The 72089-nt window shown below is 42.7% G+C and overlaps 1 protein-coding gene across 1 annotated transcript; it reads left to right on the plus strand.

Annotated features, from left to right (window-relative positions):
* Positions 1-19769: 19769 nt before the first annotated feature.
* LOC308076802 (uncharacterized protein) lies at positions 19770-57221 on the plus strand. The gene is made up of 12 exons (XM_080417284.1): positions 19770-20249; positions 24120-24281; positions 27028-27120; positions 27256-27358; positions 29835-29905; positions 30911-31468; positions 41954-42064; positions 48484-48585; positions 48735-48837; positions 52243-52297; positions 52968-53044; positions 54454-57221. The coding sequence occupies exons 2-12, from the start codon at positions 24139-24141 to the stop codon at positions 55813-55815; spliced, it is 2778 nt and encodes a 925-aa protein (XP_080273410.1). The 5' UTR covers positions 19770-20249; positions 24120-24138; the 3' UTR covers positions 55816-57221.
* Positions 57222-72089: the final 14868 nt, after the last annotated feature.

Raw genomic sequence — 72089 nt, forward strand, 5'->3', positions numbered from 1 at the left:
TACAACAAAAATAATAACAAATGTATATTAAAGTTTTTTTTTTTCTTTTCTTTTTTTCCCCCAGCATTTATACCAGTTCATACATTGTTGTTTATACATGGTTATTCGATTTTTCATACTGTTTATAGTTCTTGTACCTAGCTGTTGTGAGGAGATCGATACCATGTTTTTCTTTATTTTTTTATCCATTACCATTTTATCTTTATTTTAGTTAAGTTTTTTATTTTTTTTTCCTTAAGTTTTTTCTCTTCCAGTCTCCTTCCTTAACCATTATTATTTTTTTCCCCCTTTTGTGTGTTTTTCCTATTGGGATAGCTTCCCTTCAATGTTTCGTACATTATTGATAATGTTTCCCCATATCCTATCAAATTTCATTGGTTTCCCTTTCACATTATACATGATTTTTTCTGAGGTGGAGTATGACAGAAGTTCTCTCCACCATTGTTTGAGTGTGGGCGGTTGGTTAGCTTTCCAATTGGTCAGTATGCATTTTTTTGCTGCCGTCATTATTAATAGTATCGATTTCCTCTCATCCTTGGTAAATTCCGTGAGCCTCTCTACATCTCCCAATATGGATATTCGGGGGTCAGGGGGAACCTCTTTTTGTAGTATCTCAGACATATATTTATAAATATTCTTCCAAAAGCTATTCAGATGTGTACACTTCCAAAACATATGTATGAGGTCCCCATTCTCTGATTGACATCGTGGGCATGTAGGAGGTGTGTTGGGGCTAAATCGATGCATCCTCTGTGGGGTGTAATACACACGATGGAGTATCTTAAATTGTATAAGTCTGTGATTAGTGCTAACCAGAGTTTTCTGTGAGCTCTGTAGTAGATCTTCCCATTCTTTCAACGTATATACACATCCAATATCATTTTCCCATTTCTGTTTGTGCTGTCCAGAATTATGTTTTATTTCACAATTCATAGCAGTGTATAATTTTGAAATTAATCCTTTTTGTGATTTTGCATTCCATATAGTTTTTTCAATTGGGGTTTCTTTAATACTAGGAAAATTCTTATTTATATTGGTTTTCACCCAACTCCTTATTTGCAAAAATTTAAAAAAGTGTGTTCCGGGTATCTGATACAGGTTTTTTATGAAAGTGAAATCGGCAAATATCTCCTTGACACAAAGATCCCCTAGTACTGTGACTCCTTTGTCTTTCCAGCTTGCAATAATGCCATATCTTATATTATCTGGGACTAAGGGGTTGTTCCATTTGGGGTGTGTGTTTAAATAAAACAGGGCAAAGTCTTAACATTTTATGGCTTTCCTGCCAACACTCGAATGTGTGGCTAATAATTTGACTTTTTGTGATCCTATGCAAATTTTTTTGTGAGCCTAAAAATGGGATTGTCCTCAATGAAATTGGTTTCACCAGTTGTTGTTCTATAGTTATCCAAGCTGGGTTTGTATTGTCTCTTTGGAGCCAGGACCAGACGGTTCGTAGTTGTGATGCTAAATAATATAATTTGAAATTAGTTACATTTAGCCCTCCTTTTGAGATTGGGGCTTGCAGTGTTGATATCTTTACTCTGATTTTTTTCTCAGCCCATAAGAACCGTGAGATGGTTCTATTTATTTCTATAAACATTTTGGAGGGACATTTTAACGGGATTGATTGAAAAAAATACATACATTTTGGCAAGACATTCATTTTAATTATATTAACTCTTCCGATTAGTGATATGGGTAAGTTTTTCCACCTTTGTAGATCACTTTTAGTCTTCTCCAAAAGCGGTATGTAATTAGCTTGGTAGGCTTTGTTCAAGTCATTCGTGACAGATATTCCTAAATATTTTAATCCCTTTGGTTGCCATTTGAATGATGATAGCAGTTGATAATTGTTAAGTTGGGTGTGACTATTTAATGGCATTACTTCAGTTTTTTCGTAGTTAAGTTTGTATCCTGATAGGTTGCTATATTCTTTTATTGTGTTAAATAATTCTGGTAGAGACTGATCTGGCTTTGAAATATACAACAATAAATCGTCAGCATATAAAGATACTTTAGTCTCCTCCATACCAAATTTTATCCCTTTAATCTCTGAATTTGTTCTGATAGCAGCTGCCAATGATTCAATAGTGATAGCGAATAGTAATGGTGATAATGGGCAACCTTGTCTGGTTCCTCTTGCCAGGGGGAAAGGTTTTGATAGAATCCCATTTGTAAGGATCTGTGCTTTGGGTGCTCTATATAATAATTTTATATGGTTAATAAATGTTTCGCCAAAATTCATATGTTGTAATGTACTAAATAAAAAAAACCATTCCACTGTATCAAATGCTTTTTCTGCGTCCATTGACATCACTAATCTAGGCTCCATTTCATTTTTGGATTGCTCTATAATGTGAAAAAGTCTACGGATATTATCTGCCCCTTGTCTTTGTTGGATAAATCCTGTTTGGTCCTCATGAATCAGTGAGCTTATTACCATTTCCAGTCTTAGAGACAACATTTTAGAGATTATTTTAAAATCAACATTGAGTAGTGATAGCGGTCTGTATGACCCACATAGGGTTTCATCCTTCGATGGTTTATGAAATACATTGATTGTTGCCAGTTCGAGTGTAGGCGGAAGTCTCCCTGTTTGAAAGGAGTCATTAAGCATGTTTAAGTATGGTGTGAGTAGCCTGCCTCTGAATTTTTTAAAGAACTCTATTGTAAACCCGTCCGGTCCCGGCGCCTTTCCCAATTGTAAGTGATCCATTGCTTTTATAATTTCATCTGCTGTGATAATTTCATTCAACTTTTCTTTTAAATTGTCCGATAGCCTAGGTAGAGATATTTTATTTAGGAACTCTTCAGATTTTGATGCATTTAATTTCCCCCTAGATTTGTACAATTCCTGGTAAAATGACTCAAAACATCTGTTGATTTCTTTCGGCTCAAATACCATTTCTCCTTCTTTATTTTTTATGGAATGGATTGTTTTAGCATCTTCCTCTTTCTTTATTTGCCAGCTGAGTAGTTTACCCGTCTTGTCTCCATTTTCATAATAATGATACCTAGTCCTGATCATGTCTGCTTCTGCTCTGCTAGTTGTCAAATTATTATATTCAAGGCGTTTTTGAGTAATGATGCTACCTATGTCTGAATTTTTTGTGATTGCGTGTTGGATTTCAAGTGTGTGGATTTCTTCTTCCAGTCTATTAAGATATAGCTTACTTTTTTTGTTTTTATTTGACGCGAATGACATGACTTGTCCCCTCAAAAATGCTTTTAAACTTTCCCATATCATGGTTGCCGAGGCTGAGTTTTGTGTTTAATTCCAAAAAATCATCTATTTAACTGGCCATTCTTAACAAGGTGAACATACTGTTATGGTTTATTAATGCTTATCTCCAGGGCCGCAACTGGGAGCCGCTGCTTACATTGGCTCCCAGTTGTTTTTAAAGGATTGATTTTAAAATTATTTTACTTGTTTATAAAGCTCTCAATGGCCTGGCACCTTCCTACTTCAAGGACCTCCTGCCTAGATACGTTCCAAATCGCCCCCCTCAGGTCCTCTAGTGCTGGCCTACTCGACGTGCCTGAAATGTCATATAAAAATACGGTGAAGCAGCATTTTGCTTCTATGGGCCGACTGCTTGGAATAAACTCCCAATATACCTAAGACAACCCTAACCCTAACCCCGTGGATAGCTTTAAAGCACAGCTCAAGACTTACTTCTTCACTCTTGCTTTTAGTTGATCTTTTTCCTATGTCGCTGTGTTGCTGTTTATGTCTTTGCTGTTTGCTTGATTCACTGCCTTTTGCTTTCGCCATTATTTTAATACCATTGCTATTATTATTAATTTCCTGCCTTTATTTTTATGCCATTGTTAAACTGCTTTGATGTTTTTTCTCTGCTTTGTTGTTGATTTGTGTTGCTTTTTCTGTAAAGCACTTTCGCTTTATTTTATTTTCTGTATTTCACCCTGTAAAGCACTTTGAGCTGCTGTCATGAAGGGTGCTATATAAATAAATTTTATTATTATTATCATTATTATTATTATTAGTGGAATACACAATAAACACAAGACTGGAGGAGAGCCCAGCGGGGGCATTCACACTCCATTTTCAAAGGTTTTTTCCACACAACAAACAAAACAAAAAACAAATGTGACACGTTTCACGTTTCAGCATGTGGATCGGCTACTTTTGCCATTTGTCCTGATGTTAGTGCTATTTAACACTTTTACATACCTGCAAGTGATGCTTGAGCCTCATCTCACAATTCATAGTTTTTTCTCTTCTCTGTCCCCCGGTTCTTGTTGCCATTTGTTGCCCATTTTCCCTCACTTCTTAATTTTCAAATGAATTGAATGAAATTAATTTCAAAACAAATGCATGCTGCTCACTCACTACCAGACTGGGCGGGGAGGAAGGGCCGCTTCAACTCTGAGCCAGTGGTGGAAAAATTATTCAAATTTTGTTCTTAAGTAAAAGTATCAATACTACAATATAAAAATACTCTGTTACAAGTCCGCAATTCAAAATGTACTTGATTCAAAGTTCAAACGTTTTGGTATCAAAATGTACTTAAAGTACCAATAGTAGAAAGTAGGCTACTCATTATGCAGAATGTCCCGTTTCACAAGTTTTTAAATGTATAAAATGTACAAAAATCTTTTGAAAATAGCAGATCTACAAGCTCACAATGCGTCGCAACCCGATGCATTGTGAGCTTGTAGATCGGCTATTTTCAAATAGCCAAAGTTTAAATAGGGCTTTAGTGGTTAATGTATGTTTTGTAATAATAATCCAAATCTACAAAGAAATGAGTAACTAAAGTTTTTTAAATAAAAAGTATTGAAAATTGGAAACACTCCAGCAACGTAAAAAATCCCCAAAAGTGTACTTAAGTACAGTACTTGAGTAAATGTACTAATAGTTACTTTACACAACTGCTCTGAGCAGATCCACCACCTCATCTATGGACACGCAACTTGAGGACACACACACATTGTGATAATTTTGGTGAAGAAAATATCAGTATAGGCTTATCTTATTGCCTATAACAGTTGAATGCTATGGTGCCTATTTGTAGTTGTGTTTCGTTTGTTACATTTAACAAAAATAATTCACCATTTAGTTATTATGATGATCGGCTTGGCTCATTTTGGTACCCCCTCGGCACCGTGGTGCCCTACGCACAGTGAGTGGTGCGCGTGTGCTTGGGGCGGTACTGCTTATCTCTGTGGTTTTGTGTAGCCTGAGTGTCATCTACTGGTAGAGCACTTTTGAGGCAAGGCGTGTGAAAACATTGGCAAAGAGTCAGGAATCACAACAGTCAGTCAGCATTGAGTGGTATTTTTTTTAAAAGCTGTACAACAGTCTCTTTATTTATGTTTATTTAATACCCATTCATTCATTCTATTTTCTCTGTTTTTAGGGAACTATTCCTTTGCATGGTGAGATGGAAGAACATCCTGTTACACAGTCACTTTCCTCTCTACATCCCTCTCTGGAGCTCCAAGATGAAACTGATCTAAGTTCATGCTTCAGTGGTTTGAGGATAGAAGAATCCATCTCTCTGCCTTGTTCTCACAGCTTACCCTCACTGAGCCAAATTCCATGTTTAGAGAACAAGACAAGTTTCAGAGCAAAGCGGTCCCACAGCGTAAATGATGTTACACTACTGGACAAAACACAGAAAATTACACCAGATATCATTGTTGTAGACAACAAGGAAAGCTACAGGTTCCACAGCACCCAAGAAGGACTGTTCCAATGCAACGTGACCGGCCTGGTGTTTAAGATGGAGACAGAGGGAGATGTGACTTACAGGACACTCCACTGGGACCGAGGGCTTCTATCTCAGCTGAGCAAGAAGCCTGCAGGACCACTGTTTGACATAAAAGGTTCTCAGGGGTCTGTGTGTCAGTTACACTTTCCACATTGTGAGATCCTCTCCATGGGTGGAGGCAAGTCCTTGTACGTTGTCCATGTGATGGATGATGAGCGCATTGAGCTGATCTACCCTGATGTGATCACAGAAACTCATGTTATCATAAATGTAACTGGATTTTCCCCCTATGGTGTCGTCAATGATGAGGACAGCACCAATCCTATCTGGGCAAATGTGGCACTGTTTTTTACACCACCAAATGGTGATGACGACTCAACCCTGAAAGTATTGCTGCTACCAAGGAACGTTGTACTGGATGAAGTGAAGAACAAAAGGAGGAAGCTAGTTGGAGAAGAGATTTACATTGAAAAGCCTCCCTGTACACTAATCCCAAATCAAGAATACAACCTCTCCTCTTCCCCTCTACATGATTCCATCACAATTGAACCCCTTAGTGCAGTATTTGAAGTTCATGATTCCTATCAGAATTACATTGTAACATTTGAAGTGATTTTAGAGGAACAGTTTAAGCGTATTACGTTGCTTTTAAGCAACAGCAACACCTCCAACTGTCAATGGAAAGGCAATGTAAAACTTTCAGGTCCTTTTTTAAGAAAAGAACAAGTTCAACGCACACTGAGTCTTGAAGTGGAAGAGAGACTGTATTCTGTGCGGGACAGCTTCATTGACAGCGTTTCTCTTCCCAATCTCAACTGTCTCCTGGACAAACTTTTCTCAAAGGAGGTGTTAACCGATGCTGAGCGGGAGACGGGTGCTGAGATCCAGGCGAAAAAAGAAAAGGCACGTTTTGTCATCGACACAGTGAGGCGCAAAGGATCTGATGCAAGTTCAAGCATGATATTGATTCTCTGTGATCTGGACACGTGCCTCTCTAAACATCTTGGGTTGATGTAGAACTTTACTGATGTATTTAAAATACCTTCAGTCCAGTGTACTGCTTCTTTGTTTTTTAGGTAGATGAAAACACAAGTTGGACACATTGGTTGGATGGAGTTGGATTGTTATATTTAACTGTTATTATTTTTTATGTAATCCATAACGACATGATGACATGAGAGGATGAGGTGGCAGTCATACAGCAGAGCAAGGGCAGTGCCATGCTTTTGCTCCTGGGAGATGACTACAGCACCCTTGCACCAGCTAATGACTCGGCAGCAGAAGTGGAGAACTATATGAGAGACACCAACCCACTTCAATGGTGGAAAACAAATCAGGGCCGCTTTCCGAGGCTGGGCACATTAGCGAGGCGCTACCTTTGCGTCCCTGGAACCTCAATGCCATCTGAACGGGTGTTCTCTTTCGTGGTCGAGACTGGCTCTCCACTAAATATTATTCAATATTTACGGGAACTGTCCCCCCGGGGGCAGTGCTCGTGGATACTCTTTAAGACACACCACATATGGTGGCCCTGCCCTGATTTGCAATCAGTGGGGTATTTAAGCCCCACCCAGGCAGAGCCACTTTGATTCTTTGATTTCCACGAGTGCAGACGCATTGTGGGCTCAGTATTAAGACGAAAACAGTACAGAACGGGTGTTTGGCAGCGTGGTCCACTTACCTTTGGTAGAGAGCAGGTCTTGCGAGGCTCCTCTCAGGACGCTTCGCTGTCATATTTCACACCAAAAGTACATTCCTGGCGAAGCGGCGTGCAACCTGGTTCCGAATCTGACCTAGTCGGAGGGCGGATCAGGGCTGCTGCTGTTCTGCTCGAGTGACCAAGTGGGAAGCCGTCTGTCGGCCGAACGCTTGGTCGCCGGCATCGCCATCGCCGCGGCTGCAGCCTGGTTCCGAATCTGACACTGTCGGAGGGCGGACCGGGACGGCCGCTGGTTTGCTGGAGCGATCAAGTGGGCCAACCCCGTGTAGCGGTTGAGTGCTTGGATCGCCGGCAACGCCGCCACGGCACGGTACCGGACCGTAGAACCCGAGCGAGGCTGACCTAGTCGGCGGACCTCCGGGCCATCTACTACCGGTGGTCATCACCGCCGCGGTCCGAAAAGCCCTCGGCGGAGCCAAGTGGGAAGAAAAAAAAAAACAACAAACAAACAGTGGCAGCGTGACTCTGTTACTTCCGCGTTGACGCAGCACGCTGTGCAAGGCGTCAGCGTAGGGGGAGGGGCCTAGGTGCGTCCTAGAAGAGGGCTGCACTGTGCCCCACAGGTCACAAGAGGGCAGCGTGGCGCTAGGTCAGGAGTTCTACTGGCCGTCACTCCTCTCGTTGCAATGCACTGACTTGTTTGAGTATATGAATATACAAATAAATACTTTCACGGTATATAAGTGAAAAAATAAATAAAAATAAATAAAGAGACACTTGGCTCTGCTCATTAGAGTAAGTGTATTAATATACGAATATATAAATGGGCGAATATTAGGTATATGAGTATACAAATATTCGAGTATTGTTATATGAGTATATAGATATACAAATAAATACGTTCACGAATACATACCGATATATATTATATATATTAGGGTATAGATTCGTTTACATAGAAAGCAAACATGGCCAGCCCAACGCCCCACGTCTGTCTGGGCTGTGGGATAAGGATGCCCTTGGAGGACGGCCACGATAAATGTATGCTTTGCTTGGGGATGGATCATGCGCGCACGGGCAGTCTGGACCCCTCTGCGTGCATGAATTGCTTTACCCTGCCGGTTAGAGTGAGGGAGGCCAGGGCTCAGTCGTTTTCTCTCCGACCCATGAACACTGCCTTAGGGCAGCTGCATCCGGCCATACGGCGTAAGATTGCAGTTGGGGACGACCAGTTGCCTAGGCCACCTCCGGTGGCCGCAATAACAGCCCCGCCACCCCGACCCATGGACACTGCCTTAGGGCAGCTGTATCCGGCCAAACGGCGTAAGATTGAAGTTGGGGACGACCAGTTGCCTATGCCGCCCCCTGGGGCCATAATAACAGTCCCGCCCCCTCCAGAGCGCCCGGCTGCTACCTTGTCGGTAGGGCAGGAGGAGGCGTCTCTAGAGGAGACCTCAGAGGATGACGACGTTGACGTCCTGGGGTTCGACTCTGGGGAGGAAGACCTCCCCCCCGGTCAGGGGGAGGAGGATGGAGCACAGGCGGAGGAGGAGCTAGAGCAGCTCCCCGCCTTGGTCCACGAGCTCATCGCTCGGGCTGCTCGGGCGTTGGACATAGAGCTGCCGGCAGAGCAAACACGAAGGGCCTCCCGGTTCGACGACGAAGCGGGGGACCAGCCGCGCCACCCCACCACACCGTTACTCTCTGATGTGGAGGACCTGGTACTCCAGCAGTTTGAGAAACCGACTAGCCTCCCGCGTTGGTCGGGTCTGGCTAGACGGCTGGCGTGCGTGGAGGGTCGGGAGAGGATGGGCTGTGGCCCGCCTCCTCCCATGGATCAGGCCTTGGGGGCATTTGTCACCCCCTCCACTTCGGTTCTGGGGAGGCCCAGCTGCCCAAGCAGAAACACAAGGGCTATGGATTCCATGCTTACCAGGATACACAGTGTTTTGGCAGTCCAGGGCCAGCTGGTTAACACAGGGGCTATCCTGGCCCTGTACCAGCGCCATCTGGTCGGCCAGCTGGACAGTGGAACCCCCGGCCTGGCCACCGAGTTAAAGCAGGTGGCTTCACTTTTGGCAAAGCTGGCTAGGGAGCAGGCAGTGGCGTCGGGCAAGGCCCTGGCCTCGCTTTGGGCGGCGAGGCGCCACCTCTGGCTGTCCCAGTCGCAGCTACAGTCAGAGGATCGGAACTGTCTGCTTAAGTTACCAGTGGTGCCATCGGCCATGTTTGGGCCAACGGCGACTACAATGCTCCAGCAGGCCCAGGAGGCCCGCCGGTGTGCCCAGGAGATGTCAAAGGTCCTCCGCCACGGGCACCGTGGCTCCGCGGCTCCTCGGTCTACACCAACCCGGCCGACTTATGCGGCTCCAGACGACCTAAGGGTCCAGCTGGACGCCTCTCGGCGGGGCAAGGCTGGGCGCGGCCAGCGCTCGGGACGGGGCCGGGGCCGTAAGCCCCGCAAGCCCCCGTCGCGGTCCTGACAGTGGGGGGGGCTTAGCCCCCTCTTGCCGTTCCCTGGAACAGAGGTTGTTCTGGGGGACAATTGGGGCGGACCCCTGGGTGGTCTCCACCATGACCCAGGGGTATCGGCTGCAGTTCCTGCGTCCGCCCCCACGGACACGGTCGGTCACCGTCACAGCGGTGCCAGTTGCGCAGCACAGAGAGCTTCTGGCTGCGGAGATCAACACTCTCCTGGTGAAGAGGGCCATCAGAGAAGTGCCGCGGGCCACTCAGCAGGGTGGGTTCTCTTCCCACTACTTCCTCATCCCCAAGAAGGATGGGAGGTTGAGACCAGTGTTGGACCTGCGGAGACTCAACAAATTCTTGAGACCCCTGCGCTGCAGGATGCTGACGGTGCCGAGGGTCCGACAGGCCATCCTCCCAGGCGATTGGTTCGCCACAATCGACCTGAAGGATGCTTACTTCCAAATCCCAATACGGGAGGGGCACAGACGATACCTCAGGTTCGCCTTCAATGGCAGAACCTTCGAGTTCTGTGTCCTCCCATTTGGCTTATCGCTGGCCCCTCGCACGTTTACGAGGTGCATGGACGCAGCCCTGGGACCTCTGCGGGGAGAGGGTCTTCGCATCCTGAATTATCTGGACGACTGGCTGGTGTGTGCCAGCTCGGAGGTGCAGTGCCGCAGCGACATGGCTCGGCTCCTGCAACATCTAGGGCACCTGGGCCTGCGCCTCAACAGGGAGAAGAGCAGGCTCCAGCCGTCTCAATCCACGGAGTTCCTGGGCATGTGCTTGGATGCCAGGGCAGGAACCTTGTCCCTTACGCCGGTGAGACAGGCCGCCCTCAGGGCTTGCTTGTCTCAGTTTCGGCTGGGGGTCAGGGTGACCTGGAGGCTGTGCCTCCGCCTTATGGGGCTGATGGCAGCCACAGTGCACGTCGTGCCCCTGGCTCTCCTGAATATGCGGCCAGTGCAGCGTTGCCTCCTGGGCCTGGGCCTTTGCCCGCAGGGGGACCGGCGGGTCATGGTGTTGGTGACACGCAGGCTGCGATCGGCCCTCCTTTGGTGGGAGCAGCCGACCACTCTGGCAAGGGGCAACACGCTGGGGCCGGTACTGCGCCGCCAGGTGGTGTCCTCCGACGCCTCCCTGGTAGGCTGGGGAGCCGTCCACGAGGGCGAAGGTGTGAGCGGCCTTTGGCAGGCACCGTGGTTGACGCAGCACATCAACCTCCTGGAACTGCGGGCGATATATCTGGCGCTTCTACGCTTCCAGCGGGTACTGAGAGACCGCCATGTCCTGGTGAGGACAGACAGCACGGTGGCAGCGGCATATGTCAACAGGCAGGGAGGCCTGGGCTCCCCTCGCCTTTGCAGACTGGCACGGGCAATATGGGAGTGGGCGCACCCCCGGTTCAAGTCCCTGAGGGCGATGTACGTGCCGGGTGTGGAAAACGTCGCCGCGGATCGTCTCTCCCGAGGGGGACCCCTCACCTCGGAGTGGAGGCTGCACCCGCAGGTGGTGCACGAGATCTGGAGCCGGTACGGCACCGCCGTGGCCGATCTCTTCGCCTCCAGAGAGACGACGCATTGCCCTCTCTTCTTTTCTATGGGGAGAGACGATCCTCCCCTGGGCACAGATGCGATGGCACACCAGTGGCCGCAGGGTCTCCTTTACGCCTTCCCTCCCTTTGTCCTCCTACACCCACTCCTTCAGAGAATTCAGGCCGAGGAGGTGAGCCTCATCCTGGTGGCCCCCAACTGGCCCCAGATGTTCTGGTTCTCGGCGATTGCACCCCTTCTCCGAGGTCAGCCCTGGGAGCTCCCGGTGCACAGGGACCTCCTGTCTCAGGCCCACGGGACTCTCTTTCATCCCTTTCCCCAGGGACTCAGGCTCTGGGCTTGGCCCCTGAGAGGGCCGAGTTTCTAGCCATGGGGTTGCCCCCGTCAGTAGTTGCTACCTTGCTGGCAGCCCGGGCTCCATCGACGAGGGCAGCGTATGCCTATCGATGGGGAACGTTCCGCTCATGGTGCGATGCGAGGGAGTTGGATCCCCTCTCTTGTGTGGCCCAGGAGATCCTCCCGTTTCTCCAGGGAATGTTGGAGGCAGGCAGGTCGCCTTCAACTGTGAGGGGGATGGTGGCAGCCATAAAGGCAAGCCGCGTCGGACCACGGAAACTGACAGTGGATTGTTGCAACCTTATCGATCAGTTTCTTAAGGGGGCTCGTAGGGACCATCCCTTGCAGGGTAGGCCGGCAGCCCCCCCTTGGGACCTGGAAGTGGTACTGGCGGCCTTGCGGCATGGGCCATTCGAGCCACTGGAAACAGTAGGGCTGCAGTGGCTCTCCCTCAAGACGGCATTCTTGCTGGCGATGGTGTCCGCGAGAAGAATAGGGGAGCTGCATGCCCTGTCAGTGCATGAGGAGTGCTGCCGCTTCTTGCCGGACAATGCAGGGGTGGTACTGCGGCCCAACCCTGCATTCCGCCCTAAAGTCCGGTCAGAGTCCCGAACCGGTCAGTCATTTGAGCTGCACCCCTTCAACCCTCCGCAGGGAAGCGGTGAAGCGGGGCCGGTGGGGCAGTCCTCATTGTGCCCTGTCAGGGCCCTGAGGACTTACTGTCGGCGGACACAGGCCCACAGGACAACAGACCAGCTTTTTGTCTGTTATAGGCTTAGCCGCCTTGGGGAACCACTCTCGAAGGCTAGGCTCTCGCATTGGGTGGTGGAAACAATCCAAGAGGCGTACAGACAGGCAGGCAAGCCAGTCCCGACAGGAGTGCGGGCACACTTGACACGGGGCCTCGCTACCTCTTGGGCTCTATGGCGAGGTGCCTCTTTGTCCGAGATTTGTACGGCGGCCTCTTGGTCGGCGCCCTCCACATTCGCTAGGTTCTACTGCATGAACGTGGCAGCCAGCACCCCCTTCACGGAGCGAGTGCTGGGCTCCAGGCGGTAGAACAGGTCTTACTCACCGTGCCTCCGAGACCCGGGCTCCCGTAGGACAGGCCGGGCTCGGAGTGATGTCGTGCATAGTAAGCTAGCCCTGCGTCTTGCGGGCTAGGTGGCTAATCAGTTGACTGGCCTGTCGCCAGCTGGGCCTAGGTAGCGTCTTGCGCCTAGGCCACGAGCCTTCTTTTTTGACTGGCCTTAGCGTCTGGCGGGGCCAGCTGGGCCTAGGTTGCGTCTTGCGCCTAGGCCACGAGCATTACATACTTTTGGATGATAGGATTTTGGAGCACGCCTTGGGCTGATACTGCGGGCTTAAACTGCTTCTGGCTGCCGCGGGGCGGCTGGGTCTGCTTATTTCCTCGCGGTGTGTCTTAGAGAGTTCCCGTAAATATTGAATAATATTTAGTGGAGAGCCAGTCTCGACCACGAAAGAGAACGGCTGGTTACATCCTATGTAACCCAGGTTCTCTGAGTGGAGAGACTGGCTCTCCACGAATCAGCCGCTCCGAAATTCGTGTCAATCAAAGTTAATCAAAGTGGCTCTGCCTGGGTGGGGCTTAAATACCCCACTGATTGCAAATCAGGGCAGGGCCACCATATGTGGTGTGTCTTAAAGAGTATCCACGAGCACTGCCCCCGGGGGGACAGTTCCCGTAAATATTGAATAATATTTAGTGGAGAGCCAGTCTCTCCACTCAGAGAACCTGGGTTACATAGGATGTAACCAGCCGTTCTCCACAGCGGGTCTTACAGTCAACAGACAACCAGATTAACCCCAGAGCATGTGGACATGTTGATTTTTTTAAACAAAAACCAGTAGACATTAAACAAGCGGAACGCTGTGATATGGTAGGCCAGGTCTTTATTTTATTTTGTTAATCTGCTAATTGCTCATCCTCAGAGCTGGATGATTCAATGCATGTTTCTGTTTTCGCCTAAGTATTTTGTTTTTCATTACTAGAAAGTTGGGGAACTATAGGCTATTTCATATTTATTTTAATAAGTTATAGGCCAAAAGGCCAGGCCTGTTTATTTAATTTTCTACTCAAAAAATACAACTTTATTATTGCTATTCCTCTCACAGCTGAATAATTCAACATGTTTTCGTTTATTGACTATATTGTTTTGTTGTTAATTACTATAACGTTATATACTATAACGATTATTTACTAATCATTTTACTATTACATAACATGTTTACATGGGAATTGATCTGTTCTGTAAGCCTTGCGTTGCTGCGGCCTCGCGCTGCCAGTCAATGTGAATGTTGGTTCTAGTTTTATTGATTGTAAAGCACGAATGTTGCCGATTTAATTTATTTATAGGCTAATTCTTTGGGTAGGCTAAGGTTTATTTATTATCTATTAGCCTATATTCGGTCCCGTTTACTTCACAGCACTGCAGGGTATAGCGTCCTAGACATGTGAATGTATGAATCCCCCGTTTCACTGCTAACATAAAACTATTTCTTATGGAAAACAATTTGTTGAAATCTTCTTCTTCCTCGTTGTATTGGCATTTGTAATTTGTAAATAGCACATTTTATTATGGACCTGGTGTATATTTCTTTTTTTAATGGGTAAATACCTTTTTTTTTAACACATTTCCTTAACGGTTAACGGTTAATTAACCGGTAAGGCCTAATGGTTACCGGTTCATACAATGTCTCCAAATAGCCATCACTTTCCTGTGAACCAAAGTGTTGTTGACGTTTGGTCTGGAAGCAGATGGCTCCTACATGGTGTAATATCATTGTCAGTGTGTAATATCAATAAAGTATTTACACACATGTCATTGTCTGTGATTGTTGGGGTTTCAAACTTAGTATATTATTAATGATTACAGGTTTAGTTTATGCTTTTAAAAACACTTCATTAGTTGTCCATGAAGCTGCAAAATTATGATGTATTATCTTTGAAATACTAGCAGCAGTTTTCATGACCATGATTGAAGTGAACTTGAGTTTTGATTGCAACATAGCCACATCACTTCTCATTCTGAAGCAAATAACACACAAATGAAACCAATAATAATAATAATAAAATAACATTAAAATTATAGCAAAAGGCAGTGAATCAGGCAATACAGTGAGAACATGGGTAACAACACAGAGATTTAAAAATCAACCAAAAAATCAGCTAAAAGCAAGAGTGAAGAAGTAGGTCTTGAGCTGTGCTTTAAAGCTATCGACAGAGGCTGCCTGTCTTAGGTGTAATGGGAGTTTATTCCACGCTGTCGGCCCGTAGAAGCAAAATGCTGCTTCACCGTGTTTTTTATATGTCATTGTAGGCACCTCGAGCAGGTCAGCACTTAGAGACCCGAGGGGCCAGTTTGGAAAAAAAGCAATGCATTAACAAATGAACACGACATATACATTGATATGGTGCAATAACCAGCTTATGCATTGTTTTGATTAGGGTTGATTGATTTGACATCATTGAACACATGAATGTATAACTGTACTAAACTCAACTCAACTCAAATTTTATTTATAGAGCGCTTTTCAAATGACCGAAGCCAACCAAAGTGCTATACAACACAGCAGTAGAAACAACAATGTCACAATACAAACAATACAAAAATACATGCAGCAATTGAAAAACTATTTTAAAAATGCACAGCAGAAAATAGTGAGGTAGAGTCAGTGGTCAACTGTAGAGACCTTATACTTAAGTAATCAAACTTGTACTTAAGTACAGTACTTGAATAAATGTACAAATAGTTACTTTATACCAGCGCTACTCAACCCGCGGACCGCGGGCCGCATGCGGCCCCAACGCAGCGTCTTGGCGGCCCCTCATGGTCAAAAAAACAAACAATTTTTTTTTCTTTTTTTTTAAAGCACGGGATAAAAATATATATTTCCGTTCAAATATATGTGTTGCTAATTTTTTTTTCAAAAACAAACAGACAGATATACAGGTGCGTCAATTGTTACAGGTATAATGCATAGTTTTCTATGCATTTCGGGTTTTTTGGGGGGTTTGACCCCCAATTTCTTTCGGCCGCGCGCCCAGGATAGGTGTCCGTTAATTCAATCTCTGGGAGTTGGCAACCCTAACCTTGCCATACCTTAGCTTTTGCTGAACTGATGCTACTGGGACATACACACAAAATAAACAGGTACACTTTCAATATGATGTCAAAAAGTACATTTTCTTATAACAATAACAATGTGTAGTGTGTGTTACAAAATCCAAAATAGGACCGTCATTTTTAGCTGGCGGCCCCTTGGACTTTTGGTATTTTGCTGAGTGGCCCCTGAGCCATCTTAAGTTGAGTAGCCCTGCTTTATACCATAGTTTTTTAATGAGTGATCAAAACCCTTATTGACTTGTGTTTGGATGCCATCTAGTGTCTATTTGCAGACACTACATGAGACGTTGACCTGCCTGAGGATATCATAAAATCAGTTTTTATATTTTAAATCATTTAATTTATACAAACTAGAATTTAATGAATGGATGTACTAATTGTCTGTTGTTTACTTTAATGAATGGATGCACTGACTGTTGCTTTATTTTAATGAATGTATGTACTGACTGTTGTTTTATTTTTAAATAGATTTTCAGGCCGTTATGCGGCCTTCAAACGTAGTCCTGTGTTGCACTGATAGGAGCAATGGTCACCGTTGGTCAAGTATGGCCATTTGAAGTGCTAAAGGGATATTTCACTTTCAAATAAAATACACATTAAATAAATATATAAAAAAAGAAATGAAAAAAGTTCAAGAAAAAACACGGCCCCCATAGGGGGTGGGGCCTAAGCATTTACAGCCTGTCCCAATTGGCCGTCTTAGAGCACCTACCAATTTTCGGGCGTTTAGCATCCTGGGAACTGGAGTCATGGCAGTTTTTTTTTTATCCCATGATTTTGTAACCCCATTTTTTATACCCAGTGCCAATTGTTTATGTAATCCTGGCCACTACCTTCCCTCTGCCAACCTAGGGAAGCCAGGGCCGAGCTCATGCCTCCTTCAATGCATGAGAGCCAACTGACCTTCTTGTCACCTGACAGGGGAGAGTTTCCCTGGTTGGACGTAGCGCGTGGAAGGAACACGTTATTCCAACCAGTTCCTTTCCCCTCCATCAGGCGCCCCGGCTGGCCAGGGGGAGGCAGTATAATGACCAGGATTACTGCATGTTTTTGTGAGGGTACCTACCCTAGGGAACACGGGGAGAACATGCAAACTCCACACAAAAAGGCCCTTTCACCAACCCCACCTAGGGTATGGGCACTGATGACACGGAGGAGAGAACACACCCCCAGCGCCCACAGCGTCCCCTGCGGGAATCAAACCCAGGACCTTCTAGCTGTGAGGCGACAGGGCTACCGACTGCGCCACCGTGCCCCCAAACATGGCTGTTAAAGGCCAGCCAATAATAACATAGAGGGGGCGGGCTTAAGCAATTACAGCATGTCCCTATTGGCCGTTTAAGAGCACCTACCACGTTTAGGGCGTTTATCATGCCGGGAACTGGAGTTATGGCTGTTTAAACCCCAGCCAATAGGAACACAGAGGTGGCGGAGCAATGGTGTGCCTGTTGCACCCAGGGGCCCCGTCCCTGGTGTTGCTATTGTGATGGCAGACCCGTGACCAGTGTTGGTGCCAAGTTTGGTGTGGATCGGCTCAACTGTGCGCCTTGCAGGTCCACATGTTACGTTTGTGACGTTCACCCACTCACCCGTCCACCCTCTAGGAGGGTGGTGAACACCTTAAAGCTGCTGAAAAGTTTGTCTACTTAGGTAGCACCCTATCTCGCGTGGGCAACATCGATGAGGAGGTCATGCACAGGGTAGCCCATGGAAGCGCCGCCTTCGGCAGACTTCGCACTTCTGTCTGGGAGCGTAGAGGGCTCAGCCTAAAGACTAAACTGAAAGTATACCGTGCTGCTGTCCTCCCCTCCCTGCTGTACGCCTGTGAGACATGGACTGTGTATAGCCGGCATGCGAAGCAGCTCAATGCCTTCCATATGAGATGCCTCAGGAGGCTGCTCAGCATCAAATGGCAGGACAAGGTCCCAGACACTGAGGTCCTCCACAGGGCTGAAATGGAGAGCATCTATGCCATGCTCAAGCGCTCCCAGCTGAGATGGGCTGGCCATGTCTGCCGCATGCCAGATGAACGCCTACCAAAAAGGCTGCTGTACGGTGAACTACACCATGGCAAGCGCTCACGCGGCGGCCAGTGGAAACGCTATAAGGACACCCTAAAGGCGAGTCTCAAAAGCTGTGGTCTGGATCCAGAGACCTGGGAGGCCGATGCCCAACACCGCTCCAACTGGCGCTCTGCAGTCAAGCATGGTGTAGCAGAGTCTGAAAAGCGCCGCATCCATGAAGCTGAACTGAAGCGACAGCTCCGCAAAACCAGAGCCAGTTCCTCCCTCTCACCCAGCCATCCTTCAGCCATCACATGCCCTCACTCCAACCGGACATTTCGTGCGAGGATCGGCCTCATCAGCCATCTTCGCACCCACAAGACAAGCACGCGAAGGACGAACATGATATATATATATATATATATATATATATATATATATATATATATATATATATATATATATATATATATATATATATATATTATATAATATATATATATATATATATAATATATATATATATATATTATGGAGATACAGGGTTTCTGCCTGACAGTATTTAGATGTGTTGCCTGAACAGGTCAGCTGACTGAGCAACGTTATGAGGTATTATTCTGAAGTGTCCATTTGTGGGCAGACTGGGCAGTATGCCTAAGCTGTTCGTTATTCTGAAGAAAATGTGTTCTCATAAACTGACAGTGCTGGGAAAAGTACTCAATTTCTTTACTTAAGTAAAAGGATCAATACTGCAATGTAGAAACACTCTGTTACAAGTAAAAGTCCAGTCTCTCTCACTCTCTCTCACTCTCTCTCTCTCTCTCTCTCTCTCTCTCTCTCTCTCTCTCTCTCTCTAGCTCTCCCTCTGTCTGTCTCACACACACACACACACACACACACACACACACACACACACACACACACACACACACACACACACACACACACACACACACACACACACACACACACACACACACACACACACACACACACACTGCCTGGCATACATGCTATTGCACAACTTTTGGAAGGAACCAATGTCACAGGGAAAGGGGTGTGTGTGACTTTTTGAAGAATGATGTATGCCAAAATGAGAAGAATATGTTTGACTCATAATGATACAAAACCATCACATAACTTAAGTACATATAATATAAAAAGTAGAAGGTACAATACATCCTCAACTCTGATGTGGCACCAACTGAATGTTATGACATCACTGCTGTGCATCAGGAAACATCATACACACAGAACAGCACTAGTGTTGCCATGTCTGCTTATTATAAGCCACTTTGGCCTTGTTATTCTGTCAAGTAGCTTTTACATATTGGTAGTCGTGGGTTGCAGGTTTTTTTTTGGCCTTGTTTCTAAAGTGTAGTTGCTTATTATTCTGACTTCCTAATGTAGTTAACTAGTCGTTGTCAAACATTTTCATGTCAAGGGTGCCCAAATTAATGTATGTGGTCACAGACCCAATGGAAACAACAGTAGCCTATAGTAGAAACAACAGTAGTAACTGATTGTGAGGTTGTAGATTGGCTATTTTCAAATAGCTGTGTGTGTGTGTGTGTGTGTGTGTGTGTGTGTGTGTGTGTGTGTGTGTGTGTGTGTGTGTGTGTGTGTGTGTGTGTGTGTGTGTGTGCGTGTGTGTGTGCGCGTGCGTGTTATCATGTGGCCTATTGCTTCCTTTGGGCTTGTTTTCATAGACCTGGTTGCTTGTTTCTGTCACACAATCTGGCAACGCTGAACTGAACTCAGTAGGAAGTAAACACAGTTCGCAGGAAGATAAAGGAGGTCAAAGTGCACAAGACAGGTAACAGGAATGTCCTATGCTGAAGCAGTGAAGAGAGTGGAAGGGAGTGAAGAAAGGAACGAGGCAGGAGAGGTAGAACAACAGGAGGAAAGGAGAAATCAGCTGAGAGGGGTATCTGTATGACAGGAAAAGATTTTTGGCGTTCATCGCTGTGGTTATTAACTGTGCAGTGGAAATAAAAGGGAAATCGGAAAGAATAAAGATGATTCTGGATGCAGCAAGGAGATTGTCGAAGGTTGAGGATGTCAGTGGAGAGGACCTGGACAATGTGTTAAGAGAGGAATGCACACCTACTCCAGCTTCGGAGTAGGAGGCCTATAACAGAGCGGACAATTTGCGAACTGGGAATTAATGGGATTACTTTGAGTGGATTTTTTTTAATTTTAGTCACGTTGAGTGGACACTTTATTTATTAAATTATGTTTTTTATTATTATTTTGTTGCATTGTGACGCATTGTGATGCCATAAAACAACAACGAAGGCGAAGAAGTAAACACAGTCCTCCACTACGTTCATATAAGGGTGAGATGTTGTGTCAATTAATGTTTTTGTTTGTTTGTTCACACATTTTCTTTTCTAATAAAATGTTGGATTCATGTCAATGTGTATTTTCAGACATTTTAACAATTAAACCCTCAATACTTAGCAAACCTGACCTTTGGCTCTGTACTTGGTCTGCTCTTTTCCCCCCTCTACACCAAACCTCTTCACCAAAAATAGCAGATCTACAAGCTCACAACATGTCACAGCGCGTTACGAGCTTATAGATCTGCTATTCTCGCAGGCTGTTACGGTCAGAATATGGATGCTAGGGTTTGTTTATTGTTTGTTTATTAAAGGATCACCATTAGTCACATGAATGAGCCTCTAGTCTTCCTGGGGTCCTGAACAAAGCAAATCCAATACAAATGTAGGCCTACAACTACAAAATACAAATAATAGTAAAAATTAAAAAAATTAAATAAACAATACAAATAAAAATGAATACAAAAAGACAAATTAACATTTTAAAATCAAATCCAACAATCCAGTCAAATTAAACAAATAACAGTTACATACTTGACAAGTTACTTTGAAGGTATCTCTTGATTTGTTTTTTTAAAGTAATTTTGTTATGGATGTACATAAGATGTTTTTGGGCAGAGCATTCCAGAGTTCTATTGACCTATATATACCAGTGAGTTTTAGAACATTTGTTTTTGGTGCTGTTTTTGTTCTTAAATTACCAGAAGCTGCTCCTCTGGTGTTGTACCCATGTTCTGAAGTCATGTGTAACTGTTTAGCCAAGCTAGGCGGCTTATTGGTGCTAATAATGTTCCGCAGTAGCATTAGAAGACTCACCGATATTTTCTGTTCAACCATAAGCCATGCCAGATGTTCATGCATATAGCTTATACTTGTCCTGTATGAACATCCTAGTGCCAGACGAGCCGCTTTATTCTGAGCAACCTGTAATTTTTTCATGTCAGATTTTGAAGCTGACGACCAGATTACAGGGCAATATTCTAAGTTGGACAGAACTAAAGAATGAATAACTGATTTCATTGTAGAGGTAGTGATGAAACCAGAACACTTCCTAGTCATCCCTATTCCTCTTCCCATTTTGATGACAATATTGTTTATCTGTTTAGACCAAGATAAAGAGCTGTCAATAGTTACTCCCAGAAGTTTTATTGTGTTCACTTGTTCAATTTGTGTGGTACCAATTGACAGTTTTAACAGAGGATTCTTGCCCAACATGTGTCTAGATCCAAGCACAATGGCCTTTGTCTTAGAGATATTTAACACCAACTTGTTGCATTCAATCCATTTATAGATGTCTATTAAGGCACTTCTTAAAGAGTCAGTTACAGCTTGCTCAGATGTTGCGGCACTGTATAATGTTGTGTCTTGTGAGTTCAAGTGCTTAAAGGGATATTTCACTTTAAAAAAACATTTTGGTCATTTTATCGTCTACTCAGGCTTTTGGGAGCACCCCGGAAAGTTTTTAAGTTGCTTGATTCAGTATTTAGATATTTGATATTCATTTTATCAGACACGCCCCCTTCCTATACAAACCCATTGTAACTTCAAACTCCATTTTAACCATGTTAGATTAATCGGAAACACCTGTCCTTGGTTCTGGTGACTGATCTTGGTGACTGGTCTTTCTAATACGTGAGGAGACGTGTTCTTTCAATAACTTTTTTCATTTATTTTTGATATATATATATATATATATATATATATATATATATATATATATATATATATATATATATATATTGGGGAAAATAAATGTTTTTAATACAATAAAAAAATGTAATAAAATAAATGAAAAAGGTAATCGGAAAAACACGGCCCCCTCACGTATTAGGAGGGCAGGATGAGTCACCAGAACCAAGGACGGGTGTTTTTGATTAATCTAACATGTTAAAGATGGAGTTTGAAGTTATAATGGGTTTGTACAGGAAGGGGGTGTGTCTAATAAAATGAATATCAAATATCTAAATACTGAATCAAGCAACTTAAAAACTTTCTGGGGGGCTCACAAAAGCCTGAGTAGACGATAAAATGACCCAAATTAGTTTTGAAAGTGAAATGTCCCTTTAATGTAAAAAAATTACTTCTTATCACACATAGATTTGGCTTGTATTGTAACTCTGAGGAGGAGGTCAGAGGACCCTCTGAGGGGCGGCAGTGGCTCAGGGGTAGAGTGGCCGGGTAGAGTCAACTGGAAACCAGTTTGATCCCGGGCTGGGGGGCTCCCCCAGAGTTAGTGTCGAAGTGTCCTTGAGCAAGACGCTGAACCCCTAATTGCTCCCGATGAGCAGGTTGGTGCCTTGCAAGGTTTCCTCTGCCATCGGTGTATGAATGTGTGTGTGAATGGGTGAATGTAATGCACAATCTATGTAAAGCGCTTTGGATAAAAGCGCTATATAAATGCACCATTTACCCCCTAATGGTCCAGGACCCCCAGTTGAAAACCCATGCTATAGGGCAGTGGTAACCAACCTTTTCAAGCAATGAGCACTTTTTATTCCAATGTGTGAGCCGAGATCTCCCTCTATAAATTGTGTTCCAAAAAATACCACGACTAAGACATTAACATATTACTAACAGGCAGTATGTGCATACACCCACCACACAAAGGCTAGTATTCTAAATACAATAAGGATAAACACGGATAGCTGTGTAATCAATGCCAAAATATTAGGAAAACATTTATAAATATGTCAAAATGTTAGGAAAGTTTACACTTTTTAAACAAGAAACAGGGACATGAAATTAATTGATATTACAGATATCTTCTCTTTAAAGCATAATACCGAGTTACACATTTCAAAGAATATTCACATTTAGATATTCTCAATTGATTGGTTGATTTATTCTATTTTATTCAATGTCACATTTATTTTCAACAACCTCCACCTGTAGGAAATGTAAACACCTCCTGCATTTTAACTGACAGCTGGTCAGTACTAGGGCGGTTAACATTTCTCAGACATTAAATTTGAATATTGGTCTATTTTCTTCCCGAGTGCGAGTGCTGAGCGTTTTTGGGCGGTGTAGCCGCCCCTATAAGTGGGGTTGGGACATCTTATTTAGCTGTACTGTGATTGGCTGACTCTATTGGCTGACTCTATTCAGCACTGTGATTGGCTAGCGAGACACATGATGACATTAATAACCTATAAATAATATTATGGACTTCCAAAAATGTATTTTTTTGGAAGTGAGCTTCCATCACTATGATGACCAATAAAGATTCTTTTCAATAAATGTATTTCTTTTTTGAAGTGAGCTTCCATCACTATGATGACCACTGTGATGACCACACCGCCCACTTCACACTGGGTGTGATTTTTGTTAACGATGTTGCCTGCAGAGGAAAAGACGTGGTCTGCAGACTGCAGACTCCTAGTAGTATGGGTCTGTCCACTTTCAATAATTTGAGGGGTTACACGAGCGACCACTCCCTCTTTAGACTAATCCACATTTTTACTGAGATCTGATTGGCTCACAGGACAGCTTCAACAAATACCAGACTGGGCTTCAAGCCAGCGCCACAGTGTCGGGCTGTCGGCTAACTTTCATTGAAATGAATGGCCATCACAATACACAAATCTAAATGTGTATTGTGATCTACTGTGACGGCTTTTACAATCGACGTGCCGATCGCGATATACCAGTTGGTTACCACTGCTACAGGGAAAGCGGCTGTGTTTGGGGTATGATCTATGACATAACTAGAAGAATAAGTTTGAACCATGTTATTAAATGTTTCTAACATACCAGTATAACATAATAGTAGCGTAAACGTTCAATGGGCATGATGCCACTAATGCCTTGTGCACATGTATTCAGCATTTCCTGTTTTCTTGTCTATTTCATTGACTGTAACATTGACAGGTTTAATAAAGACCAAACGATGAGTCAGTGTGTGGAGAGAGAGGAGGAGGAGGGAACAGACAGACCAGAGTCTTCAACATCCAGCTGTGTGTCTATGAAGAGTGACTGGTCTAAAGGAAAACCTCCTGACGTCACTAATGAACCTAGACCTCTACACACAAAGTATGTGAATCCTCCTATACAATGTACACACTATAACACTATACACACTATAACACTGTGACTATACAATATACAAAACACTATAACATGACAAAGTGATCTCATAAGTTGCATGTGCACATTATTAAAATAAAATAAAAATTATTTTGCTATCGATAAGTTATTATGAATGCAGTATAGTCCTGTACCTATCCTGTAGACCCGTTTGCAATTTGGTGTTGGGGGAATTTCTCACTTGAACTGAGTCAGTGAGTCCCTAGACATGAAAAATCACCAAGGTGCTTGTCTGCCATATTGCCACGAATGGCGCAATGGCCAAATCAAATATGTCCGCCATCGGCTATGATGAAAATCTAACTTTTTTGTTTTCGAGTTTATATACACATGTAATACCTCCATTTCGACTAATTGTGGTGTGTGGAATTCATTTCTGATATTGTTATGACCATTTTAGGTGAATTTGAAAGGTCATTTTGCTATTCCGAAGACCTTCATTGTTATGAGTAAAAACAGGTGCAGAAAAAGTGCTCCTCGGAGCACATGCAGGTCTCCATCAGGTCAGGTAGGTTATTGTGGCCTCCTGGTGGCACTATAATAGGCCAATGTGAAAAGGATGCCATTTCTTCTTAGGCCTTTGATGGCAATCGGATACTGCATTCATGATTTGCAGCATTTTGTTCAAAACAGACCTATCATGCACTTTGGAAGCCAATGTTAGCCAATTAGGATGGAATATGAAATATCGGACACATCTGTCTTGATCACATGACTATAGAGATGCTGTGTACCGATTTGCGTGATTTTTGGACAGAATCTGAAGGAGTAATATAAAAAAAAAAGTTTTACAAAAGTCAGTCTCCTGGTGGCGCTCTAAAAGGCATATGTGAAAAATGCAGGGCAAAGGCCTTTCCTTGGCCTCTAGGGAGTGTGAGTGCAAGGTTTCACACAGATCGGTGCAGTTATAGGTAAAAATGCGAATCGGCCTGTTTTAGCGCCACCATGAGACTGATTTCAACATTTTGTGGCACACAATTTATTTTAGCAAAAATTGGCCTCCTGGTGGCGGTATAACAGGCCAATCTGAAAAATGTGGGGCAGAGGTTTGGCTTTGGGTTTAGTTTTGGCTCCAGGAAGTGTGTGTGCACAGTTTTCGCAGCGACCGGGCCAACTGTGCTGGAGACACACAGACACACGGACGGACAGACAGGATGCAAAACATAGTCTCGGCCATGCCTTTCGACCTGGCGGAGACAATAAGTCTAACTCGACTAATTCTGAAATGTTTCATTCATTTCTGATATTTGTTTTGACATTAAGGATCAACTTGTCATTGAAATATCAATGTCAATGACATTTTTCAATAACTCGATTTACGATTTTGTCCTTTACTGTCAATTAAATTGTATTTGTTTTTCCTAATGATTTGTTTTATTTAGAACAAAAGTCATGTACATGAGTAATAACAATTATAAACATCCCCTTTAACTTTTGTTTTAATTGGGTGTTGAAATGAGCAAATAAGACTATATAGGAATAAAGTGATATACAAATAAAATAATAACACCAAATAAAATAACTGACAGTAGCATGTTAGGATCATGTCAGTATCATGTTAGTATCATGGTCAGTAGGTTAGTATAGTAGGGGGCGGGGCATTAATGCATTTTGACAATGTGCAATAATGCAACTGCAGACATATTGCCTTTTGTTAGGCTATTCAATATTTGTTTTAATTTCCTGAATTAATATTTATTTAATTAGTGATAAATCAATAATTATACACAATAAATACATATTATGTTTTAATTTAAATAACTGATCTCAGCAGGGCCGGCCCTAGGATTTTCGTGGCCCTAAGCAAGATTTTTTGGGGTGGCCCACCCCCCCAAACACCCCCATTATAAAATCATTGTCATTTTTTATTGCATACTAAAATAATAACGCTAGTTGTTGGTTTAACATTTGTTTTAGTTTATCCACGACACACACGCACACGTGGATAATAACCCATGAAAAGATCTATTCTCACCCTATCGATTTACAACTCGGACGGCGCTGATTCGACTAGCAGACCATCGGCCGGTCGGCGCGGGCACTCGCGCCTGGAGGCGCTCGGGCGCGCCTCCTCGGCCTCAAGCTCTGCTAAGTCGGTGCGCCTCCGTCATGGACAATAACTATTATCACGTGTGCGTGTGAACGCTTGTTCAGCGTTCCCCTAGCGTAGCTTCCTGGTTGCTATGTGGGGGGGAACAACAAAAGCCAGGTCCGCCTCGCATCAAAGCCCCGCCTCGCGCCTCCTCCTCCTCCTCTCGCCACCTCGCATCAAAGCCCCTCCTCCTCCTCCTCCTCCTCCTCGCGAGGAGGAGCGCCTCGCGTAAAAAACCCTGGATTTTTTTTAATGATTTTTTTTTATCACTGAATGAACAGTTAAATCGTAGACATTAATTTGGGACCGCTACATCGGAGCTCATGTAGTCATTAGAACATGTAAATAAATGTCATGGAGAGAATATTAGGTTCTTGCCTAACAAAAAATTGTTTAATTTATATATAATATATAATATATAATTTATATATATATATATATATATATATATATATATATATATATATATATATATATATATATATATATATGTTTCCACCATATAATATTATGTCATAATATCATAATAATATGTGTTCCTCAATGTTTCTCCCTACTCCTTCTGTCTCTTTGTCTTGCCTATCATTTTCTTTCTCTCAGCATCACAGCCCTCCCTCTCTCTGCAACAGACATGCGGAAGTCTTGGCTTGAAGACATCACACAGAGCTGCCGTGACTTCAATGTCAACATGCTGTGAGTGTTCACATCACACAGAAAGCAGAACCAATACATTGTGTGCTCACCGTTTTCCTGACCCCAACTGAACAATTATCACTTATTGAATGATGAGTTGAATCTGTCTGTCATTCTCTGTGTGTTGGTGAGCAGTGTAGAGTCCATGTCAACAGGAGACCCAGCTGAGGACAGGAAGAACCTGGTGCCTCGGGCTCAGAACATAGAGAGGAACATATATGAGTCAGCTAACAGCCAGGCAAGAACCTAATATTCTCTCCATGACATTTATTTACATGTTCTAATGACTACATGAGCTCCGATGTAGCGGTCCCAAATTAATGTCTACGATTTAACTGTTCATTCAGTGATAAAAAATACATTTAAAAAAATCACAAGTTTGCAAAATAGTGATGCCAGGTAACCCCATCATGAACCCTAGTGTCCCTATTCTGACGTGAAGAAAATAGCTGATCTATAAGCTCACAATCCATTAAGTGCAACATGTTGTACGTAGAGCCCTGGGGGACCCTGGTCAACTAAGCATAATAGGGTATTAATTATAGTATTAATGTAGTTAACGTGGTTTTGCAAATAACATTGTCAACACAAGTATTTAAAACATATATTTATTATTATGCAAATGAACCAAAAAGCTGTTTTGGCAAATTTGGACATTTCTTAATTTTTCGTCTAACCAGCTAAAAATTGTAAACGTTGTAGACAACAACATGCCTCCTCTGACACATCTGGAGTTCCCAGATGGTACTTTTCTGCTGACAGTGGGAGTTTGACCAGGAGAGCATAACGTACACAGAGGTTCACACTATCTCCTCCAGTTCCCTCCCCACTGAACACCCTGACCAACCAGTAGGACCACAGTACACATGGAGGAGATTAACAATGAATGACTATAATATAGTCATAGTTAATCTTCACAATAACTATATGTGGAGAAAATGAAAACTGCAAACTGTTAAAACAACAGTCAACATGCATGTCAAGTATCCTCGGAGCTTTAACCCCATTTAAATTGAACAGGGTCCTTCATGGGTCTATTATTGGTCCTCTACATGGTCCTATGGACCTCTACACCAAATCTCTACACCGAGGATAGCAGATCTACAAGCTCACAATGTGTCACAACGCAACACGTTGTGACGCTTTGTGAGCTTGTAGATCTGCTATTTTCGCAGAATTTTTGCCCCAGAATAGGGTTAGGGCTAGAGTTTATGCGGTTAACAGTGGGGTTAATTACAGCAAACTGCTCTCTTATACCTCATTTCAATCAATCTTAAGGAAAAGTCTTTAAAGGACGACTTCACCCATTTTCAACCTATCTTCATATAATTGGTCCTCACTAATACTCATTATAATATGGTACCATTTGTGTCTACTCGGCCTGTGTCTCAGAGGAGGTCTGTGGACAGTTCAGAAACCCGCATATCAGTGACATCATCGATGGGGAATCCAAGCTAATACAAACTGTAGGGTTTCCATTCCTGGAAAGTTAACATGCTATAATGGAAGCCATTGTTCTTGCGTTAATACAAATCAAAATAAAAACATTATAATCTTGTTTGAAAAAACCTGCCTAATGATGATGTCACTGGTAGGCAGGTTTATGAAGTGTCCACAGCCCTACTATGAGACACAGGCTGGGTAGATTTTTTTTTTAGCATTTTATCACGAGCATTAGTGAGGACCAATCATATGAAGATAGGTTGAAAATGGGTGAAGTCGTCCTTTAACAGCTTGATGTGACTCTCATTCTGTTTTTTTTTTATAATTTATTTATTTATTTTTCAAGTAAAACAAACAGGAGAGATCACCAAAGCACACAAGAGGCCATACACAGGGAAAACCAAGACAAAAAAGGGAAAGGAAAAAGAAACTGATAATAATACACATACACACATGTAGACATACAAAATAAAATAAAATAAATAAATACAAAACCCGGTCAGACAAACAAACTCACAAAAAGCTAGATAAATGAGACAAGTCAAACAATAAACATGCATACATGCATTAGATGGAGACATGCATACATGCATTAGATGGAGACATGCATACATGCATTAGATCGAGACATGCATACATGCATTAAACAAAAACATAACACATAACAAGCAAAACATTCAGTACAATATGGACATCCACACGAACAGAGAAAAAATAAAAACACAGACAAGTACAAGACAGGTACAGACAGGGACAGACCAACATGAGACAAACACAAGACAAGCACAGGACAAGTACAGGATAATGTACAGGAGCCACAGGTACGGGGAAAGGGAGAAATGGACAAGGCCACAACCCAATACAGATTAAAACTAGCCAAGCGACTGAACTGCATCCAGAGCTCTGGACCGGTTATCCACCGTGTCAGCTCTGGCACCGTTCATTCTGGCAGTAGAGCGCTCCAGTAAACAAATATCCGAAAAACAATTAAGCCAGTTTATTTTCAAATTAGTAGTTGGTTCACGCCAGTTTTTAATAATAGTTTTCTTGGCGGCAGTTGAGGCGGCTAGTAATATGTGTTTATCCTGAAATGTTAACAAAATATTTGGGTTATAACCAATAAGAAAAAGGGCAGGGCAGCTGGGAAGAGGTTTACCAATCATAGCTATAACAATCTCCTTAATCCAAATCCAGAAACATTTAATTGAGGGGAAATACCAAAACATATGTAAATAGTCTCCTCTCATTCTCTGTTGATGTGTGAAATACAGCTGGAATACTGCTGCATGATGAAAGAGGAGATCGCTGAGCTGAATGAGAAACACATGAGTATGTGTACAGGGTACGGATTTTCAATACTTAACACTTCTACTCCAGTACATCTCAGATGCAAATATTGTAACCCCACACATATTTATTCTTTACATCCATTGTTACTATTTACTTTGCAGATTTTTTTCCCCACAAACAATGCATTAACCCCAATTACTTGGTAATAATACAACTATTCGATAATACCGATCTACAAGCTTACACTGTGTCACCATGCGGTATATCTGCTATTTTCAAAAGATTCGGACAATCTTTGATTAAAGCTGCACTATGTAACTTTCCTATTCTACCCCGGATTTTAACCATTATTTTAACATTGATGTAATAGAGCCTGCCTGCTTGCTCAGGGGAGAAATCTTATCTTGACCATCAGGTCAAAATTTGTGTCAGATCCTGTGTGGGACCCCCTTGAAAATAAGACATCTCAAGGGGCTATCCCTTCAATACAAATGAAATCTAAAATCTGTGTCTAGGTGGGACATGACCTTTGCCACGATCTAAATGTCTCAGTAGAAGAGCAGGGAGACCAAATATGACTACCCCAATTGTATAAGTTACATTGTATTAACATACTCAATTGTTTTAATTAAAATTACATTTTATTCATTAAAAAATAGTGACATAGTGCCGCATTAAGCAACACAAATGACATACTGCACAATGAGTACTTTTACTTTTGATACTTAAAGCAATACAAGGCAGGTCCAAACATAGCGATTTTTAGCAACCTCTGCTGGTCACTACCGTCATTGCAATTATTTAGCGCAGTCCTGCATTACCCAGAATTCCATTTGTTTTCACCGGAAGACGGAAGCGTTTCAAAAGGCGTTCTTTTAATAGTTTTATATATATATATATATATATATATATATATATATATATATATATATATATATATATACACACACACACACACACACACACACACACACACACACACACACACACACACACACACACACACACACATTCATTCATAGTCATGATAATTGAAGATATAATTTTTTGATTCCAGAGGACATTACGGTGGATCATCAGACTACGGCCATGGGTCTAGGACAAGCATAGAAACATCAGATTATGACTATGAGTCTAGGACAGGCATAGAAACATCAGATTACGACTGTGGGTCTAGGACAGGTGTAGAAACCTCAGACGATGGGTCTAGGACAGGCGTAGAAACATCAGACGACCATGGGTCTAGGACAAGCAGAACATCAGACTACGACTATGGATCTAGGACAGGCGTAGAAACATCAGACGACTATGGGTCTAGGACAAGCAGAACATCAGACTACGACTATGGGTCTAGGACAAGCTTAGAAACATCAGACTACGACTATGACTACGACTACGCTTGGATAAGGTTAGAAACATCAGACTACGACTCTGACTACCACTACGCTTGGACAAGCGTAGAAATATCAGACTACGACTATGACTACGACTACGACTGCGCTTCGACAAGCGTAGAAACATCAGACTACGACTATGGGTCTAGGACAAGCAGAGGAACACCAGACTCTGGCTATGGGTCTAGGACGAATGAAGAACCTCGAGTTCAAGACAAAATGTAAGATCACTAATCTCTTTGAACTTCAACTGGAAAGAGAAAGAACAAATCCACATTGCAATGATTTAAAATTTTACATGATTCTAACTTCTACTGTATTTTTACTAGCAAACAAAAACATGACTTTAACATGAACATATTGGAAACTAGAAAAAGTGCTCCTCGGAGCACAGGTCTCCGCCAGGTCATGTAGGTTATTGTAGGCCAGCAATGTTGATGGAATATGAATAATCGGACAGAATGTGTACCGATTTGCGTGATGTTTGGACAAAATGTTTAGGAGTAATATCAAAGAATTGTTTTTTTTAAATCGGCGCAGTAAAAAATGGCACTATAATAGGGCAGTGTCAAAAGGGTGGCATTTGTTCCTCGACGTAGGGCGAATGTGCGTGCGAAGTTTCACTGCAATCGAACGCTGCGTTCATGATTTGAGGCATTTTGTTCAAAACGGGCGCACTCTTTCAAACTTTAAATGTCAACATTAGCCAATTAGGATGGAATATGAAAAATGGAACTGATTTGTCTTGATCACGTGACAATAGAGATCATGTGTACCGATTTGCCTGGAATTTTGATAGAATCTGACGGAGTAATATCAAAGACATGAGTTGGCCTCCTGGTGGCGCAGATGTGAAAAATGCAGGTCAGCGGTTTTTCCTTGAGCTCTAGGGAGTGCGCGTACAAAGTTTTACACAGATCGTTGCAGTTATAGGTAAAAACACGAATCGGCCTGTTATAGCACCACCATGAGGCTGATTTGAAAAATTTCACGGAGATCGCACGCTGTGTACATGATTTGAGGACTTTTGTTCACTACGGAGCACATAGCCTTATGCATGTGTAATAGCTGAACAGAGAGTTCGATTTGCTTATGAGACTCTCAGACTTTACTTTTACTCCACTGTAAATTACAACATGACATGTCTTCATTTTTGTCTATTTTTGTCCAAATTGCTTTTTTTTTGGCATTCCCCACTTTGGTTCCTCAATTGTTGTTTCTTGTTTGTCAAACTTTTTAGGCTCACCCCATGTCCAGCTGACCTTTAGTCTAGTTCTCACTTTTAACTCTTTAATTGCCAGAGTTAAAACATCATCTATAGCTGCCCTTGCCAGCGATTTCGAGCGTTTTTACTAACCTTTGAAAAATCATAGAATATAATTCTTCACAACGATCCACCCGGTGATCACCTCAAAAGATGTATCCGAGTCTCGTAGAATCGCGGAGAAAAAATGCGAAGTGAACGGGCTGTTTTTTTTGGTGATCACGTGATGTGCTGCTGCTTTTCTTCTCTGGGAGTCAAATGGTGACTCCAACAAAATGTCATCATTTAACCAACTTCTGTTTTCCTCCTTGCTCCACTGTCACTGCTGCACAAACACCCGCATTCATTACATCTCTCAAGCTGAGTACAATTCCAACACATGATTAGACATAATACAGAATGGTCATAACAATAAAATAAACCAAAATAATGTAGTCCCATTCTGGATTATTCCTTCAGTATCAAAAAATATATATATATTAAGACTTACACTTTGAGACTAACTCAGAGTCTCAAAGTATAAAAAGTATAAAAATGAACTAAATCATCAATATTTCACAATAATAACTGTTGTGAAGGACCCAGTGAAACACTGTATGGCTGGGTAGGTTGTGTTCGCCCTTGTGCATTGATTAGGACGCAGAAGACAATGGTGGATACTGAGGACCTTTTATTCTCCTTAATAAACAGGTGCTACTGAACAGCAGGGTTGTGTGTGGTTTCTGTAATAAGCAGAATATAACAGCGAATGAATGCCCTTGTAAGTTGTGCATCATAACAGTCACATGTACAGTATAGACAGGTCTCATTTAACATATTAAACCAAATGAATAATGGCCTCTAAACTTCACAGTTTAGCTTAGCTGCTCAAATTACATTCATACGGTATGGCACCTGTATCTGCCCAACTGGGGTTAGAAGCACAAATTCAGCTTATATTATAAGTAGTAGTTACCCAAACGTATCACACTGATCATTCTAAGAAACAAGTGCAGTGACATTACTCTTCCTCATCAACATAGGGGATGTGCAAGTGCATACAGTAACAGTACAACGATAAAAACGAACCATCGATAGCATTTCTCTGACCGTCGGTCACTATTACAGAGTGACGAGGCAGTTAGCTGCTAGTTAGCATTAGCAGGTATTTAGCTTGGTTACAAGACCCGTAACGGGACAACAGGTTATATATCGACTTCATGAGAACTTACGTTTATCATACACACACACAGGCACTCTGGTGTGTAGCAGACATATGTAAACTAGACTTAATATGTCTAAATAGTGCAATCGTTATCTTTACGAACGGAGCGTCTCTTGCTTCGAGCGTTCAGCTCTTTGTTCTTTGTTCTCGCAAGATGAGGTACAGTCTTACTAACAGGGCTCGCTGTAGTCTCGCGAGGGGCGTAACAGTCTCTCGGGCAGAGGGGGGGGGGGGGGGGGGGAGAGTGGGAGAGAGAGAGAGGGCGCAGTCTTTCTAACAATAACCCTTTTGTCAAAATCATAGTAAATTTGGTTCAGATAATTAATATCACACGGCTGATCTGAAAGCCATGTCTTTCGACAGACTCAGTTGAAAGTCCTTGTCATTCATTTGAGCTACTCCCTGTTCTGATTTATCGATATTTGCCCCTAACGTGGACAGAGGTGTGAGGGCCCGTTCATTGCTGCATGCAGTGTTATTATTAGGGCCCGAGCACTGTACCAGTGCGAAGCTCTATTGAAATTTTCTTCTTCTTCTTCTTCTTCTTCTTCTTCTTCTTCTTCTTCTTCTTCTTCTTTCAGTGCCAAGAGTATTTTCATAAAGTACTCCCAAACTGCCAGGAATTTGCGTTTTATTTTATTTTTTAATTTTGTAATTTTTCATTCAAATAAATGATCTGATTGGGGTTTTAAACCCATAATACAGTTCTACCAGTAGAGAGCAACAAATCGACACATTGATGATCTCGCTGGCTCACTCGCCCCCTCCCAAACAGGCTCACGTCATATCCGGTCAGAACCAGATGTTGACATTTTCGACAATCGATCGGGCTAAATTACGATGCGATACACGACTACGATGACTGATCGTCACCCAGACCAAAGAGAGTAGACGTGGACCTCTCCGTTCGCTTTTTATACCGTGTGAAAAACCGTGACTTTCCCTATTCTGGCCGAAAATCACCGGAGAAAAACAACGTGACCCGGAAATGAAATTTTTTTTTTACATCCGGCTCCGGGTGAGTCTGAAGGAGTCAGGAAGCGAAAGTGATCATGAAAAAAAACAGAATAGCGCGACCACAGTCAAAAGTAAAAACTCGGGATTTCTCGTGCTGGCACTGAGGGTACTCGGGAAAAACTCGGGATATGTCGGGGCGTGGCACTGAGAGAGTTAATAACGTCCTATTTTATCGGTCTGAAAAAGGGGCATGGCCTAACGGCTCAATAGCGCCCCCTACAAAATGTCCCCACAAAACGGTTTCACCTGCATGTATAACAATTGGTACTCACCGGTCCCGACTTACAAAAACGTTTTGACCTGCTTGTCGTAGCCACTTGTAAGTGGCCTCATTGACTCTTTGTAGAGTCCTTGTTCTTCATTGGTGTTACTTAGCTCCGCCCCTCTTCTGATTTGTCAATATTTGATAGTTCCTATTTTTTAGGCTATAACTTTTGAACAGTTTGTCGTACAGACTTTTGAGTTGCGTCACTTGATTTCGGTTGAGAGTCCTTGTCCTTCATTGGAGTTAATATTCCATCTCTCCTCTCATTGGCCAGCCGTCCCAGTGGATATAAAAGTTGAGGTCTTCCTAGGGGGCCCCAGCTAAATGATTGGTGACTCTTGACAGTGGATGTTCCTAACGGGGGTTCATCTGTCCCAGTGGTTCTAAAAGTGCGGTCCGGGGACCCCCAGGGCTCCTTGAGGGATTTCCAGGGGGTCCTTTGTTGGTTCTCAAAGTGTGGTCCGGGGACCCCCAGGGGTTCTTGAGAGCTTCCCAGGGGGTCCCCAGCTAAATGACTATCAGCGTGGTACATTGTGACGCGTTGTGAGCTTGTAGATTGGCTATTTTCCAGCTCATAACCATTCCATCTCTCCTCTCATTGGCTAGCCGTCCCAGTGGTTATCAAAGTGCGGTCCGGGGACCCCCAGCGGTCCTTGATGTGTTCCCAGGGGAACCCAGGTAAATGATTGCTGACTCTGAGAGTGGATGTTCCTAACGGGGGTTCATCTGTCCCAGTGGTTATCAAAGTGTGGTCCGGTGACCCCTCGGGGTCCTTGACGGGTTCCATGGGGGACTATCATAGTTATAATAGTATAATAGAAACCTCTCTGGCTTCCTTTTGGCTGGGCTTTAAACAGCCGTAACTCCAGTTTGCAGCATGCTACCGTCTCCAAACTTGGTTTGTGGACTTAGACTACCAATAGGGACAGGTTGTTATTGCTTAAGCCACACCCCCTCTGTATTCCTATTGGCTAGGCTTTACACAGCCAGTTCCCAGCATGCTACAGGTCCCAAACTTGATGGGTGGTCCCACAAACTTCCAATTTCATAAAAAACATGACCACTTCCGTTTTTTTACCTCCTACTTCTGGTGTGTCTGATTGCCTCATACTCTCTGAGGGGTGTGGAGTTTAATTAGGGTGACCATACGTCCTCTTTTACCCGGACATGTCCTCTTTTGAGGTGCTGTCCGGCCTGTCCGGGGGGAGTTTATAAAATCCTTCAAATGTCCGGTGTTTTGGGATTATTTTTTTTTTTTTACACTGAAAGCGCTAAATATCGATGGCCAAAACCTCCTATCTGAAAAATTAACATTGTTGGGAAAATGAAAAAGAAAACTACAAAATGTTGTATCTTTTTTGCACAATGCTATTTTTTTATGATACCCATCACATAATTCACCGTTTCTGGATTTCTGGATTATATTACAATATTGTATGTTAATTACACTGATCTCATATTGCAAATGCAGATAGGAGGTTTTTCCCCACTTTTCCTGGATAATTCTGCAGATAGGAGCTTTTGCACTGTGATGTTAAGTGATTGCATAACTAAATAATGATAAATAGTACAGGCTGTAAATACATACATTTACAGCTGCAAACAGTTGCATCAGTGGTGTGGTCTAGGTTTGTTTTCTGAGGTATACAATAATCATTCCCTGCACGAGATGCGTGTGGTCGTGGGTATACGCTAGGTCATTTTCAATGGTATGAAATGGTTAGTAGACTGTATACGCTTTTTTCCAAAAAAAACAACAATTAGGTGGACTACAAAACAACTGGCCCAGGCACCCCTCGACATAATCCCCCCTATACCCTCAACTCCACCACCTGAAATACCCCCCCACTCCCACATCCCCCATTCCCCCCAACCAGCACAACACACCCCCCAAATCCCACCCATTAGGTGGACTACAAAACAACTGGCCCAGGCACCCCTCGACATAATCCCCCCTATACCCTCAACTCCACCACCTGAAATACCCCCCCACTCCCACAACCCCCATTCCCCCAACCAGCACAACACACCCCCCAAACCCCACCCACCCAAACCCTCATGCCCTCCAACTCCCCTAACTCATACAACTGGATCACGAACCTTGTGTCCGGTGTGGATAGTGGAATAGTAGGTAAGATCATTGAATGTCTTAAAGAGCCTATAAGCAAGGAGGAATAACCCTAGAATAACCACAGCCAGGGAGTAGATGAGAGCAGCACACAGGGACTTTGTCGCTGACCAAAAAGGAGAGGGTCTGAGGGAGGAATATAAGCGGAGGAAGGAGGAGCTATATCAAGTGTATGCAACTGGAACAACGGGAGCTGACCCAAAAGATCAGGGACATTAAAGAGGTGCATGTTCACCAGAAACATGGCAAGAGCTGGAAGCTCATCAATGACATTTCTGGCAGAAGCTCTTCTCAGACTTCCAAGATCTGGGGAGAAAGCGCAGAGGAACGAGTTGAAACATGGTACCAGCACTTCAAAACACTCCTAGGAAATCCTCCTTCAACCGAAGAAGAGGATGATCCGATGCTCCTGTCTTCCATGACCTTCCCAAACCAGACGGTTCACCATGGATTGAGTACCAGAGGGCCAAGGCTACTATCAAGTGAGGCAAGAGCTGCGGGGAAGATGGAGTGACAGCAGAGGTTCTGATGTATGTGCACATAGACGAGGTGGTGTTGGATTTTATCAAGCACACACGTCTAGCAAGCTGCCGAAGCTGTGGAGCAAAATGATCATCGATCCAGTACCAAAGTCAGGCGAACTCACCAAGGCATTAGCCTGAGCTCACAAGTTGCCAAGACGGCTAACAGGAAGATCCTCAACCGTCTTAGACCCATCTTAGACCCTGTAATGAGAAACTCGGGCAGATACTGGTGCTGAGGAGGATTCTGGACGGAGTAAGGAGCGGAATCTTTCAGTGGTGATCACCTTCATGACTTCCAAAAGGCTTTTGGCACCATCCACCGGGGGAATCTGATGAACATTCTCCGGGCCTATGGAGTTCCTGAGAAGATGGTTCAGATGATGGAGACAAGCTACTCGAGGCAGTCCAGGACTTCTAATAACCTGGACTGCTTCAATGGAACAGGACCTGAAGGTCCGGGGGGCACTTGATTGGAATGCCTTGCATGGGATGAGGAGAGTGTGGAAATCAGATATGGGAGAAGACCTCAAGAGGCGGCTGTTTGTATAGCTACAGTGGAGTCAGTACTGCTGTATGGGGCTGAGACATGGACCGTCACAGCACAACAGGAAAGGGCCTTGGATAGAGTTGTAGTAATGATGGAATGCTATGAATGGCACTAGGAGTCACATGGACGGACCACATCAGAAATGTGGTCCTCTACAGGAACCTACCATGGGTCACAGACAAAGTCAGAGAGAGAAGGATGAGGCAGGGCACTGCGTCAGGGACCCATAACTAGTGGCAAGCAAACTAACACTATGAGAGCCAACCTAGGGCAAAGCCAAGAGAGACAAGAAGTGCACCACCTACGTAGATGCACTTCGGCGTAACAGCTTAGCCAACAATACTGTAGAGCTCAAGACCCTGATGCTAGATAGGAGAGTGTGGAGGGCAGCGATTCAGGAGTCCCAAGTTGGTGTTGGCTAGACCACACTCACACATCGCAAAGACCCTATTCTATATGATCCGGCCTAACTGACCCATGCCCCCCTCAACATAATCCCCCCCATACCCTCTACCCCCAACTCCACCACCTGCAATACTCCCCCACTCCCACAAACCCCCCCCCCCAACTGCCAGCCCACACCTCTCCACCTCCATAACTCAAAACCCCATCCCACTTCAAGGGTCCCGAGTTGGTGTTGGCTAGACCACACTCTCGCATCGCAAAGACCCTATCCTGTGTGATCCGGCCTAACTGGCCTATGCCCCCCTCAACATAATCCCCCCCATACCCTATACCCCCCAACTCCACCACCTGCAATACTCCCCCACTCCCACAACCCCCCCCCCCCCAACTGCCAGCCCACACCTCTCCACCTCCCTAACTCAAAACCCCATCCCACTTCAGTAGTCCTGAGTTGGTGTTGGCTAGACCACACTTTCGCATCACAAAGACCCTATCCTGTATGATCCGGCCTAACTGGCCTATGCCCCCCTCAACATAATCCCCCCATACCCTCTACCCCCCCAACTCCACCACCTGCAATACTCCCCCACTCCCACAACCCCCCCCCCCCAACTGCCAGCCCACACCTCTCCACCTCCCTAACTCAAAACCCCATCCCACTTCAGTAGTCCTGAGTTGGTGTTGGCTAGACCACACTTTCGCATCACAAAGACCCTATCCTGTATGATCCGGCCTAACTGGCCTATGCCCCCCTCAACAAAACCCCCCCATACCCTCTACCCCCCAACTCCACCACCTGCAATACTCCCCCACTCCCACAAACCCCATACCCCCCAACTGCCAGCCCACACCTCACAACCCCCATAACTCAAAACCCCATCCCACCCCATACCCTCATACCCCCAAATCCCACCCAACCCATTACCCCCACTCCCAGAACCCCCGGTCCCCATGCCCCCAACCAGCACACCACAACCCCCAAACTCCACCCACCCAAACCCTCATGCACCCCCCACCCCATACCCCCCCAACCACCACCCACACCTCCCACACCCTATAACTCAAAACCCCATCCCACCCCCATACCCTCATACCCCCCAACCGACACACCACAATATTTTCACAGGGTTGTTGGCTGCCACGGTGTTCACGTGTGATTTTGATCTGCAATTAATAAAAAATCACGACAATGACGTTCACATTTAAGCAGCAATGACAACCTCTAACCACAAGTTCAAAATGTTCAATGCCAAAACCTCCTATCTATACCTAAAAATGACCTCCTATCTACATAGATGCACATAGGAGGTTTTTACCTAGAAATAGTTAGGCTTACAAACAAACATTATTTTTGTTAAATAATGCTTTTTTTATGCTCATTTTGAGATCAAGACATTCTACAGTACTGTATCAAGTATTACCATACATTTTTTTTATCAACTCACACTCTTGGTGTGATAAAAGTGTCACCACCTGACACTAATCATTAGCAATCAACAAGGCAATGCAATTAACTTGACAGAGTTACTAACAAATACTTAACTAGTAAGGGGGAAGACACTTTTTTATTTTGAAAATAATAGATGACTACAAACTGAAAGACATTTAGACTGTCTACATAACATATAATTCCCAAGTTTCAGCTCTGTCTGCTGCTCAACTAGTTCTGGTGCAGATAAGAGGCTTTGCGCTTCAACATTTTAGCACTAATTGGCACTGAACAAGATAGGAGGTTTTAGTCAAATGACTTTTTCTGACAAAATGAGGGGCGGGACTATCTTGCAGACAGACTGAGCATGTGCAGCATAGCCTATAGTCCTCATCCACAGTGAAATCCGAAAATCATGAAATTTGCACATAGGAGGTTTTGCATTTTGGCCATCGATATGGTCCTTCCGTAACCCTGGTTCCGCAACACGGCTGCTGACAGGCTGCTGGAGGCACACGTGACTCACGTGTGCCTCCAGCAGCCTGTCAGCAGACGTGACCAAACACACACACTCACACACACACTCACTCACTCACTCACACAGACACACGTGGAACAGTGTCGCGCTCAGTGCTGCCTATCATTGCTCCCCGAAAAAGTTACACAGACAGACAGAGGCGGAGAAAATGCCGAAACGCAAATGTAACTTCACGGATGAAATGCGCAAAAAGTACCCGTGTTTTCGTCTGGGTCGTGACAAATGCGAAGCAGAGTGTACTGTTTGCAAAGCAGGAACATATGTCTCCGTGGCAAATAAGGGTTCTTCTGACCTACTACTTTGGGTTTTGAGGCATTTTTTTCATTTTTCCATGATTATAGACATGAGAGAGATGTTATTTTGAAGAATGGGGTACCTAAACATTAAATAACAGGCTACTTCTCTTTTTTCTTTTTGTTTAATATAACAGGTTTTGAGGCATTTTTTACATTTTTCCATGATTATAGACATGATAGAGATGTTATTTTGAAGAATGGGGTAACATTAAATAACAGGCTACTTCTCTTTTTTCTTTTTGTTTAATTAACAGGTTTTGAGGCATTTTTTTTTACATTATAGACATGAGAGAGGTTATTTTGAAGAATGGCTCCCCCAAAATAATTCAATAACATAACCCTAACCCTAACCTTAAAACCGAAATAAAGTAAAAAAAAAACAGTTACAAAATCCACCCAAAATCCACCCATTTTGCCCAAAAAAACGGCCAAAACCGCACAGAACCGCCCCAAAAAACGGCCAAAACCGCACAGAACCGCCCCAAAAAATCGCGCGCGCGCGCGCACGGAACGCATGCGCGCGTGCATTCGTTAGGTGTCCTCTTTTTGGGAATTCAGAATATGGTCACCCTAGTTTAATGGTGTAACCCGGAAGTGGATCTGTTCACTTGGATCTGTTCACATTGAGGCTTAATCAGGAGTTATAGGCCAGGGGTAGGCTGAGTGGTGGACATTGCTCTTGTCTTTGCATGTCTTTATGTATGTATTTTGTTGTTTTTTTGTGTCATGTCAAATGTGTGTACTGTTATATGTTGCATACATGGCTGTTGGGTCGCAAGACAAATTTCAGTGCAAACTGACAATAAAGTATTATCGTATCGTATCGTACTTCCGGTTGTACCAGGAAGTGGTCGTATAGACCCGAAAACTATGCCTCCTATGGGTACAAGGAATCCAATGGTGAAGACCGGAAGTCAATCAAACTTAGTGAGCTGCAGGCACACTTATAATGTATAAGAAATGTTTGTTTCTATTATTATTATTATACGCAACTTATCATCATCATTTTAATGAATTCATCATTGTTGAATATGAAATCATGTAAAGTATACGCGACTAACTTGACTCTGGTCTTTGTCTGTTTGCCAGGACAAAAATACAAGCACAACCAGCCACTGATGATGACTACTGGGAATGTAAATGGTGTGACTCCAGAAACACTGCTGAGGATTTAAGATGCAGACACTGCCATGTGATAAAGTAACGTTGTCTCTCTCTCTCGTGTGTGTGTGTGTGTGTGTGTGTGTGTGTGTGTGTGTGTGTGTGTGTGTGTGTGTGTGTGTGTGTGTGTGTGTGTGTATCCAGCTGGCTGTCTATTAACAGTGACCGTTTAAATGATTTACCTTTGAACTTCAGTTGTGAACCTGGAGCTGATGACACAAAAGGCAGCTTTCCATATGCATGGCCTCACCCTACCCCACACCACACCGCCCACTTGTGCCACGGTCCACTACAATGAAGTGGGTAGCGTGGTGTGTAAGTGGTACTAAACTCGTGCCTAAAAAGTACCCAGTCCTGGGTAGGTCTGAGCTAGGCCAAACGGGGCCAAACACTTCATAATGACTGATCACTCACCAACAAAAATTTAGAACAGGATATAGTTGTAATACATTATTGTTAATAGATTATATTGTATTATAATCAGTTATAATCTATTATATTGTATTATAATTATCATAGTTGTAAAACATTATACTACTTTATAGTGTATTATGATCACAGTTGTAATCTTTTATAGTGTGTTATAATTACCATAGTTCTTGTAATACATTATAATTTATATTGTATTATAATCACAGTTATAAGGATCCATTTGGCTCATACCGAACCAAATGGTTCATACTATTACTTCTACTACTACTATTACTATTACTGATAATACTACTACTATTAATACTACTACTATTACTATTACTATTACCATTATTACTGCTGCTGCTACTACTACTACTAATAATAATAATAATATGTAATATTAATACTGCTACTACTGTTACTACTAATATTACTACTGCTACTACTACTACTACTACTACTACTACTACTACTACTATTACTATTACTATTACTATTACTAGTACTACTACCACCACTAATACCACTACTACTACTACTACTACTACTAATACTACTAATACTATTACTACTCATCAACATGGCATCCTCGAAAACAAGGATCCGTTCTTCTTTTCCATTTATTTGCTCTCCCCTTGAGCTAGATGAACTAACTGAACTCTCTGTCTGTGTCTGCTGGTGACTGTGGAGGCCAAGATGTGAGTAGAAGAGTTGGGTGCAGCCCGGGCACAGAAGTGTTGGAGGTGGACGGGGTAACATAAGACACTGGTGTCTTTGTTGACGCTTCGCTTGGGTCCCCCTAGCAGCCTAGAGCCATGAGCCTGTTCACAAAATAGGGTCTGTTTGGGGAGGGATGAGTCTTCCATGCAACACAAATGACCTTCCACGCTTGGGAGGCCCGAGTTAGAACGACATTGTTAGTGATGCGTCCTTCCCAGCCGATTCCCATGATTTCCCGCAACTTTTGCTGGTGAAACTTCTCCAGGGTCCTAATCTCTCAAGAACAGATTCTGCTCTGCGTTTGAATCTGTCGGGGGGGTTCGTCATATCGCATACGCACTGGCCTACAAGTGGGCGTGCCTTCAGATCAGGAAGCAGGCCGCGCTTTACCAAATCAAATGTAGTGGGCGGGATTCACGTGTCCGTCGATCCTTCCCCACTCGAAACAAACCGAAACTAATTCAACAATAGCGTCCGCGGAGCAGACAAAACCACGGAAAGATATTCACATTTTAACTTGCTCTTTCATCATAGAAACAAGTGGGCTTATAACCAAAACGATCCAAGTTCTCTGAGATAAGTGGTGTTAGTGTTCCGTGTAGAAATATTGTTTGTGCCTCACAGCTAGAAGGTCCTGGGTTCAATTCCCGCCGGGGACGCTGTGGGTGCTGGGGGCGTGTTCTCTCCTCCGTGTCATCAGTGTCCATACCCTAGGTGGGGTTGGTGAAAGGGCCTTTCTGTGTGGAGTTTGCATGTTCTCCCCGTGTCTCCTAGGGTAGTTAATACCCTCACAAAAACATGCAGTAATCCTGGTCACTATACTGCCTGCTCCTCATGCATTGAAGGAGGCAAGAGCTTCAGCTTGGGCTCTCCCTAGGCTGGCAGAGGGAGAGTAGCGCCCAGGATTACATAGGCAATTGGCACTGGGTGAAACAATATGGGTTACAAAATCGTGGGATAAAAATTATTTAAAAAAAATATATATATATATATTGTTTGTGGGAATGAAAACATAGTCGCACCACCGGAAGTTATGCGCTGAAGGCAGACCAAAACCCCGGTTTCCTTGCGCACGGGTGCTACGTCAACTTCCTCCCAGAGCCAACTGAGATAGTCAAAAACAGCAGAGGGCGCTGTTTTTCCTTTTCATTTGGCGATGGGTTCCCAGATTGCCAGGGTCCTGATGTTCTTTCCAACAGGGAGATGCCGCGGTAATTTCCACAGGCAGAGTGATCGCCTTTCTTGAAGATGGGCACGATGCTTGCGTCCCGCTTCATCTGTTTGATTGCCGAGTCTCTTCAACAGAGGGCGGGAGACTCAATTGGATGTTGAGGAATCGCACAGAGGAAGACTTCTGAAGCTTGGGGAGGCCGGTTCAGGAGGTCTTTGAAGTGCTCTTTCCATTGGGCAAGAATAGCATCTTTGTCCTTCAGGAGTACCTGACCATTAACAGAGCTTAGAGGGATGCGAAGAGGAATGAATCGATCCGTAGATGGTACGGATGGCTTAGAAGAAATCCCTTGTCTCATGGCGGTCGGCATAGCCTTGGATCTCCTTGACTTTCTCGGTCTACCAGTCATCCTGAAGCTTCCGGATGGTACGTTGAGCCGTGGCCTTGATCTTACGGAAAACAGCTTCCTTGTTGGTTGGCTTTCCCATGCTAAGTGAGCCCTCCATTTTTGGTCAATGAGATCACGGATTGCAAGGTTGTTCTCATCGAACCAATCTTGATGCCGCCGTTTCACGATGGTCTCACAAGCAGCTGAGTTGATGGCAGTCTTGATACGATACGATAAGATATGACTTTATTATCAGCTCACACTGAAATTTGTCTTGCGACCCAGCAGCCATGTTTGTCATAATACACACATAACACGGAAACATAAAAAATGACATACATAAAAACATAAAGACAAGAGCAATGTCCACCGCTCAGCCTACCCCTGGCCAGACTCTAAATTAAGCCTCAAAGTCGACTGATGGACAAGGACTTATTCAGCCTGATCTTATTGTATGTTGGAACACCGTAACTCCTTCCTGAAGGCAGCAACCTATATTCCCCATACAAAACATGGCTAGTGTATAAAGTGATATGAGACATGATCGTAGGCTACAACGGGGGATTTATATTGATCTTACTACTATTACTACTACTACTACTACTACTACTACTACTACTACTACTACTACTACTACTACTATTACTATTACTACTACCACCACTACTACTACTACTATTAGTACCAGTGATGGAAGAAGTACTGATTTTTCACTTAAGTAAAAGTAGCAATACCGCTATGTAGACATACTCTGTTACAAGTATAAGTTTACTTGATAAAAGCTTTATAGTACCGAAAGTAAAAGTATACATTATGCAGAGATGGTCCTTATTTTTATGAAACAATTACACATTGAAGCCAGAGGCAAATTCCTCTTTGATGATGATGACGATGATGATTATTATTATTATTGTTATTATTATTGAGTGTGCCTGCCATGCCAATGGCAAAACACTTATTGTAATCCGCCATACTTAATAATATTTATTTATTTAATAATATTCTTCCTGCAAAGATTGTCCTGTCATGGCGCCCGCACGGTAGACACAACCCCCGCAAAAAAACGTGCGGCTCGGCCGGGACAAGTGTGTGCGATTTAAATTTTGTGCCGTTACGTGTTACCACGATGACGTAATCGCCAAAAAAAACATTTGACTTTCTATGGGGTTTTTTTCCGAAAAATCTGAAATCATCACCTCACTTTGGAGCCACATTACTCTGACATACTGTTACGTAGAAACATGATTTAAACGTGAAACAGCACACTATCAGGTATTCAAATACGTCACATGTTTTTTTCCGCAATCACATTTCAAAGTTTGGGTGGTTTAAGCCAACTTTCGAATCTAGAGTGCGGCAGACTTCCAAACAAATCGTCCTCTCGGCCAAAATATTCACTTTTCATGTTTTTTGGCCATTATGTAGCCATACTTGTCTTCGTTCACACAATGTGACTATGAAAGCACAAAGATATAGAGAATGTGAACTACGGCCCTCTGAGTGACAGGAGTTCACAAATGGAGTTCCATTGCCGTCCATGTTAATTAATGTATAAATTTGGCCAAGAAGATGATTAGAAACATAATTCTTAACTCGCTCTTATACAGTAGGTGACCAGTGACTTTGGCCAGTTTCACTTTCAAAACCGTTGCATCATGCATGTCACACAAACAGAATGCGATATGTTTTGTTGATATAACAAGTTTGTTCATATAGAGTCCTATCCACAAATCCACCATTTAACATCCACAATCCACATTATCAAAACCATTGGTGTTGTGTGCTGGATTTGAACCAACATCATCTCGGGTCACACGCTCCATGCAGGAGGTGTGAAAGGAAAATGGCCAAAGTTGCTGGCCACCTACTGTAACCACGTTTTTGATAGTACCAACACAATACCTCAGGCCACTCAGAGTTAAAAAAAATCACACCCAGTGTGAAGTGGGCGGTGTGGTCACAGTGGTCATCACAGTGATGGAAGTTCGTTTGCCTTCATCTCTGTTTAAACAGGTCTATGGCGAAAAGTATCAGACCCACTACTACACTACAATTTGTAGCACGTCACGACCTAGCAACAGCTGCAACAAATATGCTTTAATTACAGTGCTGAAAGCAGAGGCCTAATTAAGCCATAGGCAAGGGTTGGGCTGATTGGCCAGCTGTCCCAGTGGTTCGGGGATCCCCAGGGTTACTTAAGGATTGGCCATGCCACACACACACAGACACACTAAAATGACAATTTGAGTAAAAATATTTAAAAGTAAATAAATTGGGTAAAAGTTAGGGCCGGGACTTTATTGTGTTAATTTCGATTAATTAATTAGAGAAAACATATCACGTTCAAAAACATTTACGCATTTTAATCACACATATTTTTGCACCGCGGAACGTTTCTCACTTGAGTTTCAGCCCTACCGATCATACCGGTGCACCAACCAACGTGTATGTCGTCAGACAACAAACCGCAGTCAGCGCCATAGATATAGAAACCTAGATACCTCATTGGCCTCTGCAGTTCGTTGGAGCGACTGGTATCGCTGTCGCCATTTTAGAGTAGGCAAGCTACCATTCAAAGTGACTACTGGCCAATCACAGCGCGTTGACTACTGGCCAATCACAGCGCGTAGACTACTGGCCAATCACAACGCGTCTAACTGATTTTTGCTGCACGGCTGCCTCTTACGAAAAGACCCGCCCCCACCTGCCCCTGATTGGCCTACCGAACGCCCCCTTCTGTGACACACGCGGAAGCTTGCCTACTCTAAAATGACGCCCGAGATACCAATGCCTCAGAGCCGAAGGAGGCGTCTACCTTTTATATGTCTATGGTCAGCGCAGTGCATGAAAACATGAATGAAGACGTCGATGAGACCGCCTTGGTAAACATGAAACATGTTGCAGCTAGCGTGGAAGGTAGTCCGAGTACAAGGAGCCCACCATCAGTGAGACAGACTGCCCACTGCAGTTATTATTTTAGCCAAGGTTATTCAGAGGGTTGGACTGAAATTGATTTGATTTTTTAAATCAATATGGACTAAATGTTGGTAAATCAACAAAGTCTGTTATGCCCTCTGGAGCAACAGAGAGATGTTTTCTAATGGTCTGGGTTTCCACTTTTCTGATGAAAGTATTGTTTTACTTAACAAAAAAAAAACAGGTTGAAGTGTTTACAGAAGGTCCTTCAATTGATATAGGCTACCTGAATCTCTGAAATGTATCCTACATTTGCTGCACTTTATGGCAAAAATTGCGCTGATCTGTTGGTCTTGGTTAAGTACCACCTTGATACAAAAAATATAAACAATGTTTTGCTGCTTAAGCTTATGTACTCACTATTCATTGATTCACTCGTATACCAAAATCCATTTGAAAAAATTGCTTCTCACTGTTCTCAGGTCAAATATTGATATGCAATTAAAATGCAATTAATTGTGATTAATTAATTACAAAGCCTCTAATTAATTAGATTATTTGTTTTTATCAAGTCACAGCCCTAGTTGTTATTATTATTATTATTACCCTTATTGCTATTATTTTATATATTTTTTGGTGGATGGGGTGGGTGGGTGGATCTGTTAGGACCTAACAGACAGTCTTACATCTGTAACTGGAAGAAACAAACTAACAGGTTATGTTTCCACCTGTACAGTTACAGATATGTTATTGAACGTTATGTCATAATATCATAATAATATGTTCCTCATTGTTTCTCCCTCCTCTTTCTATTTGTCTCTGTCTTTTCTATCATTCTCTTTCTCTCAGTTTGGACTACTCCATCACAGCCCTCCCTCTCTCTGCAGCACACATGAGGAAGTATTGGCATAAAGACTCCTATGTCCCCCGTAACTCCTATGTTCGCTACCTGTGAGTGTTCAGCAGACAGAAAGCGGAACCAATACTATGTGTTCGCACCACCTGACCCCAGACCAGCTGAACAATTATCACTTATTGAATGATGAGTCAAATCTGATGTCTGACTTTGTCTCTTTCATTCTCTGTGTGTTGGTGAGCAGTGTATTGAACATGTTGACACGAGACCCAGCTGAGGACAGGAAGAACACGGTGACTCTGGCTCAGAACATAGAGAGGAACCTATATGAGTCAGCTAACAGCCAGGTAAGAACCTAATATTCTCTCCATGACATTTATTTACATGTTCTAATGACTACATGAACTACAATGCAGCGATCCCAAACTAATGTCTAAGATGTTGCTGTTGTTCCAGTGACATACAAAACAAAAAACAATAAAATAAATGTTTCAAAATGTTCAAAATGTGTCCAAAATAAGAATGCCAGGCAATCACATGAACCATAGCGAGTTGAACATTTGACGAAAATAGACAATGTACAAGCTTAGAATGCATTACATTGTAATCCGCTGTGAGATTTTAGGCAAACAGATCCCTTGGCACTACCCATTAAGTACACACAAGGCAGCTGGCGCTGTCCCCAAACGGCATCTTACGGCCATGCTACCCACTATACATTATGCCGACTCCGTTATTTGCGACTGGAGGTGTGGCCATGGGCGTGTTTGCTATCCCAAAGAATTGCTATCTTGCCCAGACACGTTTGGGAAAGCGCATAGCGGGTTTTCAGACCAGTCCGTTTGGTAGAGCGCACCTGCAATAGAAATGTCGGGAGTCGGGCCGGGCGCACAAAATCAAGAGGTCTCCCTCGCTCCTAATTCTCAACAAATCTCTGTTATTCAAATGTTCCTATAATCAAAAGTGAGAGAATCAATTTCTTGTGTCAATTGTGTTGATATAAGATTAGGTTAGTCTATTCAAAGACAGTGATTTGTGCTGCGCAATGCCATTTGCTCCAAACAAGTGTTGTTAGTCCATTGCACAGGAAATCAAGAACGGATTTCAATAATTTTACACTCTCTATAATCAGTAACATGTGGGAGGGTGATATATGTGTATCAAATATGGTTTTATTCAAAAGCAATCAAAGGCTAGAGCTTATGATGGAAACATCGGGATTTGTCAGGTACCTAATTTTGTGGCTGCAGAGTTTAACAGGGCAACACTTCTGAATGTGATTGTCATGATAATTTCACTGTAATCCACAAAAGTGTGACTGTTAATTCCTTGTATCAATAAATTGTGTTTTTATCAGCAGTTGCCAGTTAACCACTTAAACCCCAGCATCAGTATTGTAGGAAAATCTTTTGCTGAAGATAGCAGATCGACAAGCTGCGATGCATTGTGAGCTTGTTGATCAGCTTTTTTCAGCTAAAGCTTTCTCCACAATAACTGAAAACAGAAAATACACTAGTATAGAGCCCTGAGGGACTCCGGTTACCCATGTGGGGTTTAAGTGGTTAAGCTTATCAAAGACACAAATTGGTTTGATCTGCGTTTGCTATAACCACACCAGACCATTCAGATTAATTCATCCAGAACACAAGCGATTGCTGTAATTTAGAGTTCTCTATAACCAGCAATGTGTGAGTGATAATTCTGTGTATTAAATATAAATTGAATCAATGTTGGACAGCTTCTTCCATGGGCAGAGAGGGGGAGAGTGTAAATAACACTGGGCAAAAGGCATAGTGCAGCCGGCTTTAAAGGCAATGGCATCTGGCACGCTGATTGGTATTAATGAAATGCCCAAACCACACCTATAATGTAAGGGGTAACGCAGGTGTTTTAGGGATAAGGCTGGTGTCGCAAGATAGCAACTCGGCACGGGAACGCCCCTTGCACGATGCTAAATCCCCAAATAGTGGATAGCGCGACATGGGCGCAAGATAGAGCCATTGGTGTTGACAGAATAAAGCATCGGACCTAGTACAGAGCCCTGGGGGACCCCGTTCAACTATGTATAAAGGGTTAATGTGGATATCGTTGCTGGCGGGCCTCATATCTAGGGGAGAACCGCCACGGTTGTAACTCATCATGGTTGCAACATGCACGTTCTCTTGATTCGTCAATGCCATCATAACGCCGTCACGTCAGTATGTGACCAGTGCTGTAATGAACGTACCCAGGAAGTAAATAGTATTTTCATCCAGGCCAGAGAGAGTTATCGCAGAAAAACTGATTTATCTCAAAGTAAGTAAATACTTTCACCTTGAGTATCTTTTGTCTACATGTATCCGTTCTTCATCAGTTTACATAATTTTAACACGCTATGCACGTTAGTTCTGTTATGTAAACAACTCCAAAGCAGAGCAGTCCGATTGTAACATGCTCTTTTTAGGTGTAATCAATGTATTTTCCGATGGAATTCACTCAAACTGCCATCCGGTAATATTTAATGAATTCCTTATGTATAATACATTATGTTATCACATCCTTGGTATGAAAACAATGTAAAACAGTTGCTTGAATTAAATATAATTGAATTAAGCTGAAAACTATTTTTTTAAATGCTGTTTTTAAGCAGTGTTACATTAGTAACTCATGCTGTTACAATTAGTCATATGCGCTTAAAATGTAACATCGGAACAGTGTCCACTTTAGGTTTGATAATTCACAACCTGTTTTATCAATTGAAAAGCTTTAGTGGTGTATGATAGTGGACATGTGTAGGTCCTTTGCTTGAAAATATTACATATGTAGGTAAAAAGTTCACAGAGTAAAAGAGTGAAAAGTGAAAAACGTTACAACCATAGCGGTTCTCCCCTACATGGGATGATCTTTTTCATCATACAAGAGTGTCACTCAAAAGTACTGAAAATAGCAAGTATACATGACGCGTCACAATGCGACATGTTGTGAGCTTGTAGATCAGCTTTATTTACAATTTAACAATTTAAATACTTACATTGAACACCCTGTTCATCCCCAGGGGTCTATTCTTGGTCCCTTGCTTTTTTCCATCTACACCAAATTTCTTCACTGAAAATAGCAGATCTACAAGCTCATTGTGAGCTTGTTAGGGCTGCTATTTTTGTGAGTGATTGCCCCAGAATAGGGACGCTAGGGTTCATGAGAATAACAGTGTGCTATTTACATTGCTCATTCTTTCATTGCCAAGGACGACTTTTTTTTCCAAAGATCCAGACTGTCAAAGACGATTTTTACGACTTTTTTTGTTTTCAGTGGTTTTCTACCAGATGGTCACACAGGAGTGACCATTTTTATCTGTGACCATTTTTATCCTCAAGTCACACAGATCCAGGAGATCACGTGATCGTGACCGTGACACGTGATCGTGACCATTTCCTTCCTGCTTAGCGTATTTGGGGAAATGGCTGTATCTTTTTTTGTTTCTTTCTCCCTGCATTTTTGACAAGACAAGCTTTATTTAACGGCTTGTAACAAGCGACCGGGGGGTTGCGATGACTTTTTTTCTTTCTCGCGGAAGCACAGTGAAACCATCCGTGTTTAGCAACCGTCAAAGATCGATCAAACTGGATGTAAATATTCTATGACTAGTTGAAAAGGTAAGTAAAACCAACAATCGCTGGCAGTGGGCGATTCATTTATGTATTTAATCTGGCAGTGAAAGAGTTAACAGCTTGATGTACCTTGACTCTCTCATTGTCTTAATGTGTGAAATACAGGAGGAATACCGGAAATTGATGGAGAAGGTCTCTGAGCCTGAGCTGAAGAGGCGGAGTAAGATTCTAGCCACTAACACACACACACACACACACACACACACACACACACACACACACACACACACACACACACACACACACACACACACACACACACACACACAACTTAAACTCTACAGTATATACTTCGTTGACCGGGGTCCTGCTTGGTCCCTTCCTTTCTCCCCACTACACCAAATCTATTTCCTGAAAATAGCAGATTGATTGATTGAATAATGTATTAGCAGTTTGCAGAAAAAAGCACAGGAAAGTACAGTTCAATACAAGGTCAGCTAAGAGGATTTAAAACCCAAGAAAGCCTATGGCTTGTTTCCATTGGGGTCCTTTGTACTCAATTCATAGAAGATCAACTAACTGTTGTAACATGTTGTATTGTAACTTGTAGATCAGCTATTTTCAACACATTTTCGTTCATTTTTGCTGAATGTTCACTTATTATGAGCTGCCCAGAACAGTGACTCTAACATTTAACCATTTAACTCTAACTTCATACTGGAGGGGGAAGGGCCACCTCCAGTATGATGAAAGAACAAAATGGCCGCTGTGTCAATGGGGTTAATTGAGTTTACAGTGATATTTATGTACAGTCATAAAACAATGTATCAGACCTCATGTCTTCTATACTCATCATGTGTAATGAATGTTTGTTTGTTGTTCTTCTGCAGAGATGGACATGTCTGGTCTGATGAAGTTGAAGTCCATGGGTCAGAGATCAACACCTCCCCTTCCTCTTGGTGAAAAGGTTAATATCGGTCCGGGGTCCAGGGCGGGAGGTCCAGGGCGCGACTAAGCGATCCTCCTTTCGTCTGGGCTATTTTAACGTTTTTAACCAATTACGTCACTTATATTAGTTCACGTGAGGGGTTTGGCCTTAGGTCTGAATTTTCCGCTCTGCCCATGGCGATTGCCATTAGATGCTTCCCTTCATAAGATAATCATAGTACCAGCCAGAGGGGTGTGGCGAGCATGTGCTATACAGTGCACCATAGAGCAAAATTAGATGCGCAGAACCATAACACACACTGATTACTCTGATTACTGAAAATAGAGAGAGATGAAGTGACGACGAGAGGTCCGGACGCAGTGCCTGAAAGTTGGCGCACGGAGACCGCATGGTATCAATCCTTCTCTAAACATTCAAGCTATAATCTTAATCCAATTGAACGGTTACAGTGTTGATTGAGATCCTGACTGCTGGTGTGTGGGGAGTGATTGTGGAACGCCAACCGAAGACCTGTATGGTCCGGTAATGAAGTTTCACACTACTTGCTAACTGCCAGAGTGCCAGGGGAGCATCTGCTCAGAGTTTGTTTTGTTTTGTTCTGTTGCCCTGTGGGTGGTGCATGGCCACGGCCATAGCAGATACGTAGATAGTTGGGAGGGACTGCTCATATCTCATGCAGATATGAGCAGTCAAAGTCCAGCTGTTGGCCCCTATGGGTTTGACCTATTCTTGTTGTAGGGCATCATAGAGTGTATTTGGACACGTGGGGCATCGTAGAGTCTCTGTGGGCTACAGAGGGCATCCTAGAGTGGGCTACCTAAGACAGTCAGGCCTGAGTTATTGCATAAAGGCAAGCAGGGCCAACTCCTCTTGGACAATACATGAGAATGCACAATTACTGTATTGAGACAGTAAACACAAGTCAGCTGTAAATTCCTAAGCTTCCTTTTCTCTCCTCATCAGAGTATCACTCTGGAATGTAGGCCGTCCAGAACGCTGAGCTAACACTGTACAAGTGAAAGTCCTTGTATTTGAACATGCTTGGCCAATAAACAGTCTCTACAAGGCGAACACTCCTGTTAGGGGATATTAATGCTTATCTGTGTGGTTTTGTTTTTGTAGCCTGAGCACCACCGTAGATCAACTTTCAGGCAAGGCATGTTAAACTTTTAGAGTTTACATTTTTAAGAGCTGAGCTTTTTTTGTTGTTGATAGTATATTGTTTACACTGATGCTAGGTTCATTGTTTACCTGTTATCCTATAGTTTCAAAGTACAGATTATTATTTTGATAGTAGACTGATGCTAGGTTCTTGGTTACGTCTGTTCCTAGTATACTGAGGCACTATTCTGTCTGTCTGCATTTGATGCATGTGTGTTATGTTTATTTAATATACATGAATTGATTTTATTTTTCTCTGTTTCTAGGGAACTATTCCTTTGCATGATGAGATGGAAGAGCTTCCTGTTACAGAGTCACTGTCCTCTCTACATCCCTCTCTGGAGCTCCAAGATGAAACTGATCTAAGTTCATGCTTCAGTGGTTTGAGGATAGAAGAATCCATCTCTCTGCCTCGTTCTCACAGCTTATCCTCACTGAGCCAAATTCCATGTTTAGAGAACAAGACAAGTTTCAGAGCAAAGCGGTCCCACAGCGTAAATGATGTTACACTACTGGACAAAACACAGAAGTTTACACCTGATATCACTAACAAGGAAAGCTACAGGTTCCACAGCACCCAAACAGGACTGTTCCAATGCAGAGTGACCGACCTGGTGTTTAAGATGGAGGCAGAGGGATATGTGACTTACAGAACAGTCCACTGGGACCGAAGTCATCTATCCCAGCTTAGCAAGAGGCCTGCAGGACCACTGTTTGACATACAAGGTTCTCAGGGGTCTGTGTGTCAGTTACACTTTCCACATTGTGAGATCCTCTCCACGGGTGGCGGCACATCCTTGTACGTTGTCCATGTGATGGATGATGAGCGCATGGAGCTGATCTACCCTGATGCGATCACAGAAACTCATGTTATCATAAATGTAACTGGATTTTCCCCCTATGGTGTCGTCAATGATGAGGACAGCACCAATCCTATCTGGGCAAATGTGGCACTGTTTTTTACACCACCAAATGGTGATGACGACTCAACCCTGAAAGTATTGCTGCTACCAAGGAACGTTGTACTGGATGAAGTGAAGAACAAAAGGAGGAAGCTAGTTGGAGAAGAGATTTACATTGGAAAGCCTCCCTGTAAACTAATCCCAAATCAAGAATACACCCTCTCCTCTTCCCCTCAACATGATTCCATCACAATTGAACCCCTTAGTGCAGTATTTGAAGTTCATGATTCCTATCAGAATTACATTGAAACATTTGAAGTGATTTTAGAGGAAAGGTTTAAGCGTATTACGCTGCTTTTAAGCAACAGCAACACCTCCAACTGTCAATGGAAAGGCAATGTAAAACTTTCAGGTCCTTTTTTAGGAAAAGAACAAGTTCAACGCACACAGAGTCTTGAAGAGGAAGAGAGACTGTATTCTGTGCGGGACAGCTTCATTGACAGCATTTCTCTTCCCAATCTCAACTGTCTCCTGGACAAACTTTTCGCAAAGGAGGTGTTAACCGATGCTGAGCGGGAGACGGGTGCTGAGATCCAGGCGAAAAAAGAAAAGGCACGTTTTGTCATCGACACAGTGAGGCGCAAAGGATCTGATGCAAGTTCAAGCATGATATTGATTCTCTGTGATCTGGACACGTGCCTCTCTAAACATCTTGGGTTGATGTAGAACTTTACTGATGTATTTAAAATACCTTCAGTCCAGTGTACTGCTTCTTTGTTTTTTAGGTAGATGAAAACACAAGTTGGACACATTGGTTGGATGGAGTTGGATTGTTATATTTAACTGTTATTCTTTTTTTATGTAATCCATAACGACATGATGACATGAGAGAATTAGGTGGCAGTCATACAGCAGAGCAAGGGCAGTGCCATGCTTTTGCTCCTGGGAGATGACTACAGCACCCTTGCACCAGCTAATGACTCGGCAGCAGAAGTGGAGAACTATATGAGAGACACCAACCCACTTCAATGGTGGAAAACAAATCAGGGCCGCTTTCCGAGGCTGGGCACATTAGCGAGGCGCTACCTTTGCGTCCCTGGAACCTCGATGCCATCTGAACGGGTGTTCTCCACAGAGGGTCTTACAGTCAACAGACAACCAGATTAACCCCAGAGCATGTGGACATGTTGATTTTTTAAAACAAAAACCAGTAGACATTAAACAAGCGGAACACTGTGATATGGTAGGCCAGGTCTTTATTTTATTTTGTTAATCTGCTAATTGCTCATCCTCAGAGCTGGATGATTCAATGCATGTTTCTGTTTTCGCCTAAGTATTTTGTTTTTCATTACTAGAAAGTTGGGGAACTATAGGCTATTTCATATGTATTTTAATAAGTTATAGGCCAAAAGGCCAGGCCTGTTTATTTAATTTTCTACTAAAAAAATACAACTTTATTATTGCTATTCCTCTCACAGCTGAATAATTCAACATGTTTTCGTTTATTGACTATATTGTTTTGTTGTTAATTACTATAACGTTATATACTATAACGATTATTTACAAATCATTTTACTATTACATAACATGTTTACATGGGAATTGATCTGTTCTGTAAGCCTTGCGTTGCTGCGGCCTCGCGCTGCCAGTCAATGTGAATGTTGGTTCTAGTTTTATTTATTGTAAAGCACGAATGTTGCCGATTTAATTTATTTATAGGCTAATTCTTTGGGTAGGCTAAGGTTTATTTATTATCTATTAGCCTATATTCGGTCCCGTTTACTTCACAGCACTGCAGGGTATAGCGTCCTAGACATGTGAATGTATGAATCCCCCGTTTCACTGCTAACATAAAACTATTTCTTATGGAAAACAATTTGTTGAAATCTTCTTCTTCCTCGTTGTATTGGTATTTGTAATTTGTAAATAGCACATTTTATTATGGACCTGGTGTATATTTCTTTTTTTAATGGGTAAATACCTTTTTTTTTAACACATTTCCTTAACGGTTAACGGTTAATTAACCGGTAAGGCCTAATGGTTACCGGTTCATACAATGTCTCCAAATAGCCATCACTTTCCTGTGAACCAAAGTGTTGTTGACGTTTGGTCTGGAAGCAGATGGCTCCTACATGGTGTAATATCATTGTCAGTGTGTAATATCAATAAAGTATTTACACACATGTCATTGTCTGTGATTGTTGGGGTTTCAAAATTAGTATATTATTAATGATTACAGGTTTAGTTTATGCTTTTAAAAACACTTCATTAGTTGTCCATGAAGCTGCAAAATTATGATGTATTATCTTTGAAATACTAGCAGCAGTTTTCATGACCATGATTGAAGTGAACTTGAGTTTTGATTGCAACATAGCCACATCACTTCTCATTCTGAAGCAAATAACACACAAATGAAATCAATAATAATAATAATAATAATAATAATAATAATAAACTTTATTTGTATATCAAATTGCTTTATAGAGCAAGAATACAATTACAGTTACAACCAATTTAACAATAAGGCAAAAAAAGAAAAGCAAAAGCTTAAAACAACACTAAAATAATAGCAAAAGGCAGTGAATCAGGCAATACAGTGAGAACATGGGTAACAAGGCTGCCTGTCTTAGGTGTAATGGGAGTTTATTCCACGCTGTCGGCCCGTAGAAGCAAAATGCTGCTTCACCGTGTTTTTTATATGTCATTGTAGGCACCTCGAGCAGGTCAGCACTTGAAGACCCGAGGGGCCAGTTTGGAAAAAAAGCAATGCATTAACAAATGAACACGACATATACATTGATATGGTGCAATAACCAGCTTATGCATTGTTTTGATTAGGGTTGATTGATTTGACATCATTGAACACATGAATGTATAACTGTACTAAACTCAACTCAAATTTTATTTATAGAGCGCTTTTCAAATGACCGAAGCCAACCAAAGTGCTATACAACACAGCAGTAGAAACAACAATGTCACAATACAAACAATACAAAAATACATGCAGCAATTGAAAAACTATTTTAAAAATGCACAGCAGAAAATAGTGAGGTACAGTCAGTGGTCAACTGTAGAGACCTTATACTTAAGTAATCAAACTTGTACTTAAGTACAATACTTGAATAAATGTACAAATAGTTACTTTATACCATAGTTTTTTAATGAGTGATCAAAACCCTTATTGACTTGTGTTTGGATGCCATCTAGTGTCTATTTGCAGACACTACATGAGACGTTGACCTGCCTGAGGATATCATAAAATCAGTTTTTATATTTTAAATCATTTAATTTATACAAACTAGAATTTAATGAATGGATGTACTAATTGTCTATTGTTTACTTTAATGAATGGATGCACTGACTGTTGCTTTATTTTAATGAATGTATGTACTGACTGTCTGTTGTTTTATTTTTAAATAGATTTTCAGGCCGTTATGCGGCCTTCAAACGTAGTCCTGTGTTGCACTGATAGGAGCAATGGTCACCGTTGGTCAAGTATGGCCATTTGAAGTGCTAAAGGGATATTTAACTTTCAAATAAAATACACATTAAATAAATATATAAAAAAATAAATGAAAAAAGTTCAAGAAAAAACACGGCCTCCTCACGCATTAGAAGGACAATATCAGTCTCTAGAACCAATGACGGGTATTAATCTAACATGGTTAAAATGGAGTTTGAAGTTACAAACATTGTTTGAAAGTGAAATATCCCTTTAAACACTTCTATAACACTGCTGCCGAGCAGCGATGCACTTGCAGCACCCAGGTCCACTGTCATACCTGTGCAACCTTGTGTTTGGGAGGTACGGGTCTACGACCACTTCCTGGTAAAACTGGAAGTGAACAGATCAACTTGCACCATTGAACTCCACACCCCTCAGAGAGTGTGTGGGTGAAATTTCTGGGCAATCCGACAAACCGGAAATAGGAAGGAATAACCGGAAGTGGTCATTTTGGAAGTTTGAAGCCTTTAGCATACTGGGAACTGGAGTTATAGCTGTTTAAACCCCAGCCAATAGGAACACAGAGGGGGTGGGGCATGAGCAAATTACAGGCCATCCCTATTGGCCGTCTAAGAGCACCCACCACGTTTGGGGCCTTTAGCATGCTGGGAACTAGAGTAATGGCTATTTAAAGCCCAGCAAATAGGACCACATAGGGGGTGGGGCTTAAGCATTTACAGCCTGTCCCAATTGGCCGTCTTAGAGCACCTACCAATTTTGGGGCGTTTAGCATCCTGGGAACTGGAGTCATGGCAGTTATTTTTTATCCCATGATTTTGTAACCCAATTTTTTATACCCAGTGCCAATTGTTTATGTAATCCTGGCCACTACCTTCCCTCTGCCAACCTAGGGAAGCCAGGGCCGAGCTCATGCCTCCTTCAATGCATGAGAGCCAACTGACCTTCTTGTCACCTGACAGGGGAGAGTTTCCCTGGTTGGACGTAGCGCGTGGAAGGAACACGTTATTCCAACCAGTTCCTTTCCCCTCCATCAGGCGCCCCGGCTGGCCAGGGGGAGGCAGTATAATGACCAGGATTACTGCATGTTTTTGTGAGGGTACCTACCCTAGGGAACACGGGGAGAACATGCAAACTCCACACAAAAAGGCCCTTTCACCAACCCCACCTAGGGTATGGGCACTGATGACACGGAGGAGAGAACACACCCCCAGCGCCCACAGCGTCCCCTGCGGGAATCAAACCCAGGACCTTCTAGCTGTGAGGCGACAGCGCTACCGACTGCGCCACCGTGCCCCCAAACATGGCTGTTTAAAGGCCAGCCAATAATAACATAGAGGGGGCGGGCTTAAGCAATTACAGCATGTCCCTATTGGCCGTTTAAGAGCACCTACCACGTTAAAGGGTGTTTATCATGCCGGGAACTGGAGTTATGGCTGTTTAAACCCCAGCCAATAGGAACACAGAGGTGGCGGAGCAATGGTGTGCCTGTTGCACCCAGGGGCCCCGTCCCTGGTGTTGCTATTGTGATGGCAGACCCGTGACCAGTGTTGGTGCCAAGTTTGGTGTGGATCGGAGCAACTGTGCGCCTTGCAGGTCCACATGTTACGTTTGTGACGTTCACCCACTCACCCGTCCACCCTCTAGGAGGGTGGTGAACACCTTAAAGCTGCTGAAAAGTTTGTCTACTTAGGTAGCACCCTATCTCGCGTGGGCAACATTGATGAGGAGGTCATGCACAGGGTAGCCCATGGAAGCGCCGCCTTCGGCAGACTTCGCACTTCTGTCTGGGAGCGTAGAGGGCTCAGCCTAAAGACTAAACTGAAAGTCTACCGTGCTGTTGTCCTCCCCTCCCTGCTGTACGCCTGTGAGACATGGACTGTGTATAGCCGGCATGCAAAGCAGCTCAATACCTTCCATATGAGATGCCTCAGGAGGCTGCTCAGCATCAAATGGCAGGGCAAGGTCCCAGACACTGAGGTCCTCCACAGGGCTGAAATGGAGAGCATCTATGCCATGCTCAAGCGCTCCAAGCTGAGATGGGCTGGCCATGTCTGCCGCATGCCAGATGAACGCCTACCAAAAAGGCTGCTGTACGGTGAACTACACCATGGCAAGCGCTCACGCGGCGGCCAGTGGAAATGCTATAAGGACACCCTAAAGGCGAGTCTCAAAAGCTGTGGTCTGGATCCAGAGACCTGGGAGGCCGACGCCCAACACCGCTCCAACTGGCGCTCTGCAGTCAAGCATGGTGTAGCAGAGTCTGAAAAGCGCCGCATCCATGAAGCTGAACTGAAGCGACAGCTCCGCAAAACCAGAGCCAGTTCCTCCCTCTCACCCAGCCATCCTTCAGCCATCACATGCCCTCACTGCAACCGGACATTTCGTGCGAGGATCGGCCTCATCAGCCATCTTCGCACTCACAAGACATCGTGAAGTTGCAAGTTCAAGCATGATATTGTTTCTCTGTGATATTGACCCATTCCTCTGTGAACATCTTGGATTGATGTAAAACTGTACTGATGTACTTCAAATATCTTCGGTTGGACAAGTTTATGTTGGATCATTACATTTAACTGTTTTTTTATTTTATTTTATAACACGATCATCCAGAGCAACTTCGAAGTTGCAATGAGCAATAACTGGTGCAATGCCTTGCTCAAGGCAGGGCGATTGGCTGTTGTATACGCATTGTCTGTTTCAGGGATTCAAGGATTTTAGAAATGCCATTAAAATGTTTAACTTAAAAACATGAACTGGAATCATGTGTTTGTTTTGATGCAGTCGGAGCAGGCTCTACTTTTAATTATATAAGTATTATTTTTTACTCATCTAAACTCTTGTTTCGCCCAGCTGTGTGTGTGTGTGTGTGTGTGTGTGTGTGTGTGTGTGTGTGTGTGTGTGTGTGTGTGTGTGTGTGTGTGTGTGTGTGTGTGTGTGTGTGTGTGTGTGTGTGTGCGTGCGTGCGTGCGTGTGTGCGGCAGTGGGGGAAAGGTTATAATAAAGGATTGTCGTGATGTCAAGTCATCTTTATTTATATTGCACATTTAAAAGCAACAGCAAAGCGCTTTCAAATGAAAGATTACCAGCAACAACATGATAGACATATTAACAAATTAAAACAATTAAATCATGGTAAACTAAAGAAGCACATACAAATCTTAACACATATATAATAATAAAACAAATACAAATAAGTATAAAAAAGGAGTAGACTAGATATAAGGACAAACTAAAGAGCATCCTCAAACCGAACTAAGAGAAAAGAGGTGGGTCTTTTGATTTGAACGTTTCTATAGTGAGGCAGGACGTAATCCGGGATGGAAGACTATTCCAGAGTTTCCATGATGTCATTACAGTGCAGCCACAGTGACAGACAGGTTGTATGACTCTGTTTTTACAGTGAACACAGTAACAGGATGACATTAATTGTATCTAACAGTGCCAACAGATGTGTAAATCAAGGGCTTTTAAACCTTTGTAGTTTATTTTATTACTTTTTTATTTCATTGTCCATGCATTACTTTGACAAGTTTTGTTCCCATTTAGGGTGCGTTCGGAAATTGCGCACCGGAGCACACTCGCCTATTAGTTTGTATTGGCCAGTGCGCTCAGTGCTGTATTTCCGAACGCACCCATAGTCTCAATGTGTCACCATCCTCTTGTGTCCAGACGCCCCCTGGTGGCTCAAACAGTTACTGCAGTGACTACATCAACGGATTTCTGCTACACATGTTTTCCCTGGTTTATGCTCCAGTCCGTTGTACTACGGTGTGGTGCCCTGAAAGTTGCAGATCTACAAGCTCACAAAGCATCACGTCCATGATGCTTTGTGAAGTTGTAGATCTGCTATTTTCAGTGCTATTAAGGGGAAGGGAGAGAGAGGTCAATAAAAACAACAATGTATCTGAGGTTAATTCAATTCAAGCTTTATTTCAGACCCAGGGAGATCCATATCACAATTAAAAACACAACAGAATAAAATAATAGAAAGAAAAATAAAATGCAAATAGCCCACATTGGTCAGTTTAGTACACACATATGCGCCAATGGTTCCACAGTCTAGGGAAGAAGAACCTGACAAAACTGTGTATAGGGTCCATTATGGCAGTGATGATGTCCTTTACTGACTCCGATGCCCCACACATAAACCTGTACATAAGGTTACGTAGCACAGCAGAGCAGGTGGGTACGCCGACACTAACACACATCTGGCTTACACTGCGCTTCTTGGAGCTCTCAGCAATAGCCTCATACAGACATTATAAGCCACTGTGAGTCGTCTGATGCTGCCTTGTCCGTAGTGACACAAGACATATTGATGTGTTAAGTACCTGAGGTTGGACATAAGGTGTGGTAAGTACCTTAATGTTAGACATAAGGTATGCATAAGAATGATAAATATCACATCCCTGCTTCATCTATCTATGCTAGGTTCATTGTTTACCAGGGATCTTATAGTTTCAAATGTACAGATTATTATTTTTAGAGTATGTTCACCTTATTCCTGACCGCGCCCACCTTGTAGGGGGGGGGGGTGGAAGCCCCATATCAAGGGGTTTCCTGTTTACCAGCATTGCCATCATACATCCTTATTAAAAGCGACTTTGGGCTTGTCACACCAAATATTGGTGGTTGCAGGTTGCATGTTAGCTGGTAGATCTGCTATTTTCAAAGCCGAGTCGCTTCTTTTGGGCTTGTTTTCATAGACCCGGCCGCTTGTTTCTCTTGCAAAATCTGGCAACACTGCCGATTACCTGCATTACACCTGCAGCCTACTAGGGAGAAAGTGATCAGATATTTAATGAAGCAGCAGGAGGGCAATGGCGCCACCCTGGAGGAGGCCCAAGAATAAGGTGAACTGCTTTGACCAAAAATGGTTCATTTATGAAGATGCTCCATCCCAATTGGAGCCACTAGAGGCAACATGGTACACAAATCCTACATAAGTGGACGCCGTCTGATCTTGCGAACGTCCTGGTGCTAGATCCCACGAGAGTGTGTTAGCGAGACAGAGAAAGGTTGATAATAAAGTAGTTTTTCTCCTGAAAAAAATACATTTTAGTATGAACATTAATATACTTTTTGTGTGACCATGGAGCTAAAGAATGGTTCAGAAGCTGTTTTCATGTTCACTCTTCCATTGGAAATAATAGACTCCAACCTGCTTCCGGTCTCCTAAAAAGTCGACCAGTCTACTTCACGCAGATAAGGGAGATGGTATGTCTTTCCTTTTTCTTTGTCTTGGTTTAGACTGATGCGGTTCTTGATTTACCTGTGATCCTAGTTTACTGAGTCACTACACTGTCTCTCTGCATTCTATGTATGTGTTTACCTTGTTTATTGTAAGTCACTAGTCTGGATATAAGAGAATCTGCTAAATGCCTACATTGTAAACATTAAATAGTAAAGTGGTACAATCGTTAGGTGTGTGTAGGAGTCATTAGTCATGTTCTACATCTACGACTTCTCCAGTCAGTGTCTTCAACAGTCACCCTGTGTTTTTGTGTGTGCGTGTGTGCGTGTGCGTGTGTGTGTGTGTGTGTGTGTGTGTGTGTGTGTGTGTGTGTGTGTGTGTGTGTGTGTGTGTGTGTGTGTGTGTGTGTGTGTTGTTGGTGAGAAAGACATCAAGCCATAGGCTATTTTTAGCACTAGCCGTCTGCCGGTGTCTGCTCTCAGGTGCATTCTGCAACTTTTTTTCACACCTTCCAACCGACTGATCTCCCGACTTCATACGACTGCCAGTCTGTAGTAATATGTAGTATAGTCTGTTTGGTGGAGAGCTACCTTAAACCTAAAAACACTCATTTTTATACACTTCTCAAACTTTGTCTCAAGTCATCCCTGTAAAAAATGTTTCCATCCACGGCATCCCTGAATTACATTATGACTTTATAGCACCTTACATTTATGTCATATTACGCTACATAAATATGTAAATCTTTCCCCTTACGATACAGTATGTCATGAGGAAAACTTAAGAGAATATCAGTTTCCATTTAGAACAGATTACAAATGACTTTATACTTGACCTATATTTAACCAGTTGAACCCCAGCATCCCTATTCTGGGGGGAACGATGACTCAGCATCATCACCGTGTATTTTAATAGCTGTGCAGACACCGCACAGATTACAGCACTATTGGTTATGTAACATAATTAAGCCTACAACTGTTTACTATGCTTGATAAATGCTGCTTTTTTCTTTTTAAAGGAGCCCAAGTACATGTTAACACTCTGATTAACGTTAATTATGCGTACGAGCATTTGGGGTTGGGTATTCGGGTAAAACAAATCCCTGGATAGGCCACCAGGCCTGTTGGAGATCTGCCCTCAGAGGAATATCTTTAGGGGTGGTTACTGTTCCAGTGAACTTTGTAACGTTGTGTTTGATAAGTGTTGTATACATAAAACGTCATTATGACACACAGTAAAGCCGTCATATTTCGGGATCAAAGTCCACAGGTGTGTCATGTTGGAACATAGTGGAGCCGTTTGTTTCAGGATCCATTTTGACTGGAAAGACAAGAACTTGCTGCTACTGTATGTACTGTAAGTGTTGAAGTGTTTTATTATTATTAAAGATAAGGACCTGCTGCTACATGTACCCTAAGTGTTGAAGTGTTTTATTTTTATTAAAGACAAGGACCTGCTGCTATATGTACCCTAAGTGTTGAAGTGTTTTATTTTTATTAAAGACAAGGACCTGCTGCTACATGTACCATAAGTGTTGAAGTGTTTTATTTTTATTAAAGACAAGGACCTGCTGCTACATGTACCATAAGTGTTGAAGTGTTTTATTTTTATTAAAGACAAGGACATGCTGCTACATGTACCATAAGTGTTGAAATGTTGTATTATTATTAAAGACAAGGACCTGCATGATTATTCTAATATTTATAAGAACACAGATCTTGACAGCTGTATGTTAAAGTCAAAGTTAAAAAAAAATAATAACATTTCTTTGGTAATGTGTCATGATTAAGGCAACAGGACAGATGGGCACCAAAACCATCTGCCCACTAGGGACAACTGGGCACTAGGGACAACTGGGCACTAGGGACAACTGGGCACCAAAACCATCCGGGCACTAGGGACATGTGGACAACTGGACGAGTGGGCATTGATAGTTGCAGGTTGGTGTCTGTCTGTGTGTGTGTGTGTGTGTGTGTGTGTGTGTGTGTGTGTGTGTGTGTGTGTGTGTGTGTGTGTGTGCGTGTGCGTGTGCGTGTGCGTGCATATATATATATATATAGGTAGATCTGCTATTTTCATATATATCCTCCAGGAACACTGCTGAGGATTTAAGATGCAGAGACTGCAACGTGAAGAAGATCGTATCCACATGGTAACGTTGGCTCTCTGTCTGTTGTGTTTCTTTCTTTTCTTTCTTTCTGTCTTTCTTTTTTTTTTTGCTGAACATTTCTCTGACTATCCAGCTGCATGTCTATAAACAGTGACAGTTCAAATGATAAACCTTTGAACTTCAGTTGTGAACCTGGACCTGAAGACACTAAGGGCCCTATTCCAGGTTCAAGTTGCTAAAGCCACTAATAGCGCATTTAGGACTATAGGCAAGGGGCGTTCTTTTTTTTTTTTTTTTTACATTTGTTAAACCACACCTGAAAACCCTCTGTGATTAGCAACCATCAGGGGATCAATCATACTGGAGATAACTATTCTGTGACTACTTGAAAAGGTAAGATAATCCTGGCACTGGGCAAACACAGCCAGAAATAAGTCTGGCAGTGAAAGAGTTAAAGGTCTCTTAAATCCACGTCTTAGGCGGTAATTAACCATTTAAGACCGGGAATGGATCTGTGTCATTTTAGATTTCTTTGGCCATTCAAAAATAGCAGATATACAAGATCATAGCGCGGCACCGAGCGCTATGAGCTTGTAGATCTGCTATTATTTTTGAAAGAAATCGTGAAAATGTGTTCAAATCTTTGAATATATATATATACATTTTTAACTCAACCTTTGCTTTTGGGGGGCCCTGGAACAAAATATTTTCAGATGGGGGTCCGCAGACAAATACATTTCCTTGTGGGGGTCCTTGACATGAAAAGGTTTAAGAATCACTGATAAATAGCAACATAAGTTTTTAAAAAAGGGAAAAAAAGACATTTGTATCCACAAGTTTCCTAGGGTGTTGTGGGCATCACTTCCTGTCAATTTGATTAGGTATAAGCATATCAAATCGACAGGATGTGATTCCCACAACGCCCTAGGAAACTTGTGGATATAATCCCCCAGAAGTAATAAGATTTGAGTTACAAATGTTTGCTTTAAAAAAATATATACATATATATATATATATTCACAGATTTGCAAAAATGTTCATGATGATCAAAAATAGCAGATCTTACAAGCTCATAGCTTATTTTTGAATAGTCAAAGGAATCTGAAAATGACACACAGATGCGTTCCCTGTCTTAATGGGTTGAGTGATAACACCATGCGCAATCCCTATCATGCAAGTTGTGCTGAATGCCAACACTTGCCAGCATATTTTACGCATGGGGGACTGTTCATATGTTAATTAAGGGCACAATGCGGCATCTACTTTTTTGCACCTTTGACTTAAAAAGTCTCGCCGCATACCGCTAAGACGTGGTCAGACCACGTCTTCAGCGCAAAAAGAAATGTGAGGTTGTAAGGACACCAGCAGTTTAACTAAGCACAGTCAATTCTAAACCGATTGTTATAATGTAAAGTTCTCTATAATCTGTGAAGTGACTATTTTCCTTAGGTGTATGGATTATGATTGTATTGTCTTGCCATCAAATGAAATCAAGCGAAAAGCAAACTTCGGTCGGTGAGAGCGCACATATTACGCAAGTATGGACAGAACTACTCACCCTGTTTCAATCCATCCGAGTCTGAAAGACTCGTGTTCCACTCTAGGTGCTATCTCAAAGGTGCATTCCTTCATTAATCCAATGAAATAAAATAAAATAAAGGTCTTTACAGCTGTTTTTAGCTTAGAAGTGTTGCCTGGTCCAGTGGTCCTGTCATTATGACTGCTGCTAAATCCTTTGATCTCCGACCGCAACCGGAATAGAAGAACGTTCGTTCCAAAACACCCTCGCCCCGGGTCTAATCCGGCGGCCTCGGTCCGTGCAAAAAAATTCAGCAAGCGTTCCGGTTACGACCGGAATGCTGCGCTTCTCGTCAATGAGTATTGCGGAAATAATATTATTATGGGGATATAATCCTATAGGCTACATAATATATTTGGAAATGACAAAAATAAATATAATAGCAGATGCCTATACTGTGTAATATAGGCGGCTATTTTTATTTATTAAAAACATAAATTAATAAACTTAAATCAATTAATGAATCTGGAGGGCCCCCTCGCGTGGAAGTCCCGTGTATGGGTTCTCATAACCCAGCAACCCTATGATATATGTCATATATGTGTTCCTCATTGTTCCTCCCTCCTCTTCCTATGTCTCTTTGTCTTTTCTATCACTGTCTTTCTCTCAGCTGGTTCTGGATCACAGCCCTCCCTCTCTCTGCAGCAGACATGAGGAACACACAGAGCCTCCGAGACTCCCATGTCCGCAGCCTGTGAGTGTTCATCACACAGAAAGCAGAACCAATACAATGTGTTCTCACCATCTTCTAGACCCCAGACCAGCTGAACAATTATCACTTATTGAATGATGAGTTGAATCTGATGTCTGACTTTGTCTCTTTCATTATCTGTGTGTTGGTGAGCAGTTTAGTGGTCATGTCAATAGGAGACCCAGCTGTGGACATTATGGACCTGATTACTGCTGCTCGGAACAGAGAGAGGAACATGTATGAGTCAGCTAACTGCCTGGTAAGAACCCAATATTCTCTCCATGACATTTATTTACATGTTCTAATGAATACATGAGCTACAATGTAGCTTGTAAGATTTAATTGTTCATCATTCAGTGACATAAAAAAAAACAAAAAATAATAAACAAAAATGTGTCGGGATGCCAGGCACATTTCACTAGGGTTCATGCCATGAACCCTAGTGTCCTTATTCTGAGGTGAACACTCGCCGAAAATAGTCGATCTACAAGCTTACAATGAATCACAATTCAACCTGCTGTGAGCTTTTAGATCAGCTATTTTAGGCAAAAGATTTGGTGTTGAGAGAATAAAGCATCAGGTTTAGTTCAACTTCAACTTTGTATAAAGGGTTAATGTGGTTATCGTTGTTGTCGGGCAGAAACCTTGTTTCAACCCCCCTCCACCCCATAACTTAATGCCCCATTTCATCATACTCAAAAGTAGTGAAAATAGCAGATCTACAAGCTCACAACGCCTCGTGATGCGACACGTTGTAAACTTGTAGTTTAGCTTTATTAACAATATAAACCCTATATACTTAAATTGACCTCAGGGGTCTATTCTTGGTCCCTCTACAGTCCCTCTACAGTCTCTCTACAGATCTACACGCTCTAGTGAGCTTGTAGAATGTTTTCCCCAGAATATCTCAAATGTTTTACTTGGTGGTGGCTCAGCGAGTAAGGCGTCTCATGTGCCGCACCCCTTTTGATCGAATCCCGTTCGGAACCGTCTTTTTTTTTTATTAAAAAATATATATATATTATTCAGTACTAATAATAAATAATAATAATAGCTCAGATTCATATAGCGCTTTTCTAACTACCGAAACGCTTTTCTAACTACCGAAGGTCGCTTTACATAAAAGAAACCGACTTTAATAAGAAAAAAAGAAAACAATAAATACAACATATTTAATTAACACTATAGATTAAACCGCCTACCTGCCGCGACCTGAGCGCCGACCTGCCGCGACCGGTGACCAGCCGCCGACCTAATGCCGACCGGCGACCTGTCACGACCGGCGACCTGCCGCCAACTTGCCGCTGACGTGCCACTGACCTGATACCGACCTGCCGCGGCACGGTCGCGGTCGGGAGCGGATCTCGCTGACCCTCTTTATTTTTCTTTAGCACATTCAGGAAAGGCAGTTTCTGTTAAAAAAATATGATCAACAGGCAGGACTTCAAAATATTGATTTACTTTATTAGTAAATAAGGAATTTCAATAAAACTTAGTTTTATTCCAAATGTATTTCAAATCTGAAGTGAGCAATGACATACAACATATAACATTTCCTCAAATGCTAAAAGAACCAGCTTTCTTGTGCTCCACTCTTGTTGGCTGCAGGCTTAGAGAGGGAAATAAAATGAGTGAAATCACACTATAACACAGCACCTTACACTTGACCTCAAGGCCAACACTGCAACTCTATGACAAACGAAAAGGCCCAATGCCCTGTTTGCACACAGCAGTCCAAATACTGTACAAAGGCCCTCAACTCTATGGCAGCCCCACACAAAGGGAGTTTAAGCACGGCTTCGTTACCCGTTTTAGCTACGATGGGCAGTGTTTGGCAAGTTACTTTATATTTGTAATAGATTACAAATTACTTATGACTTCATTTTAAAGTAATACATTTCGTGACAATATTACTGTCTGAGCAAGAGTAATGTATTAAATTACTTATTACTTTTAAGTTACTTTTTACCAAAATGCCAAAATTGAACAATCAAATAGTCTAGATCTTTTTTTAAACAAATCAATGAATATAATGTCATTAGGCTTTATTGTATACTCAGAGTTGTTCTTCATATGGACACTACTGTACAGTACAGTATATAGGCCAATTGATTCATTTATTAAATGCATGTTTATTTCTTCGACTTAAAAAAGAGTAAACTAATGCCATCATGTAGACATTTTATTTTTTAACATTTTGGACAAAATAGCCAAGTGCCTACCTATCCTGTATCCCTAGTAAGCATTGACACCTATTTGCTATTAAATACAAAATGAAAATGATCAGATTGATCCGATTTAGAACAAGATGTTCCATACCATATATGGAGATGCTTGGGGTAGCCACCTGTGTGTGTGTGTGTGTGTGTGTGTGTGTGTGTGTGTGTGACACTGCTGCTGGGGTGTTCTGTGTTTGTGACGTGACGTGACGTTATGGGACTGTTTGCTCTTGTTCACATCCACCAACGCTACAGTTTGCATTATAGGCTATTAATTCTGATGCTGTCAAACCTAGCCCTATCCATGACTGTCATGTAATCATGACAGTCATGGATGAACTTCAACCGTGTGTGGTGGATATCTTCATTTACAACCCGTACATCTACATATACGTTCAAATTTCAAATATAAAGTGCTTACCCCATGGCTAAGGATGTTACAATTATGTACGCGTGCTCATAAGTACCCGTATCTTCCGTATTGTTCAATAAAAAGCATTTTAATCCATCGGTGGCCATTTTCTCATATGATTTCAACTACGTGACCCTATCGGTTGGGAGGTGTATTGCACTCTGATACATTATAACTCTATGAGAAAATAGCCACCGATCGGATTAAATTATTTTTTTTCATAAATGTTTTTCTCCCACCTCATAGCTAACTTGTTATGCATTCATACCCATGTAAACACTTTTAAAAATATTATGTTGGGTTAGGGTTAGGGTTTCATCTTTCAATGTATTGTTTTCAAATCATTACATTTACTATAATGAAGACAATGGGTAATGATGTTATCTCATTACATTTACTATAATGAAGACAATGGGTAATGATGTTATCTAGCTATAATAGACTAACATTAGAACACGTTTCCCCCAAAATATTATTTTAAAAAAAACTTGTTTTCGTTTTTTAACGTTAACTGAAAAATGTTAATATTATAAGAAATAGTGACACTTGATGTGTTAAGGGTAAAGATTGACCCGTATACCATTGAAGGTAAAAAGTAATTTATCTTTCATAAACTCAAACTTTATTTTACTGACAGCAAATGCTAATTGAGGACAAGTCTCTCTCACTCTCAAGCATGTAAACATTGACTATTGACAATTTGGGGGGAATTGAGCCACACTTCTCTGCCGGGTCGAATTTTACCCTTAACCCCACAGATGTCACTTTTTTTCCAGAATTAACTAAAAAGGTGGTAATTCATTTTGTTGCGTTAAAATAGCTGTTTCTGAGGATATCATGAACCCTTGTTCCAATAAAGAAATGTAAAGGGTACTTTTTACCTATTTAAATAAAAAAAACTTACCCTAACACAATGGAAGGGTTAATGAGCTGATTCAAGCTATTAAACAGATTCAGAGCACTGTCAGATACAGATTTTCCTGTCCTCACCCATGCAGAGCTTAACTAGGTAACATCTCTCTTTTTTTGTCAGACCTGAAGTATCCCCCTTTTCATATGATGGTTCACACATGATAACCATGTTCCTCTTCCCTGGAATTGGAATTACCCATTTGGGTTAATCAAAAACACATGTCTATGTCAATACTAACATAGGCTAAAAGTTGACCCAGCAAGGATGGTTTGGCATATCGAATAAAGCTGACACAGTTTACCTGTTTACAAACTGATTTAGTGTTGTGGCTGGTATGATCCCATCACCAGGTGGTCTCTAGTGTTGATTAATGTTCATTAAATATCCATGATTTGATTTGATTTTCTCTGTTTTCT

The sequence above is a fragment of the Gymnoscopelus braueri genome (assembly GCF_963280865.1).
Source record: "Gymnoscopelus braueri genome assembly, chromosome: 21".
In the NCBI taxonomy this organism is placed as follows: domain Eukaryota; kingdom Metazoa; phylum Chordata; class Actinopteri; order Myctophiformes; family Myctophidae; genus Gymnoscopelus; species Gymnoscopelus braueri.

Excerpts from the sequence above, each read along its gene's own strand:
- LOC308076802 (XM_080417284.1), top strand. The coding sequence starts at position 24,139 with ATGAGTCAGTGTGTGGAGAGAGAGGAGGAGGAGGGAACAGACAGACCA. Across the intron at positions 31,469-41,953 it reads CCTCGAGTTCAAGACAAAAT|GACAAAAATACAAGCACAAC; the intron begins GTAAGATCACTA and ends TCTGTTTGCCAG. Across the intron at positions 52,298-52,967 it reads GCCTGAGCTGAAGAGGCGGA|AGATGGACATGTCTGGTCTG; the intron begins GTAAGATTCTAG and ends GTTCTTCTGCAG.